Source organism: Centruroides vittatus, unplaced genomic scaffold, assembly GCF_030686945.1.
Source record: "Centruroides vittatus isolate TY-2023 unplaced genomic scaffold, ASM3068694v2 contig_345, whole genome shotgun sequence".
Classification (NCBI taxonomy): domain Eukaryota; kingdom Metazoa; phylum Arthropoda; class Arachnida; order Scorpiones; family Buthidae; genus Centruroides; species Centruroides vittatus.
In genome coordinates this window covers 4277092-4331011 of record NW_027122170.1, presented here as the reverse complement: position 1 = coordinate 4331011, position 53920 = coordinate 4277092, and the positions used below count along the sequence as shown (strand labels likewise).

Genomic DNA, 53920 nt, shown 5'->3' with positions numbered 1-53920 from the left:
GAGATGTCTTCTGGGACCGATTAGCGCAGAAAAAGTCCAAGATTATACTCACGACGAATCGGAATTCGGATAGTTTGCGTTAGATCCTACCGGAAATTGCTAGAACGTTCCAACTGTATTTGCAGTAGAGACGACCGACCCGAAACGAAGAAACTCTCTTACGTGTAATTTGTATTTGTACGACAGTAAATTAAAGACACGCCGCACGTAGCCACGAGGAAAAGGCACTCGAGCCAGAGTCGTAACAAGTGTTTCCTTCTAGAGCAATTTACCCTAACGTGTACGTCACATAAACGCAACGACGGCATTTAAGAGTTTCGTACAAAGAAATTGCCAACGAGTCGATCAAAACACAAGAGAAACGTACGAAGAAGCGAAACGTGCCCACATCCCAACTCGCCATTCGGGACACGAACGTTTAACTGGCACAAAGCATTGGCAGATCGACTGTACTCAGAAAAGACCACCTCGTGGAAAGAGACAAAGAGCCTAAGGAAAAGAATTCTTTGTGTCCAGCCTGTATAGATAACTGTTAAGTGTATTAGTATTAGATGTGTTTGCAGACAATTTAATTCTGACAAAATAAGCCATTGAAAAGCGTTGTAAGTAGTACATAAATTGCATGGAAAAGTCGGAGGTCAAAGGGCGAAAGTTTTGACCTGTCCAAGGAACATCCCATGCTTCGGAATACGGTCTCCGTCCATCAATGTTACCAGAGTATATTTCAGTTAAAATTACGAGGAATTCTATTTAAACTTAGTATTAAATAATTTTTAATTGAATTTCTATAAATAATCCTTATTCTTTGACCGTGTTTATAAAATATAAAAGAATTAATTACGAAAATAAACCAATGAGCAAATACTTAATCCGTTTCCGGCGCTTCGGTCGCTTTCCAATGTGGCGGCTCGTTTAAAAGTCATTTGGGATCCTGATTCACAAGCGACGTCTGTTCGGAGAAAGAGCATACAAGGCTAACGTCTCCATATAAACCAGGAAGAAGAAGAAGAAGTCACAAGCGACGGCACATTTAAACGCAAATACATTGTTACCAAATTTCCTAATATTTCGTTTGTTCAACGCCATTTTAAAAGCACATAAGGAAGAACATATAAAATTAACACGAAATAAACTTGAAAAATCTTTTAAAAAATATCATAAATCTTCCGATAAACTAATTCGAGCTTAAATTAATCCTTAAATTCTACCGAGAAAAGCAAAATGCCTTTTTAAATCTAAAAGATTCGAATCCGACCATCGAACGATGTCTTCTGGGACCGATTCTCCAAGTAATATTAAATAAATTCTTACGTCTAGGGTCAATATGGACTAAGACTTACCTCAAAAATCTTCAGTCTTCTCCGCAACAGTCCGCAAACCGCAAAAAAATCCAACGCAATCCAAGAGCACAAGAAAAGCACGTCCGACCACAACCAGAAACACAATCGAACTGCGAATCGTCATGCGTGACGTTTTTCGAACAAACGTTAAAAGACGCGTCAACAATGTTCGAATAACGTAAAAATTCGAATTTAAAAAATCAATTTTATTTTTTTTAATTAATTTATATATATATTTTTTTTTCTTTTTAAATTTTGCTTCAGTCATTTTCTTGTGTTCGGAATTTGATAAATAAATTATCTTCTGCATTTACATAGTGCAGAATGTCCAACGTGGAGATCTTTTTCAATTCTACGTCTGGAGGCTTGACCATCTCCGAAAATCGCCCGAAATTCGTTTGAATAAACATCTTTTTCGTTCATTTTCGGCCATGGCGTGAAATAAATCAAATTCCTAGGATTTCGCCCAATATTATTTCGATTTTCGGAAAGATTTCTCGGTCGCCGTCGGGGTTGCCGGTTTCGCGGATTAATGTAACATCAAACTGGATAAAGTTAATATTAAAAATACCGAAAAACCTTTATAATACGGCCAAACGAAAATGAAGTCCGACACATAGGATTTTTTTTAAAGCCAGAAATTCGAGGAGAAAGAATGGTGCTTGTCCCTGGCTCAATCTGTTTATCCTATGTGTCGGACTTCATTTTCGTTTGGCCGTATTATAAAGGTTTTTCGGTATTTTTAATATTAACTTTATCCAGTTTGATGTTGCATTAATCCGCGAAACCGGCAACCCCGACGGCGACCGAGAAATCTTTATGTATCGTGGCAAAACAAAAGAACAAATTGTTGAATATAGTAAATGTCATAAACAAAGATGATACAAATATGTTAAACAAACTTGATGTTGCAGGTGTAATTTATAAATTATCTTGTACTTGTCCACAAACGAAGTCTTACGTTGGAGAAACCGGAAGGAAGTTGGAAACACGTTTAAAAGAGCACGAGGCAGCAATAAGATTAAAATGAGAAGAATCGCCGTGGTACCTACATTATAAAAATAAATTTTGTAAAATAGATAGAAATAATGTAAAAATACTTTATAAAGAAGAAGATTGTTTAAAACGTAGAATAATAGAACATTTTTGTATAAAAGAATATGCAAATTTAATTAACCTGAATGACAGTATGCAGATAGATGCATGCTGGGAAAACATCACCCAGCATAAAAGGAATGGGTTACCGAGACTCAACTACCCACTGATGAGGCGTTGCGAAATGCATTTGGGAAATGAAATAAAGAAGTTGATCAAAGTATAGCATTTTTTCGTTCTTTATTGTCTAAATAACTCACTCGAAGTCGGAGCTAAAGAGTAGTTTATTTTACTTGGATTATAACCTAAAGTTTTTTAGTGTTTTTAAAGAATTAATTTGTTTTAGTTGTGCTTGGTCTTAATACTGTATTTTATATTGTACGGGTATTATTCACCTGCTGAGATTGTATGGAAATTTGGCTCGGAGATTTGATCGATTGATGTGATATTTAATTTTTAAGTTTCTTGAAAATTACAAGATTTGTTTTTTGATACAATAAATTTTGTTGTAATCCTGATGTCTTGCTTTACTCCAGAATCATAGCCAATCATGGGCCGAATTCGCAAACACTACGTTACTAAGAGAAATGTGTTTATTAAAGCAATTGATAATTTATTTCCAATTAATAATTAATTAACAACCCCAATATTGTATTATGCATTAATATTAATTGTAGTTAAACGCAAGCGTTTTCTTTTTACGAGAAGTACAGTCGTCATCTCAGCTTTTTTGTTGATGTTGATCGGAAGTATCAGCAACATTCTCATATTTTTTATTTTTATCATAAGAAATTGCTATAGATGACAAAATATGTTATTAATTAACTGATAATTTGTTTTAGCAGGTCACGTTTGTTCAGTCAAGTACCGAGCGACTGTTTGCCAAAATTTGTGTTCGAACACCGAATTGTTCGAGTACCGAGATATAGCCGTATTTCGTTCGTTATTTTACTCATGATTAAAAAAGTTTAATAACACTTATCTAAAAGTGTTTAAATAAACTTTATTAAATACGAAGGTTAATCTATAAGTATAAAAACAAAACATAATGACGGTCTGAAAGCAACGACAACAGCATCGGTGAATAGAAGAGCTAGTGCAAGGAAGAAAAAATTATACTATCAGTTTTCATTAAAGCAAACCCGACAAAAGGCACAAAACAAACTGAAAATTTCAATATTCTAAAATCTATGGGCAAATTTTAGACGACACACGTGCTTGCTTGAATAAAAAGAAAATCGAATAACGGAGTTTACACTTAAAAATTGTGAAATTTTGTACGGATTTTCCAAACTGTGTCAGAGCGAAACCGAAAGTCGTATTTTACGTGGGATATCCCCAATTTTCCTACCGTGTTAGAGAGAAACCGTGTTGTAGAAGTTACCGTGTGGTATGAGAAATACCTGCAATTTAATGTTATTCCACTTTTAAACGAAAAACTATTATTTTGCCAATTTCTTTCAAACTTCACTTTCACTTCAGTTCCGTTCATACGGAGGTTCTAACCCTTGGTCTTATCCCCCAAAATTGACGCTCAAGTAAGTATGAAGCAGCCTATATGGCAATAAAGAGCTCTGGCACAGTTCTATGCTTACCAGATAATCACAAAACACTACCTCCATCCATATCTTCCCATCATACTCAATGTGCAAACTGAAAATCGTGAACACTATAACCATATATATACGTAGGGTCTAACTCATAATCCCTCGAGTTAACTGGAAAAGACTCGTCTTAATTTCTTCCATATACACTCTGGTGAACGTATACCCTTCGAGTGTTATATTTGTTTAAATATTTCTTGTCGCTTCCCATTTTCTGCCGTCTTGTTTATTACTATCCACGTACAGAACCACCATATCGGCTCTTCAGTCCGATGGTCTTGATTTTGTAATTCTGGACTCATCTACAATATATCAGACTTTCGGTTTCAACATCAACTGTTAAACTCAAAAATTCCTATCGACACATCGGAGAGGTCGCAACCGTCGTATTCAGCCTAAAACGTGAACGGCGGGTCGATAAATCCCCAGAAATTTTTCAAAGGATGGTCCGTCCGAATATGTCGGGCCCCGTCCCTCACCACTCGGTCGCCCCATTGTGGGACTGGTTAAACCCATAATAGGATTGCTTACGGCAGTGGCGTGCCGTCATTGGAAGCGCTGGAAGCAGCGCTTCCACCGAATTTTCTAAAATATAAATTTTTTATATTTTAACGTAGTTTGAATTAATTAAAATTAATATTTTATTATAATTGCATTATGTATCTTATTACAAATTTCTATACTACATGTGAAATAAATGATAAGATTCAGTGGCGTGCCGTGTTTGATGGCAGGGAAGCTGCGTTGCTGTAAAAAGCCGACTTCTAGAGGCAATCAGTTAATTGCGCGTCAGTGATGGTCTAGGGCAGGGATGAGCAACCTGCGGTCCTCGGGCCGCATTCATATATTTTGCGGCCCGCGACGCATAAAATGTGAATAAATATATCAATTTTCCAGCTTAAGACAGTTCTCGATGAACAAAACCAGCTGCCATGATGCTTGTATGATGAAATATACGATAAGCACGAAGATCTTTAACGAGTTAGCGATACTGAAATACGAGCGAGATTTGTGCGCAGATAATTTCTTACCACACTAAATTTAACAGAAAAATTCATCACAAAACGATTATTTATGCTAATGTGTGAAATTCCATTTAATCCATGCAAGAAGTGTGATTACCAGAGCCCCTTCGGCCGCCAATTTAAAGTACTTTAATCTTTAAAATTGGCGTTTCCACTTCCCGGGACGAGGACCCAGGGGTTGGATTTGTGGGAAGCGAGTGTTCGGGTTGTTTCATTGTGTCGAATTACATACACAGAACGAGGCGCTTGATGTGTAAGTGCGTGAGTGCGAGAATTCGAGTAAAGCTTAAACGGTGTATATCTTCGTGTACAGTGATGTTATGTCCGTGTGTGTGTGTGTGCGTGTGATCGAAGAACATTTTCGGCATGTCTAAAAACAGAAAAACAGTAAATTACGTACGAGAATAAGATGTGTTGAAAATGAAACGAAAGAGATCTTACCATCGGAGACTTCGGAAAATATTCACTTTTACGATAAATGGCCACTTCGTCCTCTTCGTGGTAAAGTTGGGGAGGGAGAAGTATCTCCCTCCCAAATGTTCCTACAAAACACAAAGACAGTGAGAAAAGAAGAAGTTCATTCATTTATTATCTAAGCTCAACATTATTACCTGTATCAGCTAGTCTTTCTTCCCGAACAGTGTCATGAGGAGAGCGAAGGACCTGACCTAACCTAACCGGAAGCTCAATCCTCGTAACAGCTGTTTGGGAAGAAAGGTCGGTCAAATGTCACGTCCGGTGAGTAAACGTGTCACGTCCGGGTGGTCAGAATCGGGAGTCAAATCCGTTGTCGTCTATCGAGTGTCACGTTCGGGAGACAAGTCCGTGGGTCACGTCCGGGTAGGAGACAGTCACGTCCGGGAAAAGGTGTCGAGTCCGGGAGAAAAGTGTCGAATCCGGTCAGAATGTCGCATCCGGGTGCAAAGGACGAGTTGGGGAAAATCGAGGAGGATCACCGCCTAGGCCAAGGGAAACGCAGCCACCCGCAGCAACAAAACCGCGGTCCCTCGACTTCGGCGGCGCTTCCTCCGATTCTTCCCCGTTCCGACTTCCGAAAGACGATGGCGACGACGTCGCGAGCGTGGACGAAGAGGCAGACAACCCGAACATACGAAGTAACAACGAATTCCGAGAAACCTCGTAGGTGTTGTTACGCCGTACTTCTTCCACAACAAGGTCTGTGGCTGGCTGATCCCTGACGACCTTGGCCAAGTGGAATGGACTCAGAACTCTCCCGCCTCCGGGAGAGTGCCACGCCACACGCACTGGGGGAAGGTCGTCACCACCCGCTGCCTCTCGCTCGACGGTCTCCAACGACACCGAACATTCGGCAGAGACCAAGTCCACCACCGGATCCTCGAACGTCTCATCGGAGCCGTCCGAGGAACCCCCTCCCTCCGGCGCCACCGCATTCTTCCGTCGGAACCTCCGGCGAAACCACTCCAACATCTTCATTCTGAAAAAAAAAGTTTGCAATTAGTCGATTAAAACAAAAGCTTAAAAAAATTAATGTCTAAATTCTTCCGAGAAAAGCAAAATGCTCACCGCAGCTGCCTTTTTAAATCTAAAAGATTCGAATCCGAAGCGCAAACGGACGACCATCGAACGATGTGCCGAGATGTCTTCTGGGACCGATTAGCGCAGAAAAAGTCCAAGATTATACTCACGACGAATCGGAATTCGGATAGTTTGCGTTAGATCCTACCGGAAATTGCTAGAACGTTCCAACTGTATTTGCAGTAGAGACGACCGACCCGAAACGAAGAAACTCTCTTACGTGTAATTTGTATTTGTACGACAGTAAATTAAAGACACGCCGCACGTAGCCACGAGGAAAAGGCACTCGAGCCAGAGTCGTAACAAGTGTTTCCTTCTAGAGCAATTTACCCTAACGTGTACGTCACATAAACGCAACGACGGCATTTAAGAGTTTCGTACAAAGAAATTGCCAACGAGTCGACCAAAACACAAGAGAAACGTACGAAGAAGCGAAACGTGCCCACATCCCAACTCGCCATTCGGGACACGAACGTTTAACTGGCACAAAGCATTGGCAGATCGACTGTACTCAGAAAAGACCACCTCGTGGAAAGAGACAAAGAGCCTAAGGAAAAGAATTCTTTGTGTCCAGCCTGTATAGATAACTGTTAAGTGTATTAGTATTAGATGTGTTTGCAGACAATTTAATTCTGACAAAATAAGCCATTGAAAAGCGTTGTAAGTAGTACATAAATTGCATGGAAAAGTCGGAGGTCAAAGGGCGAAAGTTTTGACCTGTCCAAGGAACATCCCATGCTTCGGAATACGGTCTCCGTCCATCAATGTTACCAGAGTATATTTCAGTTAAAATTACGAGGAATTCTATTTAAACTTAGTATTAAATAATTTTTAATTGAATTTCTATAAATAATCCTTATTCTTTGACCGTGTTTATAAAATATAAAAGAATTAATTACGAAAATAAACCAATGAGCAAATACTTAATCCGTTTCCGGCGCTTCGGTCGCTTTCCAATGTGGCGGCTCGTTTAAAAGTCATTTGGGATCCTGATTCACAAGCGACGTCTGTTCGGAGAAAGAGCATACAAGGCTAACATCTCCATATAAACCAGGAAGAAGAAGAAGAATTCACAAGCGACGGCACATTTAAACGCAAATACGCCGGCCGATGTCGTCTTTGAAAGTTGGACTAAACGAAACGAAAATAAAATCTTACAGCTAGCTAAATTCTAATTAAAATCTTACTTGGTATAATGTAGGCGTCCAAAAGTCTTCTTAAAACCACGTTCCGGTAGCAAAAAACACAGCGAAAACAAGAGCACAGAGCGCACACGTCCGTCCGGCAAGCGAAAAACGTGCAAAGTGACGCAAAATCGTGTTGCAACAATAGAAACGGCAATTGTTGCCGTTTCTATGGAGATTAGAAAGCGCCTAACGAATTCGAATGCGATTGACGTAATGGATTCTTTTTCAATTTTAAGGCTAAATATCTGCATTTTTTACGTTTCTATCCCCCGAGTGACGACGGATTGGGATCGAGAGACTCCCTACCACCCTCCGCCTTCGGTTTCCATTCTCCACAAGGGGTTAGAAGCAAGATTTTCTATAATCGAACGTCATCTTTACCTCGCCACCCCCAAAACTAGAACAAATCATTCCTCTCGTTCGTCCAGTATTCTCCGATCGACCGACAACGCTATTGTTACCAAATTTCCTAATATTTCGTTTGTTCAACGCCATTTTAAAAGCACATAAGGAAGAACATATAAAATTAACACGAAATAAACTTGAAAAATCTTTTAAAAAATATCATAAATCTTCCGATAAACTAATTCGAGCTTAAATTAATCCTTAAATTCTTCCGAGAAAAACAAAATGCTCACCGCAGCTGCCTTTTTAAATCTAAAAGATTCGAATCCGACCATCGAACGATGTCTTCTGGGACCGATTCTCCAAGTAATATTAAATAAATTCTTACGTCTAGGGTCAATATGGACTAAGACTTACCTCAAAAATCTTCAGTCTTCTCCGCAACAGTCCGCAAACCGCAAAAAAATCCAACGCAATCCAAGAGCACAAGAAAAGCACGTCCGACCACAACCAGAAACACAATCGAACTGCGAATCGTCATGCGTGACGTTTTTCGAACAAACGTTAAAAGACGCGTCAACAATGTTCGAATTACGTAAACAAACTTCGATATTGCACTCACTCTCATAATAATATATACATATGTATGTCGTATTATTTTGCAGTCGTAGTCGTGGGGTCGAGTGTAGGGTTAGCAAGACAAAAGAAAATTGGAGACCATAAAAACACGTCCGTTCACTTTCAGGTCCTCACTCGAACTCTCCTTTATTCTTTATTGGTGTTGTTAACCTCATTCCAAAAGGGGCGAGATTAACAAAGTAAATTACAGAAAAATATACAAAAATATATACAAAATTTAAAATATGTTAAATGCCCCCCTCCTGAAAAGGCGACATCATGGAGCCTCAGGGAGGTTGGGCTGGGTGTTATACAATTTATCGGCTTGAACTCTAAAGTTGGTTGGATTATAATACGGTATAATTTTATCTACATTTACAATATCAGTTAATTTATTTAATGATTGGACAGGTCTGTCTATTTCTACGTTACAAGGAGATACTATCTTTAATATGGTGAAAGGTCCATGATACTTTGGAGCAAGTTTTCCTTGGTCGGGATGGAAAAAGGTTTGTAGTAGTATTTGGTCTCCTACTTTGAAGTTTGGAGTTTGGTGTTGACTATTATATTTATCTCTGTTTCTTTCATGAGCTATTTCAGTTCTTTCGGTGGCAATCTTACGTGCTTCGCTGAGAGAGGGATAATTCAAGTTGTCAGGTGAATCGGGGATTTCTCCGTACATTAAAAACATTGGAGGGAATCCTGTTATAGTATGAGGCGTTTGATTGTATTCTTTCACAACGTCACGTAACATTTGAGTCCAGGATCGTTTTGGATTCTCTGAATATTTTATTCTTAGTCTAGAGACAAGTGTGGCGTTTAGTCTCTCAACTATCCCGTTGTGCTGAGGTCGCTGAGTACTTGTTAGATGTTGTTTGATTCCATTCTTTTCTAAATATCTTCTGAATCTAGAGGAGGTAAATGAAGGTGCTCTATCTGTTAGTAGACGTTTCGGGCTGCCTGTCTGTAATATTTTGCCTAGACAATCTATGTAGGCGTTTATAGAAGTAGATTTGGATGGAAAACACCAAGCAAACCTAGAAAAGTGATCGATGGCAACATGAAGGTAGCCTTTAGTAGATCCGTATCTTTGCATTCCAGAGACAGTGTCCATAGATAACATGTCAAATGGAGCTTTTGATGAAGGTAAATCACCTAACAAGCCAAACCTTTTATGGTTGTATGTCTTTGCTTTCTGACAAGCATCACAATGTTTAACAAACTCTACAACATCGTTGATGACATTCGGCCAATAGTAACGTGGACTAATTAGTTTCAGCATCTGTGTTATACCTGGGTGACCATAGTGTGCATGTGCCCTGGATAGCACCTTGTATTGAAGCGATGGAGGTATGACTTTCTTTGTAAATCCCTTCTTTCTGATACAGATTACATCTTCACGATCTCGGAAGAATTTGGGTGAGGTGAGTAATGAGGTATCCTGGTTGGAAAGGACTTCCTCAGTGGTAACAAAATGGCTCACGGGGGCTCTGGATAAATAATCAGCTTCTACATTCTGGCTTCCCTTCTGATGTTTAATATCATACTGATACATGCTTAGTTTCAAAGACCATCTAAATAACCTTCCAGATGGGTTTTTTATACCTTTCAGCCACTGTAAAGCCTGATGATCAGTGTGTATGGTGAAATAGATATCATGAAGATAAAAGTGAAACTTTTCAATAGATGCTACAATTGCAAGGCATTCTCTCTCACTAATGGTGTAGCTTTTTTCATATTCACGTAAGGACCTGGAGAAATAGGCAATAGGAAGTAATCCTTTAACAGGGTGTTCCTGTTTCAAGATACTCCCTATACCATCTCCGCTAGCATCTGTATAAAGATGTGTAGGAAGCAAAGGGTTATACATGTTTAAGATGGGTCTGGAGATAAGTGCTCTTTTTAATTTCTCAAAAGATTCTTGACATTTAGTCGTCCAAACCCAGTTTTGATTTTTCTTTAGGAGCTTATTTAGAGGAGCTCTTAAATTTGCATAATTTGGAATAAATCGATGGTAATGGTTTATGGACCCTAAAAAGCCCTGTAATTGTTTGATATTGGTTGGACATTTTAACTTTTGTATTGTTTCTATATTTGGTAATGAGGGGGAGTAACTTTCTGGTTTGATGTTGAACCCAAGATAATTAATTTCAGATCTAACAAACTGACATTTTTTAAGATTTAAGTAGAGACCCTCCCTTGAACATAATTCAAATACTTGTGTTAAATGTTTTAGGTGTTCGTCCACGTTCTGACTAAAAATTAACAAGTCATCAAAATAATTGATGAGAAAAGGAAATCTATATTTATTTAGGATATTTTTTAGAACTAGCTGAAAAATCTGGGGTGAAGTCTTTAGGCCAAATGGTAAACGATTCCACTGGAAATGACCAGAATTCGTTACAAAGGCAGTTAGTTCTTTGTCTTCAGAATGGAGAGGAACCTGCCAATAGGCTGACAGAATATCTACCGTAGAAAATATTTTCGCACCTATAAGTCTATCCAGTAGCTCATCTATTCTGGGAATAGGTTCATTGTTAACTTTAATCCTCTCGTTTAATTTCCTATAGTCCATACATAATCTAGTTTTTCCCTCATCTCTTTTCTTGGCTAATGTGACTGGGGCAGCGTAAGGGGACGACGATGGTTCAATCAATCCCGACTTTAGCAATAGTTCCACCTGTCTATCAATCTCTTCCCTATCACGGTAAGATGCTCTGTAAGGTTTTAAAGTTATGGGTCTTTCGTCTTTAAGTAATATTCTAGGGGAAGCTATTTTTAGGGCTGGCACTGAAAACTTCTCAGCAGAAAAAACTTCCCGAAATCCTAAAACAATGCTCTTTAGCTTCTGCTTCTGATCATCCTTCAGATTAGGGTTAACAACATCCCTAATGTTAAAAATATTTAACAGAGATTCCTTTAAGGAAGTAGAACTATTCCTACCCCTACAAGTTCCTGCTGCATTTTGAGCCAAAGGAGGTGGGAAGACAAGGTTAGGAGCCTGAGGGGTCTCCTTCTGATCTATCTTATATAAGCTATTACTATTTTTACTTATTCTATTACAAAAATGATTAATGTCTCTACTATAGTAACTATTTGTGGAACTAGAGTGATTTGAACGTACTTCAAAAGTATTAGGATCTAATGCTAGGATAGTCTGATTTTGGGAGATCTGATTAAGACTAGAATCTATGACAAGACTAAATTTTCTAATGTCTGGATAAGATAAAATTAAATAAGGGAAATACCTGGATACTACATGTAAAGTAATGTTTTTTGTCAGGTTTCCAATCTTAAGAGGGATTGATACATTAGCCATGCTTGTGGTAGATCCTGCAGCTGTAGTGATAATCTTCACATCCGATTGGTATTGAAAGTATTTGGATAAAGTATCTAATAGTTTTTGGGATATAAGGCTGATGGAACTTCCTGTATCGATGAGCGCAGGCATCGTCTTGTTCTCCATTGAAACAGTTAGTAGTAGTCAAGATGGTGAAGTTGGTTCTGCCTCATTTGCTTCAGATACCTTGTGGACGTCTCTGTGAATAGGAGCTGAATATCTTTGGGGACAGTCTCTTCTCCAGTGCTGTGCTGGTAATCCCTGCTGATAGCAAAAACGGCAAGGGGATGGCGGTCTGCTCATGTGATGTACCAAATTTCTGTACTGGGGTTGACCCCGTGGTGGAATCCAAGATGGCGTCGTTTTCTTTGTGTGCGGCCATGACAGTATCTGGTTTTTGGCAAAGTGTTGGGATCCTGTGTAATTTTCTCGATTCGGTTTAGTTGCCGGATGATTTTCTTTCTGGGTCTTCGGCGGATGATCTGCTTCTTCTTGAATTTTTATTAACTTAGTAGCCTTCTGAAGCCATTCGACAGCGGTGGCTGGCGGTGCGGCTATCATATATTTTCTAATTTCCGCATTTATGCCGGCATTGAGACCTGTAATGGTCTGTTGCATGTTTAACTTAGCTTTTTCCGCCAAGGAGGTTTTTTCCCTATAGTAAGTTAAGACGTCTTCATCTCGCTGGTGTTGTCGATTTACAAAATCGGTGAAGTAATCTTCTTCTTCCTGTGGAAAGTACTCGAGTAATTTTTGTTTAATTTTGTTCCAATCCGTTTCCTCTACTAAATTTTCACAAAAATAGTCGAAAGCTTCATGCTGTAAATACTCTGGTATGTAAAAGTGGAGCTCTTGTTCGTCAATCCTTTGTCTCGCCGCTTGCTTCTCAAACAGTCTCATCCACGAAGTTAGACTTAGCTTTCCACGTGGGTTAAACGGAATAAGATTTAGTTTAGGAGGAGAGGTAGAACTACCTGTTTCTGGGATGGATTTGTCTCTAGATTTACTCATTGCTGGATAAGGTAATCCTGTCGACTCTTATAAATTGTCGTATTATTTTGCAGTCGTAGTCGTGGGGTCGAGTGTAGGGTTAGCAAGACAAAAGAAAATTGGAGACCATAAAAACACGTCCGTTCACTTTCAGGTCCTCACTCGAACTCTCCTTTATTCTTTATTGGTGTTGTTAACCTCATTCCAAAAGGGGCGAGATTAACAAAGTAAATTACAGAAAAATATACAAAAATATATACAAAATTTAAAATTATGTTATATATATATTTTTTTCTTTTTAAATTTTGCTTCAGTCATTTTCTTGTGTTCGGAATTTGATAAATAAATTATCTTCTGCATTTACATAGTGCAGAATGTCCAACGTGGAGATCTTTTTCAATTCTACGTCTGGAGGCTTGACCATCTCCGAAAATCGCCCGAAATTCGTTTGAATAAACATCTTTTTCGTTCATTTTCGGCCCTGGCGTGAAATAAATCAAATTCCTAGGATTTCGCCCAATATTATTTCGATTTTCGGAAAGATTTCTCGGTCGCCGTCGGGGTTGCCGGTTTCGCGGATTAATGCAACATCAAACTGGATAAAGTTAATATTAAAAATACCGAAAAACCTTTATAATACGGCCAAACGAAAATGAAGTCCGACACATAGGATTTTTTTTAAAGCCAGAAATTCGAGGAGAAAGAATGGTGGCTTGTCCCTGGCTCAATCTGTTTATCCTATGTGTCGGACTTCATTTTCGTTTGGCCGTATTATAAAGGTTTTTCGGTATTTTTAATATTAACTTTATCCAGTTTGATTTTGCATTATTCTTTGTGAAATATATCTGGTATAGCTTAGAGATTAAATATGTCGCTGTATTCTGTAGACTATATCGTTAAAATTAGTTTCGGAATTGAATAATTACAATTTGGATACATTATTCTAAACTTTGAATATTTTTTACTTTTAAACTTCATGTTTCAATGTTTTAATTTTAAAAGATATTTTGGTGTTGTGTCAATTTATTGTACTTCATTCGTGACACATACAGTAATTAACTCATCCGGAACTACCTGTAAATCAGACCTGTGATCAGACAGAAACGTTAGAACATCTTTCTTGCCAATGTAAAAATATAAAACACATCTGGAATAATATTGCATAATATTGCAGTATTATTAAAGAAGCGAAAAAGAAACACAACAGACGTAAAAACGGCAGTGCCGTAACTAGCATTTCTGTGTCCTGTGCAAGAATTTGCATTTAGGCCCCTTAATTAATTAGGTTTGAAAAATAATAAAACAAATACATGCATTTTGCCTTCCTTTCAAGTGGGCCCTATGCGGGTGCACCTGTTGCACCTGCCTAGTTACGGCACTGTAAAACTGTATCCTATACAGATGCAACTAGTTGGTGCACACGGTGCCAATCGCTCTTATCAGAGACGAGGTATAGTGTCTGGTTGTGGCGATAACGAAGCCAGATTCGAAAGTAATCCAATACAGGGTAGAAATACGGTATATGAACGAATCCTGACCGAAGCTACGGTTAACATAAAGTGAGACTTCACTCACGAAATACGAACTCGATTTAAATAATGCACTTTGAAGACGGTGCACATATACAAGAAATGTTAGCTGCAGCAACCGCCACAAATATGACGAAAAAATCGTGTAACTAGTTAATACCACACGCTTACTCGATTTATGTAAAAACCATCTTCATAAAAATAATTGCCGGGTCAATACTTTTGAATGTAATCAATCAGTTTATTACCACAGTTTTATACAATGTATATAATAATGTACCGTATGTAGCAATAAATATTTTATTTTAAAAGTATTATTTACATTTTCGCTTTGGCGCTAGAGAGGTAGCGCCCTCTTCCAAAATCTTATTGATAATAATTGATGTTTAAAATAATCTTAACCGAATAAAATTATTTAAAATCTCAAATGTTTTAGTTTGTATTAAATAAATTAATTTAAGGCATTGTGGGGTGTATCAATTTATTTAAATTAATAGTTTCTTTCCGAGCGGCTAAGGCTTAGCTGGTAAGCCTTACCGCTCTGGGGGACCCGGGATCGAATCCGGACGGGTCGAAAAATCCCCAGGAATTTTTCGGGGGTTGTCCTTCCGGATATATCACTACCCAGCCGCCCCAATTGTGGATCTAGTCAAACTTATAATGGGCTTGCTAAAAGAGGCCCTCTTAGTGCCCACACGGCAAAGTTTTAAAAACCAGCCTGGCTTAATTACCATTGTTGTCACGCACTTACATAAAGTTAAAATTACCCCAATATTTCCCATATACAGATTCTGTTAAGGTAGCCATTATCAGATTGAAATTTTCCAATTTTTTTGAACGCATAAAGTATTTTGATGATATTCTTTCAAATTTTTGACGTGAATACGTCTTTAAATTTGCTTCTGTAGTGGGAGGCAATTCAAAAAACTGATGATAACAAAATCGGGGGATACAGTTTGGCATTGCAGCTACATATCTATCGTCTACATCTAAAATTTAATTACATCACTCGATAGTTAAAGGATCAAAAAATTCATTACGTTGAGTGGGGACTGTGACGCATCGTGCGCGGCGGAGGGAAAAGCGCCGCCATTTTGAGGTCGTTTTGCCGCGTCACATACTTTCCGTTTAGTATACATTTTGACTCGGTGAAGCTACAACGCTCGTTTGAGTTTCAATTTACAGTTTCGTCACTATTTATCGATTGCGTACACAAAACATTAGTGTGGAATAGTTATGGTGAATATATATGGTGTTAAAGATAAAAATTAAGAAAACTTAATACAATGTCGGCCTATACTCGTCGAAAAGCCAAATCAAAATATAGAAATCGTATACGGTTGGAAAGGGTTTCTCAAGAGCAATCCAATGATACCCATAAAACACCATATGATAGGGTGAAGCGGTGCCGGGAACGTAAAATACTCGGCTGTGTGTACCTCCATCCGGGCACAGCGTTAGCAGAAATTAAGCACTGTACGTTACGATCGTTGCTAAAATATTCTAAAAACATCATTAAGATTATACCCGAATACGAACCAGATCTGACTACACCAATCATAATCGTCGGAGACTTTAATGTTAACGTCTCGCAAGACCGCTCGTTACCCGACTTCATGTTCAGCGAGTTTAATTTGTCTTATATCGAAACTCCTCCAACAACGCTAGGCAATACCTGTATTGATTTAACGTTCACCAGAAATCTCGATGTATCCTGTATGCCATTTGTATCGTACTTTTCGTATCACAGACCTATCATTAATAAAATTATAACACACTAATACATATAATACGCTCAAAGAAAATATTTCCCGTTAACGTACACGTATTCACGTAAAACACATGGCCGTGTCCCGACACAGCCACACTCCATTTTTTTTTTAACGGTACCTCCGTACGGAGTGTCCTGAAGACACACCCCTAACAGTTTATATATATATACTCGTAATATACTGTTTAATTTTATTTTTTAACGCTTAAAAAATGAAAACGTTCAAACCGATTTAATTTTTTACTATCAGAGTTGAAATCAAGTAAAATATTTACAGTATTCTGTAAATGGTAAGTATTAGCGATTATTTTTGCAACAAAGTAGAATTTTGAGATAAATTTAAAATGTGTGCAGCGAAAGAAATACACTTGTCATCTCCACCTTTCAAAATGTCCCGAACTTGCAACAGAATATTGAAGGCGGAGTATAGCGAACTGTACACCTATTAACGATAAAAAGAACAATTAATTTTCCCTATTTTTTGACGTTTTAAAATCTTCACAGCTGTAAATTAATCGCTACAGAACTCGAATTTATACTCTACATATGTTTCTTATATTTGATAAACTTCAATATACCCAGGGCCGGATTTACATAAGGGCATTTGGGGCCTGTGCCCAGGGCACCCACAAAACTAAAAAAAAATTATGTTTAAACATAATTTTTTTTCTATTACCGCGACAGCCTAGTGTGGCCTAATCATGAAGGCAACAGGCAGAGAAAACCAAACCCGGGAAAAAACATATAAAACATCGGAAAATTTCGGGAAAATTTCACATAGGTATTTTTCAGTTAAATTAAAATAATTAGTTTTACGCTATAAAATATATGTATGTTTACAATAACCTTATTTTTAAATGAAATTTACAACTTCCTAGTTCAAATCTAATTGAAAGTACAGTATTTTGTGTAAACTTTCTAAATCATCAAATTTGCCTACTCTTAAAGGGGGGACCCCCACCGAATTTGTGCTCAGGGTCCCTGGATTGGTAAATCCGGCCCTGAATACCTTTACCGGACATCCCTTCGATGCAACGAAAAAACCACCACAACTAAATCCCAGTTCGTTTTCTCGAAATTTTTTCATGAAATCCAACAACTAAATAAGTATAAATTTTAATAACTAAAAGAAATACGATTATACAATTACAGTTTTATTTATAATTATTGAAAATACAATAAACTTACTTTTATTTTGTCTTCTACCGCCAAACGAGCGGAAGCGAAGATTCTTATTTCTTGAAAAGAATCATAAGCCTAAACACATAAAATTAAAAAAATGTCATTGAAAATAGAAAATTGATAAAAATTCTTATTCTACCCATCAGAACTTACGAATGCCGAAATACGGGAAACAGCAAAAGAGAACAACAATCCCAGAAAAACGGAGAAAATGGTGCCGAGACATAACAATAGCCGAAGAATTATATCCAGTCCGCCGAAAATAGCATTGTAAATAAAAAAAAGGCTAAGATATAAATCACTATGCCAAATATAACGAAAAATAGCTCCTTCCATTTATTATTCATCTGATTTATAAGATCCAGTGGCGTAGCGTGGGTGTCAGCCGCCCGGGGCGGAGGAAAATGTCGCCGCCCCCTTATTTAGTTATTTTTGCATGATATTATTATTTTTTGTGAAATTTTGCCGCCCCCTAAAAGTGCCGCCCGGGGCGGGCCGCCCCTGCCGCTCCCACTACGCTACGCCACTGATAAGATCATAAATCTCTGCATGCTTAGAGATGATTTGGTCGACATCATACTTTGCACATCTATTTTTGGTTAATTGTAATTGTTTGGCTAACTCTTGGAATCTCTCGAGTATCAAAAGGCCTACTAATAACGACGCCGGTATCAACCAACAATAAAATGTCATATGGTAAGAACCAAGTACAGTAAACGAAAGAGAGCAAAAAAGTGCTCGAAAAGAACTCGAATCCTTCTCTACTAACGGAAAGAAAACAAGCGGGGTCATCAAAGCGACAGAAACGAAAATTCCGAGAAAAGAAACACCGAAAAATCCTAACATTGCCAATTGATACCGAAACAATTCTTCCTTTTCACCAACGTAACTCTATATTTTCATGTCAAAGCTTATTTTTCTCTTACCGATATGTATGCAAACAATGGAACCAATGTTAATGAAATAAAAGGCCATTTTCAGAAAAGGGTGCATTTCTCTACCATTATATCTTTCAATGGGACTACAGAAAACAACATTCTCTTTAGTTGCAAGATTCTGAAGGAGAAATACAATTGTTTCAGTCACCATCAATATCAGAATGCATTTTCTGTAAAATTCTATTATTTTTGATTGTCTGGCGTTCAACTGGCGACAATCGCAGCGTTTGTAATAAATATCGCCAAAAATTATAGAGATAGAGATTATGAGATAAAGCATGCAGTAAACACAATTCTCTGTCATATTGCATCTAACCAGAAGTAATGGAGCTTATTACTTTATAACAATTCTAAATTACTTTAATGCTGTTTTCTAGAAACAGCAACGATTTTCCCTTCTCATTTCACGTGTATTCGCTTATATCAGAACGCAAATAAACGAAATAGTTTATTCATCTTTGGAATGTGCAGAATTTCATGATCGCAATGCAACCGATCAATATCTATTCAATTTGAAATGAGCTTATTTTTGTGAATGAATGTTTCTATATTTCTAATTATAAATAATAGAATTCGATAATTTGTTTTTAATAATAGCTAAGATGTTATTAGATTGGACAGGTTTCAATCCATTGAATTAAAGAAATGCAACACTTGGGCCATCTGCCGAAGGAAAAGAGCCTCCCTGGAGAACTTTCTTGAAAAAAACTGGACCCTATTTAGATGTTTTTATGGAAACTGGATCCTGTGTAGGCAGGGCCGGATTTACATAAGGGCATTTGAGGCCGGTGCCCAGGGCCCCCACAAAACTATGTTTAAACATAATTTTTTTTTTTTTTCTATTACTGCGACAGCCTAGTGTGGCCTAATCATGAGGGCCACAGGCAGAGAAAACCAAACCCGGGAAAAAACATATAAAACATCGGAAAATTTCGGGAAAAAATTTCACATAGGTATTTTTCAGTTAAATTAATACAATTGAACAATATATTGTACCAGGTATGTATATCCACCACACTTTTTATTTCACCAAGTAAGTTTTTATAATTTATTTTTAATTTTAGCCCTTATATCGTGGCTAGCGATTCAGAATGTAATTGTGACTGGCTTTTAACGAACAAATGAATACGAATGGACCCTAGACTATCACTGACGCGTAATTAACTGATTGCCCCTGGAAGTCGGCTTCTTACAGAAACACAGCTTCCCTGTCATCAAATGTCACGGCACGCCACTGTCAATGCAGTGTATTGTTTTGTTTATTCGTACATTGGAGCACTTAGGGCACGTGCCCTCTTTTCGTCTGTGTTGTCTTTTTTCTTAATCCCCAAGGGAGCCCAAATTCCATTATCAACAAATAAAAGATTCACGACTCAGTAAAATTCGTGATATTATTCATATATAAAAGAAACTAATGAACGATATTTGTTCATTATCCCATGCAACTCCGTCGTATGTTGACCAAAACTTAGTTTTGAAAACAAAGAAAGTTTCTTGTTTTCAAAGACAAATTGTCCCGATTGCAACTAGTGCCATCTTATGTGAGTGCTGATCCAACGTTGAATCATAGTTTCAAACTTCTAGCATAATGTACGATGCTCTTTTTTTTTATTGCTTGTTCGCCTTTTGCACACTCTGCGGGCGTCAACGGCCAGACGGCCGATCGGTGGAGATGACAGCCTAAGGCCCAGGGGACCCAAGATCGAATCCGGGCGAGTCGAGAAAGCCCAGGAATTTTGGGGCGCCCGTGGTCCATCCTTCACCACGGCCGCCCCATTGTGGGCCTAGCGTAACTAATAATGGGCTCGCTAAAAATAGACCCTCTTAGTATTTACAAGGCGGAAATAATTTTTAAAAAGTCTGCGGGCGCCGCTGCACTATTGTGAATCAAAACCGTACTCAACAGCAACAGGTTAGGCGCCTCTAGTGGTGGATTATGAAACTTCGGTGGTCACGTGAAATAGACTAAAACCAGGCTTTTAGTATAATTTATGGCCATAGTATTATGAGAGTCGTATATTTATCGACTCTGGTATTATTAAAATACTTTTTTATTGTTCACAGAGCTGAGAGTAAAAACAAAACTTTATAATCTCGTAATTTTTATTAAATAAAACTTACTAGTAATATTTTAAAAATATATTAATCTAAATAATTTTTAAATTAAAATAAATAATAATAAATTATTAAAATGATTTAAAATAAGAAGAATATGAATAAAAAATAAAGTGCGGCAGTTAACGTTGCCGGCGCGTACATCCATTTGAATGGATGCGTCGGGCATGCGTACTTTAACGATAAGGACGCAGCATTGGAGAAGTTGTCATTAGCGCGAGGTCGTTCCGACGTGTTTTTAATATCTAATGAGGACAAACACGATAAAAATCACATTTATCTTGTTTGGTAAACAAAATCCCAATGTTTATTTTCCTTCTGTACACGTCTGTCATTGAAATTTTGTAATTGCAATCTTAGAAACAAATATGGAAGAGCGTGCAGACATTGATCCCAAATTACCCGCGAGTGACGAAAATTAACAATTTTCATTTTCTCACGTGTTTAAAAGAATCAAAATGACATCGAAATTAAGTTCGGACGATCATAAACGTTTAGAAAGATTCACCAAGTCTTTGGTTTTGAAAACCGTTCAAGTTATAGTTCAGTCCAGATTAGGAGAGAAAGTTAAAACTCATTCTAATCGCCATTCGTCTGCTACGGATTGGGTAAGTTTGCTTTAATTCTTACGCTTATTTTACATAAATATGAACTATTTTGCTTTAAACAGAATTAAATCTGCTAGCTTTGTGGTAAGATCTTTATATAAATTACAGATAAGGGATGACCAAGCCTTGTCTGCAATCTTACAAAAATACTTTATACGTGTAAGTAGTATGTACCGTACCGTGTTTATAAAAGGAAATTATATAGCCGTGGTACGGTACGGGAAATCGTAGAGCCGTGGTAAAGCTATGATTTGGCCTCCGTGATCGTGGACAAATTTAATTTATAGTTTTGTTATGCAACATTATTAAGATGCTACAAGTTGTACGGAGTAATGACACAAATAAATAAATAAAGTGTAATAGTATAAACAAAGTAACGTATATTCTTTTAAATTCTCTGTTATCTTAATGTGATTTCGAGTAGATACGTAAGCTGTGAAATCGTATGGGAACGTGTGAGTTCTTCTTACTCTCGATCTCTAGATTTACGTGTAAATTAGATGATTGATATTTAAATTTAAAGATTATGAGTAGGATGCTTGAACCTTGATTCTTCAATGAACGACCTACTCTCACGATCTTTTAAATTTATTCTGTTATTCTGAATTGTGAATGTCAAATAAGGAATTCTTTATCTTCTGCTGTAAAGAATCTATTTCGACCCTGAAGGTAATTTTTACAATTTTTGTAGGCTTTAAAGTTAAATATAGTAATTAATTTCAACACATAATTAATTAAATCAAGATTTTTCTAGAGATTACAATAAATATTTATAATATTTGTGTATGTGAGATTATATTCACCATCTAACCTAAAAGATTAGTTATCTCGCCGTTAAAACTAATCATAAATGAGTTGCTACTGATGTTGGCATCCTTCTGAATTACGATCTGATATGAGCACAGTCATAAGACACAACTGATTCGATTTTTACTTCATGTTTGGTATGAGTTAGAAATCCATCTGGCTATTTACGTGTTGTAGCCACTCGTTATTATTCACTGCACTTATATTGACTTAAGTATTTCACTATTGGTGTCTTTGATTATAACGTTAGTAAAGATAGCTTTTATAATTCTATAAAAGAGAAATTAAGTCGTTGCAACACGTCAATACAATATAAAGAAACATTAAATTATGTACGGACACGAATTACATTAAATAAGAGTAAAATTAAAAATATTAAATAACGCCTCATTATCCAGGGTCAGCAAATCAATGAAGTAGATTCTTTCTTATACCACAGTATTAATTACTAGGAGTATAGAGATTGATCTAAAGTCTAAGTTATGACTATTCTAAAGATGCTTGGAGTCACGGCTGTACACTCGCTCCTAACTAAACATGGTGTCACTCACGTATAAAAGGAAGTCGTTCTCAAATAGTTTTGCCTATAAATTATATGGGGCAATACAAGATAACACTCAGAGGATAGGAGAAAAGCCAATACTGTAATTAGGTCGTAGTTTGTCAGAGGAATATTATTAAAAACCTGAAATGGCCATCACCACACACACAATATCTCTAGAGGAGCAAAAACAAAGATATCATTTTATAAATTGAAGGCATGGATACCAGTTCGCCCATTGGCGACAACCGTCAGAATAGTTCATTTTGGCGCAAATTTGCACGCTTTTTTTCCTAACACTCTGGTGTAATTACTAGTTAAAAAGAGTAATAAAAGTGAGCGTGCATTCTCTTATATAGTGGATATGGGTGGTTGTGGAGGATAAAGAAAGAAACATTTTAAAAGAAGTCCCCATACATTAATATGAATTATTATTAGTGAAAAATGACATCTCACCACTACAAAAAGGGAGCAGTTATGGATGAGAATAAGCGGCACAAATAGCACACTCTATTATTACAATTAAAAATACTCAGTAACCTAAGTTGAAGCTGCTGCGAGTATAACTAGAGAGACATATATAGCTCTTATGAGTACAATATCGTGTTTTGATAACTATTCTACAACTCACTTCTCGAGACTCTATAGAAACTTAGTACATATACGATGTTATGCAGTCTATGATATCTAGAGAATGGATAGGGTATTATAAGGAGATTATATATCAGTGTCTTAAGATGGAGGTGATCTAGAAGTTTGGAAATAATTATCTTTGTGTGAATGATCCTTATTTTCACCAGATATACATGGTTAAATAATTCAGGGGTTCCTTTTTTTATTATAACCTCTCGCTATGAATAAAGATTCTAATGCATTCGTATGTTACACATATGTTCTACTCTCTTCAGTTTTAATATAATGCTTAAATTTTTGTATTTATATTATTTAAATTGCAATAGACTCTTCTCTTCGGTTATTTTGATTTTTTTGGAAAAATAACAAATATATATTATTAACGTACTTATAGGTTGGTAATACTCTTAATAGAAATTTCATTACGGACTTAATAGGGTAATTAGAATGTCGTCTACTTAATAGATAATATTGTAGTCTGGGTTGGTGTGGTGTACAGAGTGTGAATAAATATTACACTACTGAATCGCAGTGTTATATTGTAGGGCCGAATCTCAAAATATTGGACAAAATATACGAACTCAAACTAAGGTGAGATCAATAGGGCATACTCTGAACGTGTAAAAATAGCTGGGAAAACTAGTTAGATATATTTTAGAATGATTAAAGTATTTTTTCGAGAGAGAATTCTTAGCTATGTATATTTTTATTCGTTAATATGATCCTCCTACCAAACAATATAAAATTTGTAAGGGTGACATCAATCGAGCAGGAGGGGACTCCTTAGTCTTTCTGAGGGGATTAGGTTTGTTGGTATAATAACAAATGTTTTTACACTAGCACATGCATAACTGTATTATGACAAAGCAAGGGTCGTGATAAACGTGTGTATTCACTTGCATAATGATATAGTTTTGCTATAATCATTTGCCTAAGTCATACCCGGTCCACTAGGCATAGGCGAGGATCACTTTATCACAATATGGACATACTACATTTAGACTCATCATAGGATGTACCAATCGATCGACGGATGATTTTATCATGGATGATAGCCAGGTTAGAGTCTAGATGAATCGGATATGTTTTAAAACAGGTTGAGGTTTGCTCGCAATGGTAACTATGTATATGTTATAAATTACAGAAATGGGTTCAGATATAAATAATATTTTGTGACTATAGATTTATTTGTCATTTTCAAATTCTTTCGCCATGCCACTACATTTAATTTTGTCATATCCTTTTTTATCAATGGCACCTATAGTAGACTATAGAATACGTAATTAGGTATTAGTAAATAAAATAAAATAATATATTGTGCTACTCTCACAAATATGTGTGTTTCGGGGACCATTATGGTAACACCAATATTACACTTTAAGGGTGACAAGGGAAAGTCAATAAAGTTTTTCATGACTATAATCTCATTCTTTAGTCTGTCACTCTTGTGAGAATACATCCTTACGACAAATAACAGAACGTACACGAGGTATCGCATGTGATTGTTAGGAGCTGGATTAAATCTTCGTCATATTCGGCAGTGTTTGAAGACGGAACACGGACACACGCGAGAGGACGGTAGAGTGGACATACCTCATATCGTTCAAACATTTGAATGACAAACAGCTGAAGATCGGTGATGTAGACTAACGGGAGGAACACTTGCGATTGATCTATAATTGATTTATGTGTGGCAGGTTATAATACCACTGAATAAGTTAACACACACATGTTCGGAACAGATAGTAACCAGAGAAACACAAATTCACTCATCTTGGAAGTCGACAAAGATTAGAAGGGAGATGTTTGTCTCGACCGCAACTTAAAGTAGGTATGGTTATATGACACACTAGTGTAAAAGTGTGGCGTTGAGTATTAACCATGTTTTATTTAACTATTTCTATAAGTCAGAGAAAAAGGATTTGCTAGGCGGATTATTAAGCTATGCACTATGGCACTGGGATAGTTGATGTCATACAATGAGAGACAATATAACACAAAAACATAACTTTATATGGTCAGATATGAACATTTGGATTTGAATGTATGACATATCTACCAATGACGAAAATTATATATGGAATTCTGGAGACTCAGCATGATGGATCTCTCAGCTTAACATCTTCGCACGCCGCTCAGCACGCTCCAGCTACTCAATCTATACTGTTGCTTTACGCACGCCTCAAGCCAAAAAAAGCGCTACATAATGAACATAAGGAGAGTCGGGTTAGAATGAGACATAGTGAAGAGAAGAACAATAGGATAGATAGAGAAGGTTATAACTCTATATTAATTGATAGGCATGTGGTATGGGCAGCATGTTCTTTGTAAATTATGGAAAATGCTCGTTAAAAATGGTAAGCAACTCTTCTTAGTCTCGAAGTCGGTTCGTAATGAGATAGTCCTCATGTCATTACGTCAATCGCTCACATTTCTTCACTATGATACGCTATCGAGAGGCGAGTGATAGAAGTAGAGTAGCCTCAGATATAATTTCCTGTAAATTTTTACTCAAAACATAGAGGAACAATGTTTCGTAGGCATGAGGTAAACGCAGTTTATAATTCTAAACTGAGGTGGGAGAAGGAAATTTGTTAATCCCCACTTTTAAGATATATGCTTAGGAGGTAGTTATCGAAAACTTATTTATACATTCTAAATTTTCTATTTTATCTAGTTGTGGATATTGGTGCTCCGTATGGCGATAAGGAGAATCCATAGAGTTCTGTGTTTGTCTGTGCGATACACACTCCAGTCTAGTGAGAGTATAGCGCACTTAAGAAGTATTACATCATATGTAGGACTTTGACAGACACTGGAGTGGTGTGAAAAAGGCACAAGTGGAGAAGATCTCCCAGGGGTGAGAAAAATCGGGTGGTATTTTTAGAAATCAGTACTAATATATTCCTTGAGATTTAAAGGTGATGAAAACTAGTTGAGGACTCAAAACCGTTCAAGATTTGATTCAGGATTAATGCTTCTATAAAGCATAGCTAAACATAGTATTGGTTTAATGAGGGGTTATTTTTTGTCTTCTCTATATTCTTTTGATTCGCCACAGAATAATATATTTTATCACAATCCGGTCTCATTTAATTACTATTTGTATGCGATAATTATATGATGTATTAGATATCAGTAATTGAGGAAATACAAGTATCTTCAGAGTACTATTGAACAGTATACTTGATACTTTATATAAATAGGATAACACAGTAGTTTTTCTACTTGGAAGAAAAATATTACATATTTCTACATAACATTAAAAATAAATTTTTTCAGTCTCTTAATCTATAAACACAGCACTTTACTACACTACAAAGGTAATTGCTACGTCTTTTTCGTTATTTTGAACAATATATATCCAATCCAAAATATATTCGTATGCTCTGTATTTCAACATATAAGACTTGTTTAATCTCAGTAGACTGCTCGCACACGCAATCACTCTGTTGAACAGAAGAACGCTCGTACAGAGGTCTAAGGTTATGCTAGCACCTCAATATATACTTGATTAGATACTAAATTCACAGCATTATTACGATTATCCTCTAACGCAAATAATCCAATCAGCACAATTATATTGGTCACATATGTTGAGTCTAATTCACAACTCGTTAATATAGTAAATATGTTATACTATTCGCTACTTATAAACGTCTAATGTTATGTGTTTTTGGTTGGAATATAGTAAATTGAATATAAATAAAATATATATTCATTCAAACAGGATGATACTGACCATTATGTGTTTCTTAATAATAGGGTATGGTCATTAGTTGCCATAGTAAATATATAGATGAAGTAGGAATTGAACAATGTAAATCAGGTAGTTGTTTATATTTGAGGTAATTGTGGCTCGGGATATTAACGTCTATAAAGTAAATATCTCTCATTTGGTGAAAAATGAACATTATTTGTCAATTTACATTTGGCACTCATATAATGGTTTATTATGGTGAATAGACAAGGGCCTAATACATAGATTTGTTAAATCCCCTGTGCTAGAATGGGACTCTCATTACTTATACAGATCAGTGTCACTATGATTATGAAATGGTCATTAGATCGCAGACAGATGTGGGGTGTATTTCGGTAGGATAGTATTACTTGCAAAGTTTCTGTGTGTATGTATTAAAATTTTAACTTTGGGGAATTATGTTCACTTACCATAAATGGATAATCATCCTTTCACATGAAACTGGTACAGAAAAACTACAGCGAAGAGGAATAAACTTAATGATAATTTTTACTGAAACATGAATAGAATTATTTCTTCGCGAGAAATATAACTTAAAACTATTCTCAGATATTCTCTATAAGTTGGAAACAGTTGAGTTAATGGGTAGGATAGCTAAGAAAGTATTGGAGAAATTGGGATGGAGTGGACACCTTTAAACTATACCAGTGAAAGTGGTAATAATTTTTTCTGAATAACATCACTATTTACTTTTAACGGGGATGGGATGGATATTTATTAATAAACATATTATCTTCTTAAAATTATATTTCAAAATACTGCTCTGAGGTATGGAACTATACTATATATGCGAACATTGTAGAGAGCATTAGCTAATATTTTTACAAGGATATTTGTCTTGTGATATTCCTTTATTTGTATATTTCTCTAGTAATATTCAGTCGCCTTTATTAATTGTAGTTATTAGGGAGGAGCTAGTTTCTAGAAGCCAATTGCAGATTTTAGTAGTCGGAAACTCTCTCTGGCAGGCACCGGTGTACCCAGGTCTACAGTATGATATTTGGAACTATCTGATGACATTTCTTCTTTTCTATTACTCAACTATTCACATCACATAGGGATTGTCTCTTCCAACAGGGGACATTGTTTAATAATGTAGATTGACCCTTTTTGTTTCATATGACTTTGAGATGAAAGTTGGAGGTAACAGGGATACAAATGCAAATTCATTTATTATCATTTTTACAATGGAAAGAGCAAATTTCACTAATATAAGAGAAATAGAAGTAATAAGGATACAGATGATACCTGGTTATTGGATATATTAATATAGTAATGGTGCTGATTCCTCACTCTCTAAAATATGTTAATTAGAAAAATCTTTAGACGACCGCAGAACGATCAAGTCAGCAAGAAATTTGATAAATTATTTTTTATACTATATTGAATTTTTACATTTCTACAGTATATATATTTTTAATCTATTTATAGATTTTTTGTGTTAAAATATATTTTATTAGTGTCTTTACGTATTTGCTCATATTGGAGGATAGATTTATAAATCAAATTCAATTATGTAGTGAATATCATCACGTAGTTTTCGCTTATTGCTAATTCTACTTGTTCAGTATGATTTTGTTCACTTATATAATTATATATCCTGAGAGAAGTGACATATCTTAGTGGAGAATGATACATGCGTGTATCTTTGGAAATAAAAATTTTGTACACATAGAGTTCTAGTACTCGTTTGCGCATGGATTCTCATATATCTTATGTTAATTTTATAATGAAAACATTTTTGCACTTGTATTAGTATGCACATCTCTCTCAAAATAGATATCACAAAATTGTTGACAATAAGTTCTAGAATGCATAACTTGTGTTAAACAGGTGATATGTATATAGGTAACAACACAAATTATGTTGTGTATTTTCACCATTGTGATCAGATGTAAAGTGGTACAAGTGGAATGAAAAATCTACACTTTTGTTATTAGAAAGATTGGGTAATTCTTCGACCAGTATTTTATGGGAAAAATTGTCGAGTCATCTCTGGGTGTTACACGATGGGTATTTTGCTCTCATCCTAATCCATATACTCCCTTTAAATCTCAAAATATATTCATCACAGTGCACATACACACTATAGAGAATGAACATCAATATATCAATATTAAAAACACATACAATATATATATATATAATGTATTAGATAATGACACAGAGTAAATTGGAAATCTGAAGGATAATGTATATGCGGATGAATAATCTCAAACATACTCTCACTATTAGTTATATAGAATACTCGAAATTAAGAACAAATAGGAATGAGGTTCTAAGGTTCTTATACTTTTAGAAAGATTGATTGTTGGCGATATATAACGCAAATAAGTAAGACTGCAGGGAGGAAGAATAGAAATTAGCCTTTCGATTTCACTGACAGGAAAATGGAGTTGGTTAATTATTGTGCTCTGCTGGGAAAATGAAAACTTGGGCTTATGAGTCAAACTCAATTTCTTATAGTCAATCCTAAAACAATCGTAACATAGGAACATATAAATTCTTAATATAACAACTCTAAAAAACTTTCATTTATGTTACCATGATATATGGCACTATCCTCTACATCTCTGGTTCTATTCCTTTTTTCTCTTTTTAATTAATGTCTCATGATAAAAGAACATGGCATCACTTTTATTATTCAGGATCATTCTTATAGAGATTTACTTCATAGTTACTTTAAATTTGTTTAATATACACATATACATTAACATTTATGTTCAAGAGCGGAGGCGCAATTTTGGTTCTCTAATAATACAATGTAATCACTATTACTTCAGTTTATTGAGGCCGAATAATTAGTTTCCTTCTATAGATCAACTGCAGGTTTCTCCTCGACTTAGTGATGTACACAGGCTAAATCGCAGAGTTATGGTTATCGGAGGAGAAGAGCGAAAGTATAGAAATTCATATATAAAGCTCTCTCCACTACCAGTGAGAAGAGCAATATAAATATTTGGTGTTGAGGTAAAACTTTTTATAAGAAGTTTTATCCAATTTTCTAACAAATGCCTTTTCTTGTGGAAGACATTTCAAAATTATATATCGGTCTGGTAACCACCTTTTTTTAACATATGAATAAACACATGGTTGCGGGATCTGTCGAGATCTGTATAGGCTTATTTTACTGATGGAAACGATTTACACGAGAGCTTAGAACTGTAGGACTATTAGCATGTAGAAGCTGTCGATTAAATGTTGGAGCTCAATTCCTGATTGTGGAGTATCTTAATTTGGGGTTACCATTTTGGACACATGTATATATAGAATATTTGAATCTTCCAGTATATCCTCAACCCGAGAGAACAATTAGTTACTCCGTATAAAATACAATAGCATATAACTGGCACTCTGTCCGAGGTGTGTGACAAAATTATTTTTACATTTAGTCCGCGAATTGTGTGCGTTATTAATTTTTTGGGATGTTTTGAATTGATTTTATCTGGAACTCGGTGTAGCAGTTTGTCGCTATATCACGCTAGATTTGATATATTTGTTCAGAGTTGATTGATTAGTATATAAGCCTAGTTACTGATATAATATGGTTTTTATATTATATTAAATCAATAAATTTTTCAACAGACGGCTATCCGTATCGTTAAAAATTATTCTTCTGCATTCTCTCGTGGAGAACAACACTCAGAATAATCAATAATATAAAAGGGACACTTATGCAGAGGCTAAACATTTTGCAAATTATAAATAATTAAGCTATAGTAAGAGTTGTAGTAATCTTTTATATAAACATTTCTTTGAGATTTGATTTTTCTTAACAGGAACGATTCAATAGTCCAGAACTCTTGTAAGAACTCTCTGTTTTCCACCTCAATCTTATATTCCGTGTTCTTAAACTTTTTCCTTATTTTTCTTTGAAAAAATGTTTTAACTTTTTCGAAATTAAAAATGGATTAAATCATTTCTTAATGACATAATGGATTATTTACTGATATTAATTAATTTTCTCTAGTCTATGTGAATTCTGCGGGAAATAATTACATAATCACTAGACTATATATGAAATGGTTGAACTATAATAAAAATTCCTAAAGATAGCAGACATTGTGATCAGAATTAAATCTGGGAGAGCTAGAGAATACCTCATAAGCACAGATGAGATGATGGAAAATTAACAAACAAATAGTAATAGTGAATCATCTAAAAAAGAAAAAGGGTTTGTCTAAGTATAAAAAAATGAATTTACATGACTTAATCACAAATAATATAAATATTGATATATTTTACTAAGATCTATAAAAAGACATTAACTGAGTGATAACATAGGATAGTTATTCTTAGACTGTTGAATTCAAACCATATCGTTAATGGCTCTTAATTAGTATATTTAGTTTAGTATGTTTCAAAAGGAATCTGGTTTTCTCTATAGTAATCTCAAGGACACACAGTGTATTTGGACATGACTCACTCAACACATAATTTTTACACTAAAGGTCTAAACGATACAACAATGACGGTACCAACACCTCATAATCATGTGGTGCAATCTAATCCAGATCATATCGTCAATTATAGGGAATGAGACTATATTATAAAACAATTAAAATAACAATATAACATATTATGACGAACATATTTCTAACCATTTTTCAAAAACCATCACTACAATGATATTTTGTTGTAGAATATTATTATGGTACAGCTTGAGTCATAATAACCAATAGTAGAGACTATAAACACACACAATAATTCCAAATTAAATGCACAAAATTATCAGCTGCTTTGGTATACTCTATATAGAGCTATTATAGAATCCCGTTAATATTTTAATAATTCCTAGCGCCTAGAAGGGAGTTTGTGTTTTTAATAATTTGGGTTTTATAATTGATATATAACACCAACTGAAAATGGTAGGATCATTATGTATGGTAATCTTCTCATAATAGTGATTCTAATATCTTTGCGAGTTGTTCTCCTTTATTTTATTATATCAATATCGTTTCAACACATTAGATATAGAATAGCGCGGAAATCAAACTAGACTTGGTATAGATTAATCAATTTTTGAAGAATTTTCGGGTGGTTGTGGTGTACTGTAGTGGCATATGAGATATTTCTGGAAATAGCATAGAGTATAAAGCACTTGTTTATATAAAATTATCAAAATGGAAAATATTAATTATTCTAAATGCAATCAATAAGAGAATATCAGCAGTTAATTCTAACTCTTTTACTAATAGAATTATACAACATAAATTCGCACTTAATGGGTGTGCGAGCGGAGAGTAGTTGGTTTGAAATTATTAATTAAGTTCATTCATAAAGGGAGAATACTTATCATTCAAAACAAATATTTCTTTATTATTGGATTTATTTCACTTTGGGTGATGATTGAAAATAAGATTCTCCAATAGTTCAATATGTTAACTATAAAGGTTGTGTTGATTTGGGAATTAGGGACTAAACTTGTCAGAGATATAATTAGATAAATATTTTAACAAAGCTGTTACAGAGCAGTGCTTATATAAAATATGCTAAAACTAATGATTAATTTTCCCATTGTATAAATTAGTATAATATTTTGACTATGGACAATATATGGTTTCAATAATCTAATAGTATGCACTAGCCTATATCACAATATAATAATAAATGATTAATGAAAGAAATCATATTTATTTCAAGGTATAAATTTCTTTATTCAAAGAGTTGAACAATGGGTTAGAATTAAGGTATGTTCAGCCCTTTTATGGAAAAAAACATAAGTGTATGTAAGTATAAGTTAAATATTTTTCTATTTGTTTGAAAAATATAAAAAACAGACGAATATAATAAATGCAATTCATTATCTATTATATCACGGATATGAGCATCTACACAGAGAGTGATTAGTGCACGTCGATATTAGATTGATATTTGAAATAAATTTCTTAAAGACAGGGAGCGTAAAGAGATGAATCATAATGAACGTGGAGTACCACCGTTCTCCACCCACTGTCAACTATGACTAGATCACTATTCACAACACCTTTATTTAAATGGAATGGTTATAGTATAAAATGACTGTTGGATCACGATACACTCTATTATTGGATACAGGATATATACATCTGTAGCATAGCCAACTCTCACAGAGCGGAGGATCATATTAGTGCAGCTTTAGTGTGCGCGCGAGGCCACTTCAAGAGATTTTAAACTCTTGATAAATTTCAAATTCTATATAAATGATTATGCATTTCATATTTATTATTTTTAGTTTCTTAATAAGGAAATTGAATTACAGTAAATTTTTGCTAACTTTGCTTAATTCTAACAAAGTATTTCAAAAAAATTGAGCAGTAATTTAAAATTTCTTGACATTAAGCAGGGTTTTCATTATCCACAAGGCTTTGTGATATTCATTTTACACACCAACATGGGAAAACAAGAAGGCAGATATACAGTTCAGTAATTTATTATATGATCAGTTCTATACAGGAGTATTACTGAGCTTTAGTAGGTTATACTAATACGTTTATATTTTAGTAGGTTAATTTATTATTACAAGAAATGAGCTCAAAAAATTTCATTATTGTCAGAGAAAACACCCTGCTGACTTGGATTCTGGACAACCTTTACTCTCTACTAGTCCAAGTTAGTGCTGGTTTACTGTGTGATATAAAAATATAGTCATTTCTGGTTGTTTTATTTGGTTAGTTGAATGATATAATATTTATTGTGGTTTTACTTAATATGTATATATTTGTTTTGCGTGTCTGTTTTTTATTGTACTTTATTCTACTTATGTTTTTTAGGGAATACCTTATGTATTGAAAATAAATTATTGAAAATAAATATGATTTCTTCATTTAATCATTTATTATTATTTTAAAGTAGTAAGATAATTATATTGTATGAATTAATGACGATAATGTTTACAGATTTAAATGCTCTGTAAAGTTTAATAACGAATATTTCTGCCTAGTAATAACATTAAATTTTATTACATTATATAGAGATTTGTTTGAAGATTTATGAAACTTATCAAATATGTCGGAAACCATTAAGTGCGAATTTATGTTTATAATTATAGTAAAAGAGTAGATTTAACTGCTGATATCTCTTTATGATTGCATTTAGAATAATTATATTTTCCATTTTGTAATTTTATATAAACAGTGCTTTATATCTATGTTCAGAATATCTATATGCCACTACAGTACACTTGAATATCCAAATTGATTATTATACAGTCGTTTGTTTGGATTAACAAGGTTACGAATGAAAAAGGTAAATTCAGATAGGATTACAAATACTAATTATATATATTATTAAAAACTTTTTGAGGATTATTAAATATTACAGATTCTTAAACTCTGAAGTAAGCAGCTGTGTTTGAGTTTAATTTGGCATATTTTTTTATATCAAATTGTGCAGTACATTAATTTTACAAAATCATTGTGTTTTGAAAATGATGTTTGATTATTTTTTGTTTTTGGCTATAATAAAATCGGTTCAGATTAAGTGGAGCTTGTTCGTTAGATTAGTGAGAGTGCACTGTGTGTCCTTAACTGGATTCTTTACCTTAATATTTGAAGAATGGTTGTTACAGTTAAGTTACTTCTATTTATCACTTCAGTTAATGTTCTTTTTATAGATCTTAGTAATATATCAATATTTATATTTTGTCTGATTTTTCAACCTTTTCTTTTTTAAGTTACATCAGTTTTTTCCCTGCATGTTCTTTGTCAGTTTTTACAATTCTGCTCTTAGGAATTTTATTATGTTCAACCATTTCAATAGTCTTTAAGAATTTTGAGAATTCCAGCTAAAATTATTACAGTAGAGCGTCGATAAGTGGAATGGCCGGAAAGTGGAACGATTTTCAGTCGGACTGTGTCGTGTTGAATCGAATGTTTTTGATACTAAATTTACTTCTAAAGTATAATTTTCATGTTTTTTATATTCTTTAATATATTTATTTTGTTTGTACAAAATGCAGAAATAATTTTTAACGATACGATAGCCTCTATGATTATTATAAAAATTTTCGTTAGGCTTAAAATCGACGAAAATTCAACACGAAGCGACACGCAACGGAGAAAAATTCAACAGGAAGCGATACGCAACGGAGAAAAATTTGAACATCGGACAGGTTAATGTATTTTTTCGTACAAAGTCGGAAACTGGAACAAATCATTAACTGGAAGGACCCCAGTCCCCAATTGGTTCCACTTATCGACGCTCTACTGTATTACAGTTGAGTCCGTGTAAGTCGTCATAGATATAACTCGACGCCGTCGGTTTTCTGTGGTCCCAGCCAACTTACATAGGCTTTAATGTTAAAAACTCTTACTCGACACCATTTAACTTGTCACCACTGCATAAATCGACATACTTTCGCTGTCCCATACTCATTTAGTTGTCTGATAAGTCGAAAATGAGTTGACTTATTTATTAATATATACATGTTAATAAAAAGGCCTTAACATTTTATGTATTTTTGTATATAAAATAATAACAAATAAACAAAAAGAAAATACAGTATTTTTTTTTCTATTAATGAATGAATAGGAATGATAATCTGTAAATAATAAAGATGAATAGTTGTTATGTCCTTGTGCATTTTTAGGTCTAAAAAGTTTCTCATAAGAATTTTTCATTTTCCAAGCAAGCAATTATGGCAGAAAATAAATATTTTATTTTCCTGCAGTATTTTCATTTTATGCAATCATCTAATTAAGTAATCACCTATTTCTAATCGTTTTCTAAATAATAATAGTTTAGAGATTACCATCTTTATTTCTTTATTAACTCTTTGTATGTCTTCATATTGTTCTTGTAGTGTTTTTAAGATTTTGTCATTCTATAGTTTGACGTTTCCCATTCTTTCTGATTTTTCCTATCTTCCAAATGTCATAAATGTGTGTACATATCATCACTTTACACAGATGATAGATAAGCACATTTATGACATTTGGAAAATAGGCAAAATCAGAAAGAATGAGAAACATCAGACAGTCATTTTATTCAGTCAGTTTCTCTATTTCATATCTTAGGATATAATTTAACAATCTACTGCATGTAGGCTAAGGAAATCGTGATGATTTCTACTATTGAATTGTTTTTCTGCCAACATTGCATTAAAGAAAAAAATCTATAAGATAAAAATTCTGAAAATGTAATTAATTGTTAAAAAATACAAATTTTCTTTCTGACTGTTCGTCTAAGATAAAATTATTTTAAATAAACAGACACTAATAATAATCAAATAAACATTGATTTACTTCTTTTCGATGCTTTTATTGTAATAAATATAGTTTGATTTGACAATCCTCATCAGTATGAAAAAAGGTCTACTTAATGCCCGTAGGATTGAAAGTGTAAAAGAAAGAAATGTCTCAGAAGCCACATATTAGGACCTTACAGGCTGCAGGTTGCTCATGATTGGTTGAAAGCATCATTGGGAATACAGAATTCAAATATACATAATTTTAAAAATATGTTGTTTACATTCCATTTGAAATTAGAGTATATTTTTAAAATAATATGTTTATAATAAATAATATTATTATTTTCAGAAATTAACATTTCAGATAAGTTTAAATTGACTCCCATAATTCTAAACTTTCGGTTACCATTACCAAACTTTTACTAAGGAAATCTGTAGAGAAATTTTTTGGGTTCTTCATTTTCAGAATTACTATATTCCTTGTTCTACCAGTTCTTGAAGGTTATCATTGGTAAGGCTCTCACCAGAAACCTGCAGTAACTCCTCAATATCCTGCTCATCTACATCTACTAGTCCTGCTGTATTGATTAGGTTGACAATTTGGTCAACCTAATGATACGGCAATAGGTTCTTCTCATTGAGAATTCTTGGAAACCTCCAGCCATACCTTCTTCCACACTCGTTTCATGCATTTATCAGTTAATTCTTGCCAAGCCAACATTGCCTATGGTATCCACGATGTTATATTTTTTCCAAAATTGCACCAAACAAACATAGACTTAAAGAAAGTACAGCGCAACGATGAATTGCCACCTTTTGCCAATTGGTCTGTGTTTGGGAATAATCGTAATGCTGTGTTAATTTGAATCAGTGTAAAATTTCAGCTTTTTTTAGGTTTCGAGCAGTCTGCGTTATATCGAATCAGCACTAATTGAGGAAGTGTTAAACGAGGTCTTACTGTACTTGCATAGTTAAAGCTGTTATTTATTAGTGTAATTAGACTAAGTTTTTTAATACTATGTATGTTTTAGTCAGTCTTGTTTTTATTTCTGATCTAATACTACATTAGATGACAAAAGTTTAATTGGTATAAAACTTATTTGGATTAAAGTAACTGGGAATAATACTATGTTTAGGCCTATGCTTAGAAGCATTAATCCTGATCAAATCTTTGAACTTGATTAACTTTTCATTTTAACAGAATAGAATTAGCTATTTCTAATCAACATTCTAACAACTGGGTTTTTTTAACATCATTTCTGCAGCTGAGTTAATCTTCTTTAAGTGGATTAGTGACGTGAGTCACAACATTAGTCCTCTGCTAGAATTAACAACTGAAAGAATGATGTTGTGTTTATTCTTGGTTAACTTAAGTGGGATAAATTTTACCTCAGTTAAATTTTATCATGTAAATGTAGTATAAGGAAAAATTGAGCATTTTTAGATTTGATAGGAGAAGAATTGACTTATAGAATATTAATGCAGTAGAGGATTGTTAAATGCATTTTTGTTTTCAGAGATGGCAAATGATTAAGTTAATTCACTCCTAGTGCTACTCTTAAGTCATCAAACTGTTTCTTTAGCTTCTGACATTCTAAACACAGAGAACTACTTACTGCTACCTCTGTAGTGAATACACTGGTTTTTATATATTTTTCTCAAGTAGTGTACTTGATATGGCATAATAAAAGTTTGTTTTGTATATTCAGAAACATCAGATAAAAAATGCTGTCCACTATAAAATGTTAAATAAAACATTTTAAACGCATTTTTCTGTTTACACCTTAGTCGTCAACAGCCCTCTGTCGACGACTATATAAGGTCGATGTGGACACGGGATGTTTAACTTCATCTGATCTTCGAATTAACATCAAGTTTGTCTTAGATCTTCAGGTTTGCATTCAAGTTTGAATGAAGTCTGGATTCGTCTCGCTGTCTGTTCTTCAACAGCCGAAAGGAGGTTACTGCTAACCAACATCTCGTCGATTGGTCGTAAGGTGTCTTCTCAATGGACAAGAATGGGAAATATGAACTATTTGGACTTTGCTTAATGTTATTGGTGTACCATAATGGTCACCAATTGTGAAACAAGTGTATATTTTAACTTTACTGCAATCATCTGGGATTAATTTGGGGTAGAGCACAAATTTATATTGAATTCTGTTTTACATATCTGTTACCATGGAATCCCTGTTTAAAACAAGATCATGCTGTAATCTTGAAAATCTGTGTGTTGACATCTATATGATTTGTAGTTTTTATTATAAGATCTGCGGGGGTACGGAAGATACAAAATTATCTTCTATACCGCTTACACGACCCTGTTTGTCATAAACAGTTTCTCTGATTGTCATAAACCCAATTTAGGAGATGGTTCCTTGCAGTTCCAAGTGGTAGGAGGGACTTAAAGATAAAAGATCAGAGATCAATCATCACAAAATCAACGTTTTCCTTAACGTCAGGAGCCCGACACCAGTTATTCGGTTTTGTTATATGTGGAATAACACGCATAGTAATTCAACTCGCGAAAATACGAGAGCATCAAGCGAGCGGTAGAATGAGGAGTCATGCATTTAAATAATAAACAAATTTAATATAAACTAAAATAGGAATATACAATAAATGCAAGTCACAAACAATATTATATTAACGTGAAATGCAACAAAAGATAATTCAAACTTCTATATCTAAGCCTAACCTCTTAATCTATCTTATTACTAACTAAATCTATGTATAGTTTGCGTGTGGAGAGAGAGTTATACAGATTTCTAACAATCAGTACCTCAGCAGCTTCTTATAGCATGTCGTATTCAAAGAACTTGTAATCTTCTCATATTCACATATAACAATACTAAAAAAGTCTATACAAGCCGGAACTGCACCCAATAACTATTTCTTGAATGGCTTTCCTCCTATGGACTGTGCCTTAGAGTTTGTATGGCCATTTCAGGTTTTAATTATTCCTCTGACAAACTACCTAATTACAGTATGGCTTCTCCTATCCTCAGGACTGTGCAATTTGGCGCTAAAACGACTTCCTTTTATAGGGCCTAGTGACATGCAGCCGGCCAAGACTTGTTATATGATTCATCTCAACTCTGTAAATGGAAAGGAAGTCTACTTCCATTGATTTGTTGATAATACTTTTGATTTTACATTTTATTATTTTAATGATTTTCTAAAATGTCTTAATTTGACTTGACATTATTTCTTTTACATAACATTCTATATCGACTGTTGATTATAGTCAATATAATTCTTTAAGGCTAACAATAGGGATTTTTATCCAAACAGATAAAATCGAAAGTTCTTGACGTATTTGACATCATCGACCAGGAAATTATTTTTAACGGAAACTTCTTTTGAATGATTATTAAAAATTATAAAATATTATTTTAAAAAATTATTTAATTAATTAGCCTTTTGAACTCGCGATCTCACATTATGGTGAATAATGAAAATACATTAATAGAATTTTATGATCTCCAATGATTATTACATTATTTTGCTATCATAATTTATCATAATAAATACGTACCAATAGTTATCTTAGCATTATTAAAAAAGTAAATGTAAGATAATATTTTATTGAATTAGCATATATTTTATTGAATAATTTTTAAAATTATTGTTTGTGCTTTTATGTAGTTTAATCTTGCAATTCCCGATGAGATGGATGTTCAAATAGAAACAAAGAAAGCTTTAGCTGGTCAAATTCCAAATCTCGAAGACAGTACCTGCGTCGAAATATCCCTAACCACCGTCGATGGCGACACGTTGGTTCTGGAGACCTGGCATCTGGGAATGAACGAGCAAAATGATCCCGTGGTCAAGATTTTACCCACGGTTTACAATAGGATCGGACTGATGCTTAAGTCTCTCATAGCCGTCAGTCGCGTCACGCCGGCATACAGACTTTCGTGCAGACAGGGTCACGACACCTATGTCATCTGCTATAAAGTGTATATGGGAAATCCACAGGTATTTGTTTTAAGTAAAAGTCTCAAATTTTTTTTTTTTTTACTTATCATAAACAAGAATATTTAATGTTGTCACTAGTTACATTTTATTTTATTCATGGTAGCATGTTTCATTGTTAGTATATTTTGTGCTAGTGCACTTTTCTCAATGACAGACTTATCATACCGGATTCTGTTCCATATTTAAGCCAGTATGTTAAATCTGTCTTTAGCAAAAGTATACTAGCACAAAATAACAAAGCAAGACAACAGACAAAAAGTGATCAGAATAATATAATATAATATATATATATAGAATAGATTTCAATAAATTAAAAGCCACATTTAAAATTTATATTTTATTGTATTTTTTACAAGAAAAAATATCTTATTAAATTAAAATTTAATAAAATATTCTCATCAAATTTATTAGTATGTAAAACTGTCTTTCAGATGGTTATACTATTAGAAAACTTGCATTATAATTGATTGTATAATATTCAATCTGACATTTTCTAAATTTTCAAAGTTGAAACAAGAACAAATTGTTAAACATTTGAGTCCCAAAGAAATAATAAGAGATTAAGTATGGCTGCAAATAAGTCTTTAATACAACTCAATTTTCTGAAATAATATTTCAATGTGATCAGAATATTAGTGAAGATGCATACATACCTTCATTTCATATTCACAAATTATCATGAATATGAGATCACTTAATTTCTTCCCATCTTGCTTTATACACATCTGTAGTATATACCGTACCAATATAGTCTAGTAACTGTGTATTCTTATTAACCAAATATTTGTATTCTAAATAAGGATATATGAAGTCTTGTGTGTCATCTCCAGTTTATTGATACTGCAAAATTTGTAAACAATACCTGTGTAGTATATTTTGATTGCTTCAATGTCTCATTATTCAAACTTACTTTTTTTGGAATGTATGTATGCAATAATGAACAGTTAAAACAATTTAAAACAAAAAATATAAGTCAGCAGTAATTTTTTGGTGAACAAATGTTTTCAACCATCTTTATGGCCATTTTTCTAAAATGTAAACAATTTAAAATATAAAGCTATGCAGGCAATAATAGACTTCATTTGTTTATTTTTGTATTATTTTAGTTTCAATATTGTATTTTCCAAGCATAGTCATATCCAAATAACTGATCAGAGATAAAATAATATATTATCTTTAAATCTTTTCATATATTCAGTATAGGTGCAAGCTAATGTCTTGCAGTTACTTATTACAGGGTGACAATAATTAACCCGTACAAAGTTTGTAGCAATGCTGCACCTGAACTTTTTTACTGTCACCAATTTACATACTATTGTTTAATTCTCCATGATTTCCTGCCCGTGTAGATGTACTTTCGATGTAATAAGGGTTAGTTCTTTATTTTTTTAATGGTGTCGAACAAATGTTGTGCAATTTTGGAGCTATTCCGGCAAGGAAAGCATCAATGTGAAATTGTTCGTCTGCTCGGTGTTCCAAAAATGACAGTCTCAGATGCAGTTCGGTGATTCAAGGAGCTTGGCCACAATGGTGACCGTCCCGGACGTGGAAGAAAGCGCACTGTCAACACGTCTAGGAACCGCAAGATCATCACAAAGCGAGTTGACTGACATGCAAAGGTCTCCATGAGAAAAATTGCTCGTGAAATCAGAATCAATCGCGAATCTGTGCGGTTAATGGCGAAAAAGGAACTCGTACTCAAGCCCTACAAGTTCCAAAAGGTTCAGCTCCTCACCAATGAAAACAAGTGCGTGAGACTCCAAAGATCCCGTTAACTCAAGCGTCGGGCCGCGGGTCGACAATGGGAGTGCATTCTCTTCACAGACGAGAAGCTTTTCTCCGTACAACCATCAAAACGACAGGAAACTGGTCCGCGGGGGCTCCTGGAAGCTCAGCCGTCATCGAACATCACAAAATCCAATGTCAGTCATGGTTTGGGGCGGAATTTGTGCGAGCGGCAAGACACCCCTTGTTTTCGTCGATCAAGGGGCCAAAATCAATCAAGATGTGTACCACCATGACATTCTCGAGGCTGTGGTACTTCTGTGGGCTCAGCAGCATTTTGTCAGTGCGAAAATGGACGTTTCAGCAGGACTCGGCACCGACACACAGAGCGAAGAAGACTCAGGAGTGTGCAAAGCTCATTTTCCCGATTTCATCTCGTCTGCGGAATGGCCACCGTACTCGCCGAATCTGAACCCAATGGACTACAGTGTGTGGTCCATTTTGGAGGCCAGGGCCTGTTCTAAGCGCCATGAAAGTTTGGAGTCACTGAAGCAATCCTTGCGCTGGGAGTGAGACAAACTGTCTCCATAAGAGTGCGGCCCATCGCTGAGAATTTCAAAACGCGTTTGGGGCTCTGCATCAAAGCAAAAGGAGTCCACTTTGAAACTGGCTGAATATCTGATTAATACGTAAAGTATTGTCACTGTTATATGCTGTTGTTTTGCTAATTTTCATTTCTTTAATAAATTTACGATACAAAAAACTTGTACGGGTTAATTATTGTCACCCTGTATAATGAGTTGTTATTACTAATGATGCACTCTGAATCAATTACGGTGTGATAAAAAACATCGAAAAATGAACATTATTGAACCCCTTCTGTTTTCTGCATCAGGTTCTTAACCGTTCCTAGATGGTTATTTGATTATGGAATGACGTTTAAATAAGAGTTTGATTATAGGTTCGAAAAAATTACAAAAAACCATGTCACACATGCACACATTGTTTTTTGTAATTTTTTTGAACTTATAATCTGTGCCTCTCACTGAACACTTCAAATGGTTAGAGGCTATGCACATTTTAAATCCAGCAACACATATGCATGCATAAAGTTTAAAGAGGAGATGGTCTTGTTGTTGGCCTGGCAGGAGTCGATTCACACTTGCTTGTATCTGGGCAGGCCAACTTATTGTGCATGCGTAACATTGTTTTTTGAAATTTTTTAGAACTTATAATTGAACTCTTATTTAAACATCATTCCATAATTGAATAACCATCTAGGAACAGTTAAGAATCTGACGCAGAGTCCAGAAGGAGTTTGAAAATGTTCGTTTTTTCAATGTTTTTTATCACACCGTACATCGGTTCCAAGTGCATCATTATCATTAATTCGGTGTGGTGAGTAGTTATTGAATTATTACTATTGTGCTACATTAAAAAATTTACTTGCCTCTACTAGCAGTGGTTCTCATGGACACAGGACCTTCTCTAGTGGGCACACAGAAATGATGTTATTGTTTATTCTTGAGTACAACTCCACACCTTGTATTCTTGAAATTAGAGATAGAATATTAAAATATATTCTATCTACTAATTTCACACAAATATAACATTAAAAACACTAGCAATTTGTATATTTATATCATTCAGCTTATTACATTCAAAGCATCATTGCAGCTACTTTGTAGCCATTTCTTCGTCAAAGTTTGATCCCATTTAGTGGTAAGTATCTCTGTGTGCTCTTTACTTTTGTTTGAAATATAATTACATACTATCAAAAAATGTTAAAAAATTGTTTTATTAGAATAAAGTACATAAGAAAACTATAGGCCAGTATACCTTTATGTAATATATAGGAGCTTAAAACTTATAAAAAGGTCTTTTTTTTACAATATTGCTGCAATAAAAATTCATTTTAAATAGAATACAGTAATATTTTTTTATTTGCATTTGAACATAACAGAAGTTGTATATTTTTATTCCTAGATATACATTGACTAATATTTTACAGAAGTTTCTTCTTTCATTAGCATCATGCAACACTTAATCATTAATAAATAATAAATACTTTATACAATTATAAATAATGAAGTGTGACCTATATAAATTGACAGTCTCAATCTATGGTAAAAAATTCTATTGCAAATACATGTATTTTTTTCTGTACAAAAAATTTAGAATATAAATTTTAAATTTAGGATTTGTAAATGGAATTTAAATCTTTATGCATATGTAATTTAACTAATGATGGAAAATGAGTTAAAGCCAAACAATCTCTGGATTAGATTAGGCTATGATACTGCTACTATTAATAATTAAATGCTAAGTAATTTGACCTAGAGGTAGGCATTAGGTGTTATTTCTTAATAAATTTAATAATTAAAATTAATATTTACTAATTGATTTAGAAGATTCTGGAATAAAAATGAGATTGATAAATTAGTAAAATTATTTTGAAAAGATCTTTTAATTTGTTTATGATTGTAAAAGAAATTGCCTGAAAGTGGTTAATAAGTCTTTTTAAATAAAAAGTTTTAAATTTCAAATATAATGGTCGTAATGAATTTCAATAACTTATCAAACTCATAAGTTATTCGGAATGGTTTAAAGTTTTTTATATGAATGTAATTAAATTTTTCAATATTATCTGATTACAATAAGTGGATTTTATTGTATATATTTATAATCACTTTTGAAACATGCTTATACTAAGTATCTAACCAATAATAATAAGCCAGATAAGTATATACAGCTACATTTAGTGGAAATTCCAATTTTATTGTCTCAGACATGATAAAAGAATTAAAAATTTTATAATGAAGATTTATTAATTCTAATTATTAGTAAGTCAGTAACAATGTTTTATGTGCTTGCTTAAAGACATATACTGTCTTTAGCCGTAGCTAGAATGACTGAAGCAAGAAATGCAAACAATCTTAAACTACTGTACAGCAAGCAAATGACAAAGCATATAAAGCACTGATTAACACTGATAATGATTGCATGTTATCAGCTACATTTTGAGACTGAGAGCACAATGATATTTTTAAGCTTTTTATCTTGAGGTAAATTATCAACTATAATTGAATTCTGACTACAATAAGTAAAATTGTATGAGATGACAGTATAACTGCCTACCACTAGATAAATTATTTGATATTTAATTAATTACATAGTCATATACTACAATAGTCAGCAGTTCCTTTGACATCAACTATAAATTGGTTTTTGAGTTTTATATATATACAATGTTTTTAGATCTATTAACTTTAGTAATAATAAATAACTGATAACAATATCTATGATTACAATGGATAAACTACTGTGTTTGAAATCTAAATGTTTTGTGAGACTAGATTATATCTAAAATAAATTGTATAAGTTTTGTTTTTAGTACAACTTGCTGGGCGATGGCTACGAAGAGTGTCTGGTTGGCCAGGTGGCAACTCCGGTTGGAACCCTGACATTGAGCGTAGCCTACAGGACGAATCTCACGATAACGCCCCAGCGTTCTGAGAAGGTCTGTCCGTTTCTGGTAAAAAGTGATTACTTCGAGCGGGACGCCAGCCCCAAATTTCAGTGTCATCGGTGTTGCTCTGATCCTTCGGCATACTCTTCAAATTTTATGTATGTATGTATTGTTGAGATGGTTAGAAGAAAGAATTGTCAAAATGGCTTATGCTGACTGTTTCATTTTTATTACAGGAACAAAATTACTCGAGATGGCAACTTGTCCCACACTGGTTGTTCTGTTCCTAATGGTAATCAGACGTGTCCGCAAAGTTTTGATCGTAAGGATGTTAAGATGGAACGAAATGAAAATAATAAAGATGCAAGATTTAAAAGGTAATCCAAATAAAATATTAACTTTAGCAACACACTGTTGTATTTGTTCAAATATACAGTAGCCCCTCATTATATCACATTTGTCAGGAGACAAAGAAAAAGCATATATCCAGCGGTGTGATATAATTGAGAACTAAAAATTCTGGGCTTTTACTAAACAGATTATACACGTTATGGATTATTAATTCTTTGTTCTTTTGTCAGCAAGTGTTTCTGATATAAAATAGCTTAGTTTTTCAATACTGAATTTTATTAGTGGTGGTATCATATTAATTGATGTTTATGTAAACATTGATACTACGAACATCCATTTAGCATTATCGTTTCTTTAACAATGACATTTAAAGACAAATACTGTCGATACAAAAACAAAATATTAGTTTCGATTTTATTATACAGTACTACATTTCATAATAAATCATGTATTAAAAATTTGTGTAATTTACATTGTTCAATAAAAATTATAAATACAGTAATTGAAATTTAAAAAATAAATATTGAACATATAATAGAACATCAAAACTTATAAAATTACAGAGTAAAAATCCTCTAAAAAGCAGGAGACAGCACTTAAAACCAATAAACAATGTTTAATATCAAAAGGAAACGAATAATAATTGATTTGTCCATCTGTTTTGTATATTTAGATCTTGATGAATTTATTATTTCACCTGCTGTGGTAGTTTCAAGGACAATGGTAGGGCCCACCAGTGGCCAAGTGATCTTCATACCCTGAACACTGGGAGTTCGGTCATGGGTTCATGCCTCGCTCGGATGGGCTGGCCACGTGGAGTTTTCTCCACATCTGTAATGCCTAAATAGGGGCCAGTTTCCCTTAAAAGGCATCTCCCTAGGCAGATTGCCCAAGTGTTGCATTGCCATAACTTAACAATCAAACAACAGGAATAAAATAGCATATATGGTTGCAAAAAGAAATTTCATGGTAATTGTTAATTTAAAATTTATTGACTCAAGTGCTTTTAAAATTTGGGGGACAAAAAATGTGTGATATACAAGGAGCTACTGTATTTTAAAATGATTGTTGAGTATACATGCTATGGAAAATTGATTTACAGCATAAGCATTTGCACGTGTTGCAAAATTACTCATCTTTTCACCCTATCTTCCCAAAAATAGGAACAGTTAGTATTAACCAAGTGCAATGTCTCATCATATTGATTATCTGTAGTCATTTGTGGGTTTACTCTACTTCCTCAAGGCCACATCATAGCTGTGAAGAAATGGTTCTGTTGATCTTAATACTAAAGTTAGGATTGTGGAAGTCGATCAAAAGATGAACACGACTTTGAAGCAAATTGTGAAGATGTATAAAATAGGAAAAACCACAGGCACAGCTAAATTGTCATTGTCTTTGTCATAGTGCAAATTCAACAGATTTCTACAGGCTTCCTAATTACAGGTTTGACATTTTGAAGTCAAACAGATCATGCATGAGTGGTTGAAGGGAAATGGCTCCACAAAAAGAAAGTTTAGGAAGACTGGCAGTGAGGAACTTAATGACATGATTTGGGTCAGATTTACAGCCATTACAGATGAAGAACTTGCCGGTTTCTGGCCCTACACTGCAAGAAAAAGCAAAGGAAGCTGCTGAGTTGTTAGGTAATATGGACTTTAGAGCATCAAAGAGCTGGTTAGAATTTCCAAAAGAAGCATTCACTTGCATTCAAGCAAGTGAATGCTTTTTTTGATCCTTTCCAGAGAATTGGCAGATGCTCCAGAAGAATCTATAGCAAGACAAATGGTTCTTATGGCCTATTACAAGTGCAAAGATATTGCCAATGGTGATGAAACTAGCTTATTTTACCAAGCACTTCCCAACAACTCTATCTGAAGCAAGAATATTGCTTGGGTGGAAAGCACTCTAAACTCCACCTGACTGTTTTTGTATGTGCATTCAGATGGGGAGATAGAGAAACCCATTGTCATAAGAAAATCAGCCATGCCCAGATTTAAGAACATGAATATCAGAAAACTTCCTGTTATATGGAAATCAAACAGAAAGGCATGGATGATAACTGATTCAACAGAAGAATGGCTCAAAGGGTTTAACAATAGTATGAAGAGTCAGAATTACCATGTTCTTTTGTTCTTGGGCAATTCAACATGCCATCCTCATACTAAATTGTTGATAGGTTTTGCATGAACAACATGGATCATGCAGCCCTTAGACTTAGGTGTGATAAAATGAGTCAGACTAAACTATCACCAATCAGTTTTGTGATTGATCATCACAAAGATGGAATCCAGTTCATTTGCAACTGACAGTGAGATCACCTGATCCATATCTGTACTGGATGTAGCACTGTGGATACCGGAAGCAGTCAGGAAAGTGTCATCAGCAACTATCAGATCTTTCTTTTGAAAATTAAACTTTCTATGTAATGATGAGGAAGAAGCAGCTGGAATTAGTAGCAAAGATGGTGCCAGCATCAAAACTCTGAATCATGCTACTTTGGGAATATCTTTGCTGAAGATTACACAAGAATTGAAAGTGAAGTTGCAACTGAAAATGATTTAGAGAAGTATTTTTCAACCACCAGTCTGAAAAAATTTCACTGGTCTGCAGAAAAATATTTGACTGTATTGACACTGGCACAATTGATTACATGTGACATTTAAATAGTAGTCTAGTATTAGTATATGTACTTTGTTATGTACAGAAATTCAATGCAAATTATTTTACTTGACTACTATTACAAATCCTGTGTGTTAAAGGAAATATAAAAAAAATGCGTTAAGGAGAATAAAGAAGCAATTTGCATGTTTTTCATGAAGTAATTTAATCTTTCCTCGTCTCTACAGTTTTCAATATACAATATTATATATTCAATATTCAATATTATATATTATACACCCCGGTGTGTATGAGGAAGATAGGAAGATATCTTTCCTCGTCTCTACAGTTTTCAAGACATTTCATTTTACGTGTAGTAGATAACTTGTATGCGGTGGAAACCTGTCGACTATGGAAGAATTGCTTAGTACCATTGGATTCCATTGTGCTTTGACTAACGAATGTTTAACAGCTTTACATATACATAGTAGAGTCCCACAAACCTGATTTAATGTGGACCGAGAAGGTGAAGAGTTACCAAAATGAAGAGTTTCATGACGTAGTGCTAGTCTAAATAGCAGAATTTTCAAAAGGTATTACATGTGAAAATTAATATATGTATTAACTATGTACCAATAATGACTATTTCTATTTGTAGTTAAATTTTAATTAAAAAAATATTGACTATTCAGTGGCACCTTGGAATAAGGTTATATTCTTTGTTAAATTGATTTGTTGTTATCATCAAGTTATCACCTGTGAAGAACAATAACTTATTTGATCCTAGTGTTATAGATGTAAAAATTAGATTACATTTTTTTCTGAACGATACAATGAATTTTACGGAAAGTTGAATTATTGAGAGTCAAGTTTCCAGGACTCTACTGTAGAATGTTTATTTGCATAGAAATTTGTGACAGTTTTCTTATTTTATCTGATTGTGTGTGTTGTAGAAGAAAAAAGTTTTTTCACATAAATTGAAAGTTAATGTAATTGCATTTTATTTTTAGAGAAAAATGCTTTGGTCTCACGGAGTCGAAAGTCGGTGCCTTCGTTCCGAGCAACAGGCGTCCGGACCCCTCTCCGCTTCCGGATCTGCTACTGCCCGACACGCCATTTCTAAATCTGGTCCAGAATGACAGCGACAACAACCCCATTTCGGACGGGCCAGTGGATGGTAAAAAGGAGAGGACGTCGGAAGACGTGGTCGACAGGAATGCAAACATGGAGACCGCAAATAGAAATGCCATCAATAGTAATAATGTGACTCGCAAGAAATATGGAAATTTTGTGGATCTGAACAGCAACCCTCAAGACTGCAATTATCGTAAATCTTCGGGAAGCGAAAATTCTCCTTACGATTTTGTTATGGTTGAATTGGTAAGTGGGATGTTTTCCTGTCTTAAATTTTATTGTTGCATTAAATAGTTTAGCAGGCTTTAAACAAACAGATGCAAATTCAAATATTAGAAGTAGTAACAGTATTATCAAGATTATTGATATGTAACAAAAATGATTTGTTAGAATCTTGTTATAAACTTTAACTAAAAAGACACTTTTACTTTCATACAATAAAAACATGAAAATACAGTCTTTGTTAATAAAATAGAATTACAATATTAAACAGTTTTAATATATAGCATTATCAGAGTGTGCAAGCTAAAGCAGTTGAGATATTTGCTCTTTGATGTTCATAATGATTGGCAAGCAAGACAAGATTTGAATTTACAGCTGATATCTTTGGCCATAGAAAAAAAAACCCAAACTGCACACTCTGGATTTGTACATATCCATTGATGCAAGAACAATTGTATCAATGGATCAAGTACTAATGTTACTATTTAAAAAATGTTTGGTGGCTTAAACGAATTAAACAATTTACCTTGCAAGTGAGGTATTCTATTGACAAAAAGACGTTTAAATGCCAAGTAAAGTTCATCTCATTAACATTTTATCACTCAAAGTATTATCTTATATTGTAGTTTTGGGTAAGATTTCTATAAATATCATGTGATAAATAAACAAATGATTACTATACATTATGCTACTTAGCTCTACATTATCTTGCCAATAAAAGGACAAAACACAAAGGGTAGTCTAAGATAGCAACAAGATCTAACTGAACTTCATTTAATTGCAAAATTTCCTGCATGGATAGAATTTACTAATCTTGCTGTGTGTGGTGATCATGCCCCAAAACACCTCCAAATTCATATCTGTCAAAATATCGTACAGGATAAAAAAAAAAAAAAAACAAAGTAAAAACTTATTGTTGGCTCATAAGTAAAGCAATGTTGAGAATTTAACTCCACTCGTCCTAAAAGTTTTGTTTGTGATGACTCTATAATCCTCAACTATTATCAACATCTGTTTTATCTTCCTTAATATTTACAAATTATACCAGATGTCTTAAGTCTTGTATGTAATAATTGTTTTTTGAATTTTGACCTACTTAACAGAAACCGTCATTTGCCGACTGGAGCGGAAATGGAGACCTGGGCGCTTTTTTCCGAGAATGCCAGTCCGCGCCGCCCCTCACTTCGTTCGAAAGCCAGCCGTCGCTCGAAGAACAAGTGGTAGAGATAAAGAACCAACTGGCAGTCTTCGAGACCAGCATGAAGGACTTCGACGATTTCGTGGACACGCTCTGTCGTACCGAATCTCGCAAGAATTCCGACTGAGACGCGTCGACGCCGAATCTTTGCATTCGTAATTGCTTTATTTTATCGATACTAACCGTTGAAAATAATTCCGAAACTTAAATGAGAATTCTAAAAGTCGTTTTAAAAAATTGGAAGTTTACTTTAAGATCTCTTACGACTTCAGACTAAATAGCATAATATAAGAAAAGATTGTATTTAATTTATGAATGTGTTTATATTAAGATTTTTATAGTATTTAACTTGTACAGTTTTTTGTAAAAAGTAATTTACTTACAATATTTGTTTCGACATCCAGAAATTTTTTCGACATATTTATTGTTAGTTTTAAGGCATCGACGGCAAAGTATTATCCAGCATATCATGCAATTCGTTTATCGAATAAAAATATATTGCCACGCAAGTTGTTTAGTCACAAATAGCAACTAAAAAGTAAATTATATGCCATTTTTCCTAGTCAGAATATAGTAGTATCGCATACTCAAGAATTATAACTATTAGATACTTCATTATATTTGGACAGCCTTTAAAATTTGTCTTTTCAACTTGCATTTAGACTTTTACAGCAGTCGGAACGTTTTATATCCGTATTTGAATCTGCCCGAAAAAGTCGACTCTTGCAAAGACTTGCATTATGTTTTGCATCCAGGCTTTTATCTCGCTTCGGAAGGACGAAACCTATCTAAAAGTAGAAACTCTTTGATCGGCAAGTGCAAAATAAGAGAATAATATTAGATAGCAAAACTCGAAACTTTTAAATCTTGCACATCTCACAAAAAGATCTGTCGAGGCATGATACGTAACCGAAAAAGAAAAAAAATTCTCTTGCTTTACCGACAAAAATGGCAGATTTCGGAGACACCTGCACGTCTAGAATAAGTTTTATGCCATCCGTCTAAGCATTTGATATTGAATTTAAATAAAATCAAAATTATTGTTATAATTCTCATGCCAAATTGTATTTAGGTGCTATTTTTATAAAAATCTGAACATTCAGTTTTAGCAAAATTATTAAACCATTAAAGTAAAATTACAAAACAAAAATTAAAAATATGCTATGCTAAATCCCGGAACTTTCTACGACGGACTGCCCAAACTTAACGATCGTTCTCCGCAACAGTTCGATACTTTGTAAGCCACTTAACCCTTAACCGATTTTAACATTTATATACCGTTCCTTATCGGCTTCTCGTTCGTCTTTAACCTTTAAAATTTTATAACGTTTGTGCCAAATGTATCGTTACCGCCGTCGCTCGGGAAGAAAGGGTCGAGTTTAATTTCCGCATCTTTGCGAGATGCCGACAAATATTAATGTAGAAAATAAAATTGGGATGTTTGATTCATTCCTTAGTTTAAACAATGTCAAACTGTAATGTCAGTTGTAATTCTTAGCTTTTTTATGTTGGCAGATTCTGGAAATAAATAGAAAACTAATGTGTCTCTTTGTTTGAAGTAAAAACATATTATTTTTATATTTGTGGTAATGTTACATTAACGTGGCTGCAAATAACAGAAAAACAAATTTATTTGTAACAAATTACAATAAAAAGATTCCTCCTTTAAATGGAAAACTTAGAATTAAAATTTGGTACGATTTCTTTGGTATGGCCAATTTTATCTTCTGTATATTATTTGGAATTAATTGGCCAATAGGAATGTTAAAGATTGCATTAAACTCTAAACTGATAAATTTCGTATCGAGTATCTGAGATACGGATAACGAGTGTGAAGTGTCCAAGAGCATACAAAGGCATGCAGCATTTTTCAAAAGTTTTTGAACTTTGAAAAATGTAAATTAACACGTTGACTGCCATCTACGAGATGACTCGTAGTTACCGTTTCTGCCTAGGACGCCACCTACGAGTTATATCGTAGTTTGTTTCCTTGCCATATTTGTGCAGCTACGATGTAATTCGTAGTATATCAGTGTAAATATGAATAGATAGCTTCAGGGGCAAGAACAAAAAATCAAGTTTGGCTTACATGAACAGAACATTTATTAATTAAATGAACAGAAAATATAATCATAAAAAGTTTATTCAAAATCGAAAGCAAAACAATATTTTTATTGTTTGTGATAATTTTATAAAACAATCTTCTACGCAAAGGGCTGGCTTCTCAAGACAGATTGGACAGAAATAACGCGTTTCTCGGCGTTTTTTAGCTTTGGTACAAATTCGACATGGCTTTGTCGGATGTTGTTTTTTCTGAGTAGATGGGATACTCTGTAAATAGTGAAGCTTCTGCAATTTAATTTTTTTTGAAACTGGTTGAATCTCTTCTCCAATCAATGCTTTGACGAATGCTTCTCTAAACTTTTAGTTTAGAGAAGCATAAGTTTTATTTTAGAGAAAAAGAGAAGCATAAGTTAGCTTATAGAGAAGCATAAGTTTTATTTTAGAAGAAGTTGCTTTTTGAAAGAGTTTGTGCGCATTATGTATATATATTTCTATAATATGTAATGCAACCTTTTTGGGCCATCTAATAGTCTTTCTTAGAGCTGTGTAGTACGATAGCATTTGATCTGATCGTCAATGCCAGACATTCCATGATTATAATCTCGAATTATATTCGGTTTCGTCGAACATTTTCCATTGCGATTGAACACCTCTACCATTTCAACAACGTGCATGTTTGAAATGGTAAGGACTTCTCGTTTGTCTTTCCATTTACATGCAGTAACAGGACCATTTCGCTGCCAAATAAACTCCCCCATCCTCGCCAAAAATTTTGTCAGATTCTGAATCACTTAGATTAGTGTAGTAATCAAGTTGTTTTTTAGTCAGTGGTCTTTTCTTATCCATTTTGGGATATTTATAATTTGATTATAAAAATAAATAAAAAATAACACTCTCAAAAAAGACGTAAATGTGATGTGCTCGCCTCTATATCCGATTTATTACTAATGAATTTAGACGCACATCTCCGATTGGCTGTAGCGAAGTGACAGGACGAATCGTGTCTGCGCACGAATTAACT

The 53920-nt window shown here is 34.2% G+C and overlaps 1 protein-coding gene and 2 long non-coding RNA genes across 3 annotated transcripts; 1 reads left to right on the top strand and 2 right to left on the bottom strand.

The window, feature by feature from the left end:
- Positions 1 to 5259: 5259 nt before the first annotated feature.
- Positions 5260 to 5641, bottom strand: LOC136974286 (uncharacterized). The gene is made up of 2 exons (XR_010880623.1): positions 5506 to 5641; positions 5260 to 5434 (listed from the first exon to the last, which is right to left on the bottom strand). It is a non-coding gene; the product is annotated as an uncharacterized lncRNA (long non-coding RNA).
- An 11011-nt stretch (positions 5642 to 16652) lies between these two features.
- Positions 16653 to 17866, bottom strand: LOC136974285 (uncharacterized). Its single transcript, XR_010880622.1, has 4 exons — positions 17737 to 17866; positions 17590 to 17658; positions 17411 to 17500; positions 16653 to 16843 (listed from the first exon to the last, which is right to left on the bottom strand). It is a non-coding gene; the product is annotated as an uncharacterized lncRNA (long non-coding RNA).
- Positions 17867 to 20798: 2932 nt separating this feature from the next.
- Positions 20799 to 52400, top strand: LOC136974258 (autophagy-related protein 13-like). Its single transcript, XM_067269096.1, has 6 exons — positions 20799 to 21244; positions 39803 to 40135; positions 45255 to 45487; positions 45566 to 45706; positions 49292 to 49661; positions 50741 to 52400. The coding sequence occupies exons 1-6, from the start codon at positions 21095 to 21097 to the stop codon at positions 50960 to 50962; spliced, it is 1449 nt and encodes a 482-aa protein (XP_067125197.1). The 5' UTR covers positions 20799 to 21094; the 3' UTR covers positions 50963 to 52400.
- The last annotated feature ends 1520 nt before the right edge of the window (positions 52401 to 53920 follow it).

Bases quoted from the DNA above. Each gene is read 5' to 3' on its own strand.
- LOC136974258 (XM_067269096.1), top strand. From the start codon at position 21,095: ATGACATCGAAATTAAGTTCGGACGATCATAAACGTTTAGAAAGATTC. The intron at 40,136-45,254 runs GTATTTGTTTTA...TTTTGTTTTTAG, and splicing joins TGTATATGGGAAATCCACAG to TACAACTTGCTGGGCGATGG. The intron at 45,488-45,565 runs GTATGTATGTAT...TTTTTATTACAG, and splicing joins GCATACTCTTCAAATTTTAT to GAACAAAATTACTCGAGATG.